The sequence below is a fragment of the Triturus cristatus genome, chromosome 12 (genome assembly GCF_964204655.1).
Source record: "Triturus cristatus chromosome 12, aTriCri1.1, whole genome shotgun sequence".
Classification (NCBI taxonomy): Eukaryota; Metazoa; Chordata; class Amphibia; order Caudata; family Salamandridae; genus Triturus; species Triturus cristatus.
In genome coordinates, this window is record NC_140595.1 from 332,083,375 (window position 1) to 332,155,463 (window position 72,089).

Genomic DNA, 72,089 nt, shown 5'->3' on the forward strand with positions numbered 1-72,089 from the left:
GAGGTCACTGGCCCCATATTCCCCCGTGCCTTCTTCTATCTCTGTGGCCAAATCAGGCAACACGGAGGGGCTGAACGGCCGCGCCATGAGTTGGTGAGGGTGAGCGGCATCATTGGCCCTCGGGGCAGCCTCTACACAAAGGGGGCCCTGTGGACTTACGCAACGCTGCTTTGCCCCGTGGAGGCCTGAGATCGGACCAGCCTGAGACTGGGTCCAGCGGCATGAGCAGTACGGCAACAATTTGGAGGGTGACTTGGGGTTCCACCCCCCTCCCCCCATATATATATTTTATTTTTTTCTTCTATGGTGACCCATCGGCGGTCGATTCGGGCCGTGGGGGAGGAGTTGGGTCAGTCGTCTGGTGCTCATTCCAGTGGCTCCCATATTCCTGGCACGGGGGAAGCTTCTCCTGGTTGTGCCGTTGGCTCCTTCTTCTCTTCTGTGTCCCCCTGCGGAGATTTGGCAGCCAGACCGGGCCAGGTGTGGGGGGTGTGTGTCTGTGCTCCCGAGCCATCGTGTGTGGTGCCATTGGAGTCGCGAGGACCCGATCGAGACGTTCACGATCCGGCTGGTTTGGGGCCTATCCTGGCTCACGAGGATTTAAATGATGCTTATTTTAGGTACCACGCTCTGAGATGTTATTATCACTTAATTGTACTGCCTCATCGCAATCATGTACCGCTGTTTTTCTACAGGGCGTCACCAGTCCTGCCCGATGATACTGCAGGTTATGTAGATGCCAGGGGGAAACATCCTTAACATCGCAGTCAGTACACCATGATGCTGTTACATCGCGGTCGTTACAATGAACGCGATGTAACCACGCTATGCCATTACAACGCAAGTCTTTACATCGACTTGCGCTAGATGGCGTGCTAACATTACAAATAGTGTAGTTTACTATCCCAACACCTTCCCTACTGTTAAGTAGACTGGTGTTGGAATAGTAAATGACACTTTTCTAATTGTAGCACACCATCTAGCGCTAGTTGATGTAAAGACTTGCGTTGTAATGACATAGCGTGGTAACATCGCAATCGTTGTAACGACCGCGATATAACGGTACGCGTTGTAATGACTCGCGTTGTTACGTCATACAACCGATGCCAGGCCCCATGGCTAGTCTGCAGCTTCTTGCTGGGGTTATCAGAATTGTGAGTTGGAATGTCAGGGGACAAGGTGAAGAGGGGGGCCATCCTTAAGCAGGCCAAACGCTTTCGGGCTGATCTCCTGATGTCGCAAGAGACGCATTTGTTGGGAACTAAGGCCCTTTGCTTTCTTAGATATGGCTATTCGCAGGTCTTCCACACTGGGTCCACGAGAGGTCGCCATTCTTATCCATCGGAGAGTGCCATATACCCATTCCAAGATGTGGGTAGATATGCAAGTTAGGTATGTCTTTATTCAGGGGTCTATTTATGGGGAACAGGTAGTGCTAGGCAATATCTATGCCTCCCCTCCATTATCCTGGTCACTAGGTGAGCACATTACGACTTTGTGAATAGACATACCGGATGGCCTGGCAATCATAGGGGGATATTGGAATGATGTGATGGATATGGCTAAGGATAGATGGAGACAGGGGGGACAGCCTGCCGCCTGCCACACCACTAAATTAGCTTCCTTAGTGTCGGGACTGGGCTGGGTGGATTCTTGGCGTAGGTTGCATGGGGAGGAACAGGGTTATACATATCTCTCAACTGTATATGACTCATTTTCAAGATTAGACTTATCTATTTGTGCCTTCCAGTGTGGCTGGTAGAGTGAGTGAGGCAGAAATCCTCCCGAGGGGTCTTTTGGATCACTCCCCGGTCTTGATTGTGTTTCAGCTTGGCCCTGCGAAGCCACCCTTCCGTTGGCGTCTCTCCCCTTGAAATTTGCAGGATGAACAGTATAGGGACCATATAGGCCAGGCCATTGATCAATATTTGGAGCTTAATGTCGGTTCGGAGGCAATGAAGTTGACCATACAAGATGTAGATATCTGATATTGCTCCGCAGCCCATCGGACCAAGAAGGAGTCTCTCTTGAAGTCTGAGGCCCACATTATAGAACTGGAAGGGGTCGGTAGGAAGGAGAGGGGTGTCCTGGCGCGTCGACAGTTGCTGGTGGTGAGACAAATGCATGCTGACTTGTTGATGGATGAGGCTCGACTGGCGTGGCTGGCGTCCCATAGTAGCATTTACCAGTGGGGGGATAAATCTAGCAAACTGCTCCACTGCCAGGGAGTCATGCACCCCCTGGTCCTCCCTGGGCTTCCGGGGCCTGATGGGAGGACTCTCGGGGAACCCTCTGCTATTGAGGAGAGCTTCACACAATACTATGCAGAACTTTATGCCCCGAGGGAATGCATATCGGAGCATATGGTCCGCCGCTTCATGGGGGACCTACCGCCCAGAACACTTTCTGATGCGGCTCAGGCGGAGCTGGATCTTCTGCTCACGTAGGAGGAGCCGGGCTCAGCTCTGGGAAATCTTAACTCTGGGAAGGCCCCTGGCCCAAATGGGTACCCATGTGAGTTCTTTAATAGATACTCTACGAAATTGGGACCTCATCTCCTTCAGGTGGTGGAGAAGGCACGGGAACTCGGATGCCTCCCGCAGGACTGGAGGCATGCCGAGGTGGCCATGTTTCACAAACCTGGCCGACCCCCTGACCAGCATGCATCCTATCGTCCCATTTCTTTGCTGAATATAGAGGCCAAGATCTTGGCTAAGGCCTTGACCAACCGCCTCCATTCCCATATTGCCTCGTTGGTCCATTCGGACCAGGCCGGCTTTATGCCCCAGAGGGCAACGCGACATAACATTCGTTGGGTGCATATTGCCATAGATACTATTCGGGGGCTGGATATGTCAGCTGCACTCCTGTTGGCAGATATGGACAGGGCGTTCGATTCCCTTAACTGAAGATATTTATTTGCCCTTCTAGATCGCTTGAATATGGGTCCACGCTTCTTGTCCTATTTAAAGCTATTGTATACGGACATTACAGCGTCAGTCTGTCCCCTGCGGAGATTTGGCAGCCAGACCGGGCCAGGTGTGGGGGGTGTGTGTCTGTGCTCCCGAGCCATCGTGTGTGGTGCCATTGGAGTCGCGGGGACCCGATCGAGACGTTCACGATCCGGCTGGTTTGGGGCCTATCCTGGCTCACGAGGATTTAAATGATGCTTATTTTAGGTACCACGCTCTGAGATGTTATTATCACTTAATCGTACTGCCTCATCGCAATCATGTACCGCTGTTTTTCTACAGGGCGTCACCAGTCCTGCCCGATGATACTGCAGGTTATGTAGATGCCAGGGGGAAACATCCTTAACATCGCAGTCAGTACACCATGATGCTGTTACATCGCGGTCGTTACAATGAACGCGATGTAACCACGCTATGCCATTACAACGCAAGTCTTTACATCGACTTGCGCTAGATGGCGTGCTAACATTACAAATAGTGTAGTTTACTATCCCAACACCTTCCCTACTGTTAAGTAGACTGGTGTTGGAATAGTAAATGACACTTTTCTAATTGTAGCACACCATCTAGCGCTAGTTGATGTAAAGACTTGCGTTGTAATGACATAGCGTGGTAACATCGCAATCGTTGTAACGACCGCGATATAACGGTACGCGTTGTAATGACTCGCGTTGTTACGTCATACAACCGATGCCAGGCCCCATGGCTAGTCTGCAGCTTCTTGCTGGGGTTATCAGAATTGTGAGTTGGAATGTCAGGGGACAAGGTGAAGAGGGGGGCCATCCTTAAGCAGGCCAAACGCTTTCGGGCTGATCTCCTGATGTTGCAAGAGACGCATTTGTTGGGAACTAAGGCCCTTTGCTTTCTTAGATATGGCTATTCGCAGGTCTTCCACACTGGGTCCACGAGAGGTCGCCATTCTTATCCATCGGAGAGTGCCATATACCCATTCCAAGATGTGGGTAGATATGCAAGTTAGGTATGTCTTTATTCAGGGGTCTATTTATGGGGAACAGGTAGTGCTAGGCAATATCTATGCCTCCCCCCCATTATCCTGGTCACTAGGTGAGCACATTACGACTTTGTGAATAGACATACCGGATGGCCTGGCAATCATAGGGGGAGATTGGAATGATGTGATGGATATGGCTAAGGATAGATGGAGACAGGGGGGACAGCCTGCCGCCTGCCACACCACTAAATTAGCTTCCTTAGTGTCGGGACTGGGCTGGGTGGATTCTTGGCGTAGGTTGCATGGGGAGGAACATGGTTATACATATCTCTCAACTGTATATGACTCATTTTCAAGATTAGACTTATCTATTTGTGCCTTCCAGTGTGGCTGGTAGAGTGAGTGAGGCAGAAATCCTCCCGAGGGGTCTTTTGGATCACTCCCCGGTCTTGATTGTGTTTCAGCTTGGCCCTGCGAAGCCACCCTTCCGTTGGCGTCTCTCCCCTTGAAATTTGCAGGATGAACAGTATAGGGACCATATAGGCCAGGCCATTGATCAATATTTGGAGCTTAATGTCGGTTCGGAGGCAATGGAGTTGACCATACAAGATGTAGATATCTGATATTGCTCCGCAGCCCATCGGACCAAGAAGGAGTCTCTCTTGAAGTCTGAGGCCCACATTATAGAACTGGAAGGGGTCGGTAGGAAGGAGAGGGGTGTCCTGGCGCGTCGACAGTTGCTGGTGGTGAGACAAATGCATGCTGACTTGTTGATGGATGAGGCTCGACTGGCGTGGCTGGCGTCCCATAGTAGCATTTACCAGTGGGGGGATAAATCTAGCAAACTGCTCCACTGCCAGGGAGTCATGCACCCCCTGGTCCTCCCTGGGCTTCCGGGGCCTGATGGGAGGACTCTCGGGGAACCCTCTGCTATTGAGGAGAGCTTCACACAATACTATGCAGAACTTTATGCCCCGAGGGAATGCATATCGGAGCATATGGTCCGCCGCTTCATGGGGGACCTACCGCCCAGAACACTTTCTGATGCGGCTCAGGCGGAGCTGGATCTTCTGCTCACGTAGGAGGAGCCGGGCTCAGCTCTGGGAAATCTTAACTCTGGGAAGGCCCCTGGCCCAAATGGGTACCCATGTGAGTTCTTTAATAGATACTCTACGAAATTGGGACCTCATCTCCTTCAGGTGGTGGAGAAGGCACGGGAACTCGGATGCCTCCCGCAGGACTGGAGGCATGCCGAGGTGGCCATGTTTCACAAACCTGGCCGACCCCCTGACCAGCATGCATCCTATCGTCCCATTTCTTTGCTGAATATAGAGGCCAAGATCTTGGCTAAGGCCTTGACCAACCGCCTCCATTCCCATATTGCCTCGTTGGTCCATTCGGACCAGGCCGGCTTTATGCCCCAGAGGGCAACGCGAGCGCGACATAACATTCGTTGGGTGCATATTGCCATAGATACTATTCGGGGGCTGGATATGTCAGCTGCACTCCTGTTGGCAGATATGGACAGGGCGTTCGATTCCCTTAACTGAAGATATTTATTTGCCCTTCTAGATCGCTTGAATATGGGTCCACGCTTCTTGTCCTATTTAAAGCTATTGTATACGGACATTACAGCGTCAGTCTGTCCCCTGCGGAGATTTGGCAGCCAGACCGGGCCAGGTGTGGGGGGTGTGTGTCTGTGCTCCCGAGTCATCGTGTGTGGTGCCATTGGAGTCGCGGGGACCCGATCGAGACGTTCACGATCCGGCTGGTTTGGGGCCTATCCTGGCTCACGAGGATTTAAATGATGCTTATTTTAGGTACCACGCTCTGAGATGTTATTATCACTTAATCGTACTGCCTCATCGCAATCATGTACCGCTGTTTTTCTACAGGGCGTCACCAGTCCTGCCCGATGATACTGCAGGTTATGTAGATGCCAGGGGGAAACATCCTTAACATGGCAGTCAGTACACCATGATGCTGTTACATCGCGGTCGCTACAATGAACGCGATGTAACCACGCTATGCCATTACAACGCAAGTCTTTACATCGACTTGCGCTAGATGGCGTGCTAACATTACAAATAGTGTAGTTTACTATCCCAACACCTTCCCTACTGTTAAGTAGACTGGTGTTGGAATAGTAAATGACACTTTTCTAATTGTAGCACACCATCTAGCGCTAGTTGATGTAAAGACTTGCGTTGTAATGACATAGCGTGGTAACATCGCAATCGTTGTAACGACCGCGATATAACGGTACGCGTTGTAATGACTCGCGTTGTTAAGTCATACAACCGATGCCAGGCCCCATGGCTAGTCTGCAGCTTCTTGCTGGGGTTATCAGAATTGTGAGTTGGAATGTCAGGGGACAAGGTGAAGAGGGGGGCCATCCTTAAGCAGGCCAAACGCTTTCGGGCTGATCTCCTGATGTTGCAAGAGACGCATTTGTTGGGAACTAAGGCCCTTTGCTTTCTTAGATATGGCTATTCGCAGGTCTTCCACACTGGGTCCACGAGAGGTCGCCATTCTTATCCATCGGAGAGTGCCATATACCCATTCCAAGATGTGGATAGATATGCAAGTTAGGTATGTCTTTATTCAGGGGTCTATTTATGGGGAACAGGTAGTGCTAGGCAATATCTATGCCTCCCCCCCATTATCCTGGTCACTAGGTGAGCACATTACGACTTTGTGAATAGACATACCGGATGGCCTGGCAATCATAGGGGGAGATTGGAATGATGTGATGGATATGGCTAAGGATAGATGGAGACAGGGGGGACAGCCTGCCGCCTGCCACACCACTAAATTAGCTTCCTTAGTGTCGGGACTGGGCTGGGTGGATTCTTGGCGTAGGTTGCATGGGGAGGAACAGGGTTATACATATCTCTCAACTGTATATGACTCATTTTCAAGATTAGACTTATCTATTTGTGCCTTCCAGTGTGGCTGGTAGAGTGAGTGAGGCAGAAATCCTCCCGAGGGGTCTTTTGGATCACTCCCCGGTCTTGATTGTGTTTCAGCTTGGCCCTGCGAAGCCACCCTTCCGTTGGCGTCTCTCCCCTTGAAATTTGCAGGATGAACAGTATAGGGACCATATAGGCCAGGCCATTGATCAATATTTGGAGCTTAATGTCGGTTCGGAGGCAATGAAGTTGACCATACAAGATGTAGATATCTGATATTGCTCCGCAGCCCATCGGACCAAGAAGGAGTCTCTCTTGAAGTCTGAGGCCCACATTATAGAACTGGAAGGGGTCGGTAGGAAGGAGAGGGGTGTCCTGGTGCGTCGACAGTTGCTGGTGGTGAGACAAATGCATGCTGACTTGTTGATGGATGAGGCTCGACTGGCGTGGCTGGCGTCCCATAGTAGCATTTACCAGTGGGGGGATAAATCTAGCAAACTGCTCCACTGCCAGGGAGTCATGCACCCCCTGGTCCTCCCTGGGCTTCCGGGGCCTGATGGGAGGACTCTCGGGGAACCCTCTGCTATTGAGGAGAGCTTCACACAATACTATGCAGAACTTTATGCCCCGAGGGAATGCATATCGGAGCATATGGTCCGATATGCGGGGTCTGTCTCCTTCACCTTCCCTATTGGACGGGGTACCCGGCAAGGGTGCCGGCTGTCGCCTTTTTCTTCGCCCTAGCGATGAAGCCTTTGGCGGCATGTGATCGGATTGATGCTCAGGTGACCGGCTTTGAATGGGCCCAGGGATTCTCGGACCGTCTTGCGTTATACGCTGAAAATGACCTGTTTTTCCTGACGGACATTAACAGAACGGGACCAAGGTTGCTTTGTTTTATGGAAATCTTTAGGGAATCATCTGGGTTGTTTATGAATCCGTGTAAATCCATTCTGTGGACACTTGGAAAACAGGTAGCACTGGGTGCTTGGGTATCTGCGGTGCAGGTAACTACAGTGGGCGTAAAGTACTTGGGGGTTTTCCTGTCGGACTCATCGGGGGTGTGCTGGGAATGTAACATTGTACTGGTTTGGGCACGGGTGCGTGACAAGCTGAGGGCTTGGTCTCATATGTCCCTCTCTCTCCCTGGTCGATCAGCTATCTTTAAGATGGTATCGCTACCGATCTACCAATTACAGAATTACCCTTTTCCTGTCCCCCCATCATGGTTTCGCCTAGTTAACTCGGCTCTAGGGCAGTTTCTATGGGTGGAAAGGGCATCCAGAGTGGCGCTGTGGACATGTTTCCAGTCAACCTACTGTGGAGGGTTGGCAACCTCGGATGTTCACTCCTATTGTATGGCTTCACAGCTATTGATATTAAACGATTGGTGGTATGGGTACAGGTCTGACCCCGCATATGCGGTGGAACAGAGGTTTATGGGGACTAACAATCATCACACTATTCTATACTTGGCCTCAGTCCGTAAGGCCTTGCCGTCTGCTACTAGGGTGGTGTTTCAGGTGTGGAGGCAGGCGCTACGAAAGATGGGGTGGTGGGGCAAGTTGCCGAAGGAGAATCCACTTTGGTTCAATGGAAGATTGCTGCAGTTAGCTGGCCTAGCGGGATTTCGAGAATGGGACAATATTGGGAACTCTACCATGGGAGACGTAATGCGAGGTACAGTCCTAAAGTCTTTTCAGGATCTTCAGCACGAATTTCAGATGCCAAAAACCCAATTCTATTAATACCTTCAGCTTAGGCACGCCCTTCTTCCCAGTGTTACAGATTTGGAGTACCTCCCCGATTTTAGTCCCATTGAAGCTAAGCTGTTTATGGGTGATCTACAAGATCATAAAATTTCCAAGATCTGCCAGTCTCTGGTGACGAATAGCCTCACTACACTGGATAGACTTAGGACGGCATACGAGGAGGACCTTGGCCCTTTGGAGGGGGAGGATTGGACGGAAACGCTGGCCTCCCCTCAGGAGGAGAAGATAGCAATGCGCCTCCGGTTGATCCAATTCAACTTCCTACACCGGGGTTACTATACTCGAGTCAGACTATGGAAGGCAGGCCTGGTGGCGTCCCCGATTTGCCCGCGATGTGGACGGGAGGATGGCACTCTATTTCACACGGTCTGGCAGTGTATGCTGATTGTGAAGTTCTGGCGGGGGGTACTGGCCTGCATTGCAGAAGTTTTGGGGTGGGAGCTTCCCTTCTCGCCTAAATTAGTGCTGCTGCATATAATGGAGGAGGTGGGGGAAATATCTATAAGCGTCACCTGATGACCTTGGGATTTACATTAGTCAAGCGAGACATTGCACGAAAGTGGAAGGCAGAGGACCCGCCCTCGTAGTACGCATGGAAAAATGGTCTAGATTTTAATATGGGTCTGGAGGTTCCTATTTTTAAAGCCCGGGGATGTCCGCAAAAGCACCCTAAGATCTGGAAGAGATGGGCAGATTATAGAGGACTTCACCTGGAGCCTGTCTCTGCGAGAGATGCTGCTCTGCTGGGTTAATTGGGTAGGACTGTGGTACAGGGGTCAAATTGTACAGCGGGACCCGTCACAGATACGGTGGGAGGGTGAGTGATGTCTAATATGTGGTGCAAAGACAGGGCATTTGGGGGGAGTTTTGTTGGGGATTTATTCTTTTTTCTTTTACAGAATGTATATTTTGAATGTCAAAGCAATATCTGTGTTGTAAAATGTAGCAGTTAGCCTCTGGGTTACAGAGCGCTGCAGTGTATTTGACAATTGATGCAATAAAAATTGTATTTAAAAAAAAAAAAGTGTTTTCATGATGCCAAAGTTCAGCAGGAAAATCGACCTTTGTGGAGGGAGGAGAGTGCACGGCAACATGCCTTGCCTACTCAGATTTTAAAGTCCAAAACACAAGAAGTACCTATTTTTTTTTTGTTGCATATTTATATAGCGCGAACTCGACCCGAAGGTATTGGAGCGCTTTACATAGCACCGTATTTGCATTACACATTCAGGCACAGAGAGATTAAGTGATTTGCCCAGAATCACAGGATGTGGACGCGACCTCGAGGCTCGAACCCTGGTTTCCTGCACCAGATGCGGCAGCGCAGCCGATGGACCACATCCTCTCCCTATTTGTATTGTCAGTCCATGTTCGGAAGTCAACTAAGGCACCGCAACAACTAGTCAGGCCCATACATCCCACAAACCTTAACAACATTGCACCAACCACAAACCAACCTTATAAGCCTTCACAACTTAAAACTCTACTTGGTCAAATTTTGCATAGCTGAAGATATGACAGGCTCCCTCCCAAGGGCAGTGGACAGAATTCCTCTAACCCTGAATCTTAATAATAACCACAGTACCAAGTGACGAATTTTAAAATAAGGTGTCTATCAATATCCACACATCTTTGTTGTTAAAACTGCAAACTTGTGAGTACCTCGAAAATAAATCAAAATTGCAACAAATATCCACGTTTTTGTTTTCGTTTATGTAACTACTTTTTGAAAAACGCTTGAATGTATTATAATACGTATTCTGCATTGTTTGGCATTTTTCAATAATGTCATACAATGGTATACAAACACATGCATTGCCCTTTACTCATAAAATATGACTGCAATCATTAGTATTACTTTTCTTCACTCATATTTATATTGTAGTTTTAAAGAAATAATTTTTAAAATTTTGCTTTCAGAGGTTGGTCTTGAGGAATGGACAAATTATAGCAAAGGGTGCCTGGGTTTGGGTGGGAATTATAAACTTGGAGGAAAGCAGGCAAATCATGTAAAATATACATTGGGAGCATCAGGGCCAAAGTCTACATTGGGAAAAGTGCAACAATTGAAAATCAGATAACAGTACTTAAAGCTAAAATGTACAAAAATCAAAGTGTAACTGTCCTACACAAAAAAGTGTGAAAGAATTAATCAAATGTTCAAATAATATGTACAGTCAATCCCCCAACCCAGATGGAGTGTCCTGGTTTTGGGGCAAAAGTTTCTGGTCCTCCTAAAATTTTGAAAGGTGACTTGTATGGACAGAACCAAACAACCCCTGAGTACATGGACACAGTGGGAGAGGGGAACAATTTGGACAGACAAACTGGGCGATGTGACAACTGCAGGTGGAGTGGGATGGGAATTCAGATATAATACTATATCTGCTATAAAGTAGGTGAGGAGGGAATATCATTTTTTTTATTTTTAGTTTTATATAGTGCGAACTTGACCTGAATCGGGTATCAGAGCACTTTACATAGCACCATTTGCATTACATGAGGACACATTCATTTTTGTTAGGCACGGGGAGATTAAATAATTTGCCCAGAATCACCGGATTTTAAGCATAATTGCCGAGACTCGAACCCAGTTCCCCAGATACTAGGTCGACTGCCTTAGCCGTTAGGCCAACTCCTCTCCTCTTTGTGCTAGTCAATTAGCATCTCTTAGAGAGCCCTCATTTGTGTTCTGTCCACCTAGTAGTTGAGGGCATTGATGGTCTTTGCCTAGGATCATGTTCCCTTCTTTCTTCACCAGTCATTTGAAAGGGAATGGAGATAAAATAAAGAAATGATGAATGCATATGTCCAAAATATCATCAACCTCTATTTACTTATGAAGAAAATATTCGGTATGATCTAGATTGATGTTGTCACACCCTTAGCTGTTCATTTGGGTTATTTACATCTTCCACATTTAACATTAGTAATTAAAAGGCCAAAACTGAAGCCAACATCAGCTCTGTCTTGAAAATCTTAAAACCAGGCCCACAATGCAGAATGTCTTTCTTAGATTAGAACCATGCTGTTTTGATTAGTTCATTTCATTCCTTCCAGCTCAGCCACCAGCGCACAGCCTGTTGCCCACTAGTAGCTGGTGGATATTGGCACAATAGGCAGTGCCCCAACCTTCAAAGGAGACCAGTGTGCGAATAAAGAAGAACAAACAAGCAATCAGCATCAGAAATACTGGCTACTTTATATTAATTTAGGCTTAAGATGTTACCTTTTTTTGGTTTAGGTGCAAATGTGCATGTGCTGAGTGAAGGCCTCTTTCGCCCTTCAAGTACAAGTTATGTCAGTTGTGGCCTGCATACATTGACTTTGATCTATGGACAGGGCAGGCCTACAGAGGGAAGGTGGGTGTCCAAGGCACTGGTAGGCAATGTATGGGCTAAGGACTACACCAACTTTTACATTTTCCTCACTGGTTGGGGGTGGCATCATTACTAGTCTGGACGTCTTGCCATACATTTGTGCATACATAGCAGCATCCTTGCATCCTCTAACTAGTGGAGAGTCACTTGCTTGTGTTGTTCCAGTCCCTCTGTCCGGCCTGCCCCATTCCTTTTCGCTGTTTGTCTAGGGTCACCGTGGATGACGTGCAAAATGATGTGCTGTCAATGGACTGTCTGTATTGAGGTCATCAGCACCAGTTAGCCCTCCAGTATTTTGCTCAGGGCAGATTTGCTTCCCTTTTACACTCACCGAAGCGTGGAGTGTGATCCTTTGGTTACACTGCTTTGCGACCACTCAAGGTCCGCACAGGGTTAGCCCGGGCATCATGCTGCAGTGAGCTATAAAGAGAAGAGTGAGAGATGTGTGAAATCTGTGGCACCTAATACCTAAGGGAAGTGGGCAATGTCATAGAATTTTCTTGGCACTTAATGCCTTTCCACCAGTGACACTGGCATGACTGGTGAAATGAAATGGTGAGGCAGTTTAATACCACAGAGAAAGAGACTAACTTGGCTATGAGATGCCTACATTGTTTCCAGTGAGTGTCTGGAGCGGTCCATAGCCAGGAAACAGAGTCCAGCTAGTTTTTGTAAATGGGAGGGATGGTCTTGGAGCGGGCTGTAGGTGATTCAACCTCTTGGTCCCAGTCTGCAACCAGGCCAATAATCATTTTGGGGAGAAGTGGAATGTGGTATTCTGTTAATAATTGCTACCCTGGACATCCCAATGATGTTGATCCCTTGCCCGTAAATCCTCTTTCTCGTCCTCATGTATTTGCTCCTGAAAATGAGCTGCAAGGCAAATTATTCACCAAATGCTTTTCAATGTAGGCAAGACTGTGTGTGATTGGTTGATGTTGGAATGAGTTCAAATGTTGATGAGTGATTTAGTTCACTCACTCTGTCTCTGTAGTTGAAGGAATGTGAATATTGCCTTGTAGCAGAGTTGGACTTGTCCCTTTTTGCAGGGTCATCCCAGAACTTGTTGCCTTCTTCCTGTATTCGTTTTCAGACCTGTTGATGTTGGTTTTATGACTCCAGTCACTTTACCACTGCTGATCAGTGCTAAAGTGCATGTGATCTCTCTTGTAAACTTGATACGATTGGTCTACACCTGTTTGGCATATTTAATTTACCTGTAAGTTCCTTGTACAGTGGTATCCCATATACCCAGGGCCTGCAAATTAAATGCTACTAGTGGGCTTGCAGCACTGTTTGTGCCACCCACCGTAGTAGCCTTTCAAACCTGTCTCAGGCCTCTGCTACTGCAGGGTCTGTGCACGCAGTGATGTGGCATGCAAAGTGGTTGCCAAGTCTGAAACTCTTCTTTTACTACATATAAGTCACCCCAAAGGTAGGCCCTAGCTAGCCCCATGGGCAGGTGCTGTGTAGGTAAAAGGTAGGACATGTGCCTTAACTGTGTGGCATGTCCTGGTAGTGACAAACAACCGATTTGGTTTCTCACTGCTCTCATTGGTTTGCTTTGGGGATTCCCTGATATGTGCTTCAGGGGTAATTTCTGATATATGAGAGGTAGCGTGGCCATGTTTGGTATGTTTGGAATAGTAAGGTTAAATCCTGCTTATTGGTGAAAGCGGATGTGTCATTACTATTTTAGAAATGCCACTTTTAGAAGTGGGCATTTCAGTGTGCTTATGAGTCTTTGTGCCCTGCCTGGGTGTGTATTCACCGTCTGATTTTGACTGACAGGAGAGAGGGGATGTGTATTCACTCTAGACAGTCACAAGTGGGGGGGGGGGGGTTGAGGTGTTTCCTGCCTTTCCTGGGTGACTCAGTGCTAGGCTGAATAGACCTTGGCTGCATTTAGAGTAGTAGGAGGAGTTTCCCTGCTCCTGAATAGGCCTTGTCTGCATTTAGAGAGGTGGGAGGACTTGCACCTGCACCTGAATAGGGCTGTGCCTGCCTTCTACAATGCTGTCTCCACCCCCTGCAGTGTGTCTGAGGCCAGGGCTTGAGATATGAATGGGGGTGTTGAGCACTTCTAAACAGTTTTTGAAGTGCCCCCTAGAACAAAGGCTTTGGTACTATAAGTACAGGGGCTCTGACCCCATGATTTTGAACACTGTGTGGGACTTGTAACCAACTGCTGCTGGCTCTACAGACTGAACCTGGCAAGAAGGAACAGTTATGCTGCCAGGAGGAACTGCCATTTAACTCCCTTTTCTGTTGTGCTGACCTGTGGCCTGTTGGGGCTGCAAGAAGGACTGCCAGCTTCTTTGCGAGGACTCTGTGTGCTGGCCTCCTGCTTCCACCCTGGCTGGGTGTCCCCAGCGACTTCTCGGGCTTGGTGGCCTGCCCTGTGGGTGGGAGTAATTAGCACAGGTCGAGCTCTTTATTTTTACAACAAGCGCATGGTCGGCGCTGTATTTCCTTATGTGGAAAAAAAAGAAGCAGCCCAGTTTTTCCTGAAAGAGCATGGTGAGCGCTGTATTGGGCAATACCCCTCTCAAACTATAGGCATGTGTGGCAGGATGAAGAGGAAGTCGTCTACTGCAGGTTGCAGTTGTAGGGGAGAGCTTGAACATGGAAGTACTCTTCACCCCTCCCTAGCCCCCAGTGTGTGTGCCCGCTGGGGGGGCAGAGAAGCTGCAGAGTTCAGTAGTCAATTTGGTGTGTCCCGAGGAGGCCTCAGGCTTAAGAAGGTTGCCTAGCAACCTGCTGAAGGTGAGGTCAGCCCCTGATATCGCGGTAGCTGTTCGGCCTCAGGAGAGGCGGATGCCCTACTGGAGTCTGGAGACGTGCCTTTGCTCTCGAGGCCTGATCCAAGGAGTAAAAGGAGCAGTGGCGCCTACGAGAGGAGCAGTGCCGGAAGCTGCAAGGGCCATGCTGTTTGACCCCGCAGGGGGCTGAGGCAGCCCGGAGTGCAGGTGAAGTTCCCTTACCACAGGCCGCTATGAGGGGGGGACCTAGCGAGGCCTCCTTACCTGCTGAGGCCGTGTGTTCATGCAGCAGCTGCCTCTTTTTGATACATACCTTGCGGGCATTTATTTAGGATTCTCCAGTCCCCTCTGCCGGCAGCATCTGCACCGCACGGTCGCGGACAGCTGAACTTCCTAGGGTTCTCCCTGGCTGCATTTTATGATTACTCCTGTGTGAGGAAGTGGCTCTGTATATACTGTTCCCAAATAGGTACAGTGTGTACAGAGTCCACAGTCCCCAGAGGTTTGGCAGAGGCTAAAGTTAGATATAACCTTACTCTCTAAAGTGGTAGCTTTGTCGAGCAGTAAGGCAGTATCAGAGGACAGTGTAAAGCATTTGTTGCACACACTCAGCCAGCAAATGGTCTCACACACTCAATAACTGAACTCTAGGCCAATGGTTTATATATAAAAAATATATGCTTGTTTAATTTTAGAACCAACAATAGGTATTAAAATATACTTTCTCAGAATGAGATGCTTTATATAAATACTTTTGCAATTTGCAATTGACTTTTGTAGAAAGTTACAAGTGGTTGCAATAGGCAACACAATTCTAAACACAATAATGCTTTGAGTTCAATGGAAGTCTCAAGTTATTTGCCACAGATTACTTTTAGGATTACTTTTGGAATTCCAGGACTGGATCCTAGATTCAGTCCTGGGTCAATACTTGGAATCAAGTGATAAAAGTCGACTTAATTACTGTGATGATTTTTAGACAATATTTTGCTATTTTAAAAGTTGACACGTAGAAAATATTTCATAGAAAACAGTCAATGATTCCTATGGCAGAAAATTCAAGTTGCAGGTATAGTATGTTCTCGTTATTTTTGTAATCCAGTACTGGGTGCCTAGACTCAGTACTGGGACCTTTATCCAAAACAGGTAAGTAATTACGTTTTCAGATATTATACGATTTTTAAAGAATATTTAAAGTTTGCAGAAACTGACACAGAAGAAATTTCACAGAAAAACAGTCAATGATTTCCTATGGGAGAAAATTGGGTCACTGGTAAGTACAGTTGTAAGTATTTTTCAGAGTCAGTGCTGGACACCAAGATCCAGCACTGGGAGCTTACCTAAGAGCAGGTGAGCATTTTCGTTCCTCGGCTGATTTTTGGTGAATATTTTAAGTTTTGAAAAGTCTACACTTGGAAGAAATTTCAGGAAAAGCCAGTCAATGTTACCCTATGGAGAAAATAGAGTTATCGGTTTAAAGGTACGTACTCGACTGGCAGAGTTGAGGTTCTGGGCATAGACTCAGTGGTCTCCCAGGGTCAGGTAGGTACAGTTGGTTCATCCTCAGCGGCACAAGGGCGGCCGGGTGCAGAGAGAGTTAGGCCCAATGTTATCCTATGAGAGGTAGGGGGGCCTTGGTTGGTGGCTGCTGACTAGCAGGCCATGCGGCTGTGGGAGCTGGGCTCCTGGTCACTTACTCATGGCAAGTGGGGAAGTAGATAGGTGTAGAGGATGCACTGCCAGGGCCACTCGGGCGGCTGGGTGCAGGGTGCTTTTGAGCCTTCGGGCGCTCAATTGATTTCAATAGGAAATCTCCGGTTTAGAAAAAGACTGCAAGCTCGGGGACGAAGGTGCCACCACCACTTCAAGAGGTAAGTTGGGTAGTTGGAGGATAGGTAGGTACCCCGGGATTGGGCACGGGGGCCGCGGGGCGCCGGGTGCAGGGGTGCCTTTTGGTGTCGGGAAATCTTACCCTCTGTTGATCGCGGTTGGGGGGGCACCTGGTTCTGAGGCTGCAGGCTTCTTTTCATTTCCATTCATGTGCATAGTTTGAGCATAATCCTCTTTACAAACATCAGATATTTTGTGGTCAACGTTGCTAGATATTTCCCATGACCTGGCATGTCACTGACTAGGACTAAGGCCTTGGTTCGTTTCATGTCAGGAGAAGCTGTTGAATGCCTTCTTCCAGACATATGTTCCGCAGTGAATGAGTTTGACAAAGCCCACTAACATGTACAGAAGAGAAGCTGTGGAGATTTAACACTCCAGCAATCATTACCCCTGAAAGGCCCTCATTTTGAAAAAGGGCCAACATGACACCGTTGGGATACCTAATTAGAGGTATACAGTTTACAGGATGATGCTGAGTTCGCATACACAGGACCGGTATTTCTTCCATGTGTTTTTTTAGGTTGAGCCGAGGGGTAGCGCTCATGCGCTGCTTGCTCTGAGAGGCATGCAGTAGTTGAGTATGCTGTGTAAGCCTCGCCCACTCTCCGCCCATACTTTTAATTGGCTGTTGTCATTGTCCTTGGTAAATGCTGGCTTCCGATTCATTCTGAGGCTTGTTAGTCCCGCCTTGTTACCGCCGTGTCTCCATTTGGTACCGTCCATGAGGACTGGATCTTTTACTTAGCTCGTTATACTGCATGCTTTATCTACTGGGGAGCACTATTTGTTTTACTGGCAAACCCACAAGCTCAAGTATCTGCATTCAGAGGCACTCAAAGCTGCTTTCACTACAGGACTAGGACGTGTCGAGAGTCACACACACTCCAGCTGCCTTTTGTCTCCGGCCGGCGTGTGTCTGTGAGGTCGGGGCTGGAACATTGTGTTATCTAACTGGCTTGGTCTTATAAAACAATTACCATTTTGAAACACCTAGTAAAGATATTTACTTCCATGTATTGTGCGACCAAGGAGCAGGGCGCGGATGTTACGTGGTGAGAATGCTCTGGGAAGTTTGATTCCGCCAAGCTTGCGTGTTTGTGGGTGTTCTCTCAATCTGTTCCCTCCTGTGACACGGCAAGAGTACGTCTTTAAGGAGGGTGGAAACGAAGAACATACTCACCCAAAATTGTTTACGATGCAGGGGAATGGGTTTCTGCAATTGAAAGGGATTTGCGCATGCATAAATGTACGTTACATATATTTATATTTCCAAAAATACCCATATGAGAACGCTGAAATTTACTAAGATTTCCATAACTGGCCTCAGGAAAGTGTGATTCTCATCATGGTTTCCCGGCAGTACTCCTGTAATCCTCTGTCAATTCCAAAATGTCGGAAATGTATTCCTGGGCGACTTTTCTTCAGAATCGACCCTTTATCAGTCACATCATAAGATGGTCGAATAGAAGGGTCATTTAGGGTAACAATTTCTGCAGTTCCCGCGGTCGTAACCACACCCGCGCCTGGGGAAGTTGTTTCTGAGGGGCCCTCAGACGTCGTCTCATTAGTGGGGAGACTGGGAGAGGAGATTAAACTTGGGGTGGCGTTTAGTGTAAGCTGTTGTTTCCCATTATGAGACATTTCTCCCCTAGATACAGCCATATCCTGCGTAATCTTCAATACCTGGGGTAGTGCTTTAAAGTATGAGCGCAATGAGGGAGCTATAACCCCTGGAGCGTTCAAATTCCTATCTTTTGCTTTTTTTTGTCCAGTATGTTTAATAACTTCTTTGGTAGGGCCCCCCTTAGAGATGCCCAAACTTTTTTTATGTTCCAACCTTGACTTTACAGCCTCCCTCCAGGTGCACTCTGGGAGTTGTAGTTTACTGTGTTCCGGCCTAAGCTCCTTGTCCCGACTCTTAGTCTTACTTCTTGTAGCACATAGACTAGAGTTAAAGGTATTACTGTAGTTTTTATCAATACCTATCTCATTCTGCCCCCTGGTAAGAACAGATGCCTTACTTTCACCTGGAGCAGGAGCTTCACAAACCCCTGATGCCTCCAAGTCTGCCAAGTCAGCCAAGTCCGCTGCCAGTTGATCAGTCTCCAGCTCCGACGGATCGGTGACAAGGCGAAACCTTCGCAGGATGGTATCCCTCGGCGTCGGGTTCTCTCCTCCCGCTCTCCCGCCGAGAGAAGATGCAGTGTGTGCACTGCGAGCAGCGGCCGCACGGCCGCGCCTAAACTCCACGGCTGCTCTCCCCCAACTTGGGAGAAGGACGCGAGCCGGAGCAGAAGCAGGTAGAGTCGCCGGTTTACACATTTACCGGGACGGCAGCAATGAGGGCGGTAGTAGCAGCCTGCTAAGCCCGTGATGCCTTACACTCTCACCCAAGCCGTGTGATAGTCAGCGAAGCATAGCAGCGGTGGAAATCGCGGAAGACCGGTAGGAGCGTGCGAGCCGCTCTAGCTAGCGGCCGCCATGTTTTCTCCCCCCGCCATGTTTTACCCAGTTGTGCTAGAAAAAACGACAGTGGAGGAGTCTGAGGAGGTAATAGAGGCAGTAGATCCGGGTCAGGAAGCTCTGGGGGTGGGCAATACTCTTGAGACCCTAGTTAGCTCTATTAATGCAATGAGGGAAGAGATCCGACATGACTTTGCAGTTTCTAAGTCAAATCAGAATGACATAAGAGCAACGTGTGAGCTATTAGGCCAAAAGGTGGAAGGGTTATGCGAAAGAACTGGCATACTGGAAAGCTCTGTAGGTCTTTTAACAACTGATCTGGAGGATGCTAGGTCCAAAATAGATACCCTTCAAAGAGATGGGGAGTACATGAGAGAGAGGGTCGAGGTTTTGGAAAACCACTCCAGGCGCAATAACATTCGACTTCTAAAAATTCCTGAAGGTAAAGAAGGTTCGGACCTTAAAAGTTTTATAATTCGGACTTTGAAGGAATCCTTAAATCTTGTCGAAACAACCGAGGAACTAGATAAGGATATCCAGCGAGTACACAGAGATCCATTCCGTCTGAATCCAGCAAGATCTAAACCCAGGAAGGTTTTAGTTAACTTTTTGACTTACGCACTTAAGGAAAAGATCCTAAACCTCGCTCTGAAAACTAGATCGTTGAAGTGTTCGGATTTTTCTTTTGAGATACGTTCTGACCTCTCTAAAACCACATTAGACAGACAGTGGGAGCTGGGGCAACGTATGGATAAATTCAGGTCCTTAGGAGCCACTGTACAGATGAGGTTCTCAGCATTCCTACGGATTATGCATAATAACAAAATGCATAATATTCGTTCTACTCAAGATGCTGATGACCTACTTGATTCTATTCGGAAACAGAACCAGACTACAAATAACTGAATGCAACCATTTCCGCACGGTCTCTTTGAGTTCGCATGTGCTCCGGGTAGTTGTTTGCCACTGAACTTTGGCCTCTCTTTTCTATGTAGCATGGGATAGGTTAAGTTCACATAAGGATGACCCTGTCAACACATTGTCAATAAAATATTTTTGACAGGTAGGAATCATAGGTTCATCACAAAAAAAAACGGGATGGTAAAAATAAAAAAAATAAAAAAAAAAATAAATATATAAATGACAATATAAAATAAAAAAATAACTGTGTTTTTCATACCTCCTTTTTTCCCTTTTTACATTCTGTCTGGGTCATCCTTTTTGCACCCATAATAGTACATACTATAGCAGCGGGGGGGGGGTTGACGGGTAAGGCTGTGGGTGGGCGTAAAGCTGGCCAGAGATCAGGCCAGTATAGGTTTGGGAGGGTTTTCCAGGGGGGTGGTGGGGGGATGGTGGTGGGTGGGTAAGCTATTGGATCAAAAAAACCTCATTTGTCTACCTTCTTTGCTTTATCTTTTTCATGCTAATTTTTCCATAACCAGGATTTCTCACTATGTTGAAGTTGAAATGTTACTATATGGGGGACCAAACAAGGAGAGAGTCGTGATAGTCCATATACCATGACAGTAATACACTATATCTCCTGGAACGTTAATGGTCTGCGAGTGAGAGGCAGACGAGACTGTATTTTACAGTATTTGAGGGACTCTCAGGCGCAGGTCATTGTTCTTCAGGAGACGCATCTCCTTAATTCAGAGGCTTCTGCATTGTTAAAAAAACATAAGTGGATAGACAAATTCTGCTCAACAGACCATAACGCCAATATTAGGGGGGTCATATTCATTTTTAAAAAATCTGCTAAAGCACACATTTTGGAATACAAAGAAGATCACTCGGGGAGATGGTTATTAGTTAGAGTCTCATTGGATGCCCAGATTTTTACCTTAGTCGGCTATTATGGCCCAAATTCTGACGACCCCTCACACCTAGACGCGATTTGGAACCACCTAGTTTTAGTTCAGGACCCAGTGATCTGGGTGGGGGACTTTAACATCGTTCTCAATCCCAATCTGGATAAATCCGTCAAATCTAGACTCTGCAGTTCAATCAAATCTAGGCATACCCTCGTAACAATTATGACACAACTTGGTTTGGCAGACGTATGGCGAGAAAGAGCGGGTAACAAGTTAGGTGTTTCTTTTCGGAACAGTCGCTTCAAACATAAGTCTAGAATTGACTATGCGCTTTTTAGCTACTGTTTAAGGGACTCTCTACTTACGATAGACTATTTACCTTCGCATTTGTCTGATCACTCCGCTCTAGAATTTTCTCTAAAAATCGAAGATACCATTACTCATCCATCCTGGTCTTTTGATCGGACCCTCTTGCTTGAAGAGGATGAGGTAAAGTTCTTGGCAAAAGAGTCCTCAGTATTTTTTGACATCAACAAAGCTTCTGCAGGTTTGGCTGTGGTCTGGGAGACTTTTAAGGCCTTTCTAAGAGGTCAGATCACCAACAGAGCTTCTTTTAGGCGTAAGATATATAGAGAGAGGGTGGCTAGCCTCGAGCAAGACATGAAACTTCTCCAGTCAAAGATTGACTCACCTTCAGGAACGCCACAGCTTCAGCACAAATTGGTCGAACTGAGGTTACAACTGAATAATATCCTACAGGAGAGAGTAAATAAAAGATGGGAAGCATCTAAGACTTCCCAATTCGAATTTGGTGAAGCTGCAGGGAAACTGCTAGCCTGGAAAATCAAATCCGGTCAAGCTCTCAAATTCATCAAGGAAATTAGGATAGAAGGTGAGGCAGAGACAAGATCTACCAACCCAGACATAGGTAGAGCCTTTTTTGACTTTTTCCAAGATATATATAAGGAGATTCTCCCTAACGACCAGCAGGCAAGAGACAGCTGGCTGGGAACCATCACGCTTCCAACTTTGTCATTAACACAAAGTAAGGCCTTGGAGTTTGAGATCACAGAGGCTGAGGTGATCATAGCTATCAGACACCAAAAAAAAGGGAAGGCGGCTGGGCCCGACGGTCTCCCGGGAGAGATTTATAGATCTTTGGAAGCTGTCATAGCCCCTCTGTTGATGACCTTATTTAATGCCATCTTAATAGAGGGTGAGTCGCCACCTAAATCTTGGGGGGAGGCGACAATCGTGCTTATTCCAAAGCCTGGAAAATCCCCCCTGGATTGTGGGTCATATAGACCAATATCATTATTAAATAATGACTATAAAATCTTTGCAACAATCATGGCGGCTAGATTGGCCAGTGTTATGGGTGGCATAATCCATCAAGATCAAAAAGGTTTTATCAAAGGCCGACAACTATCTGACTTAACACACCAACTGATAGGAGCCATAGACATCGCCTCCGCTTTCTCTCTACCTTTGGCTACTTTAACTTTAGATGCAACTAAGGCTTTTGATAGAGTCAACTGGCTCTATCTTTCTGATGTACTTAAAAAATTTAATTTTGGGACTGGCTTTCGCAGAATGATAAACCAGCTCTATGCTGCCCCTTCGGCCAGACTGCTGATTAATGGGGTCTTGACTGACGCCTTTGACATAACCAGAGGTACGAGGCAGGGCTGCCCGCTCTCCCCCCTTCTTTTTAACTTATATATAGAACCATTTGCCCAGCTTTTGCGGGAGGAGGCTAATATTCCATCCTTTAGCTTTGGAGAATGGGAAAGGCGGGTAGCACTCTACGCGGATGATATTTTGATTCTTACTTCTGACCCAGTTAAGGCATTTCCTGTAGTTATCAAACGGGCAGAAGAGTTTGGTTTTATCTCCGGATATGATATTAACTCGAGTAAGAGCGAAATAATGGTCTGGAACCTCCCCGATATACAGCTGGGGGTCAACATATCCACATCCATGCGCTATCTCGGCATAAGAGTAACCCAAGAATTGGACAGCATGGGGCATTCCAACTTGAACAGAATTTGTACTGAGAGTAAAAAGCTTTTAAAATCTTGGACTCATTTGCCTCTCTCCATAATCGGAAGGGTAAACCTCGTAAAAATGTGTATTCTCCCTAAGTTTACTTTCATCTTTATCGCAATTCCCTTGGCATTTGACCCTAAACTAATTGAAAAATGTCAGCAAGATATAAATACTTTTATATGGAATAACAAATCGACCAGAATAGCATGGAAAAAGTTGAGGAGAAGAAGGGAGAAGGGTGGGTTTGCTTTGCCGGATTTACTGTATTATGCATGGGCATTCTTGTTATCGCATTCCAGGATGCTTTTAAAAATGCCATCTATCCTCCTTCAAATGCCATCTATCCTCCTTCCAGGCTCAATATATAAAGCGATGTTAATGGGGGCGGAACTTGCAGCAGACGGATTTATGTTCAAATTCGGGAGTCAGAAATTTTTCAAAAAAATTAAGTTAAAGATTTTGCAGTCATGGGCCAAAACTTGGTCCAGCATTAGGAAGAGATTGGGGCTGTCCTATTATTCTAATTTCTCTCCAATCTGGAATTCGCCTGGTCTTCCTCCATGCCTAAACTATAGTTTGTCATCTATCATACAACAAGCTGGTATCATTAGATGGGGTCAGCTATTCAAGGATGGGACATTAATAACCTGGAATGAATTATGTGATCATGTTGGGCCAGGGCTCTCCAGATTCAAATTTATCCAAATGGAAAGTTGGGCCAGATCCCAAAAACGTAGAGATCCCCATCTAGGGAGGGCTAGTATTTTGGAACAATGGTTAATAGATCGCCCAGGGGGTGAAAAAGAAGTAACCATATGGTATTGGCAGCTGTTGGAGGAAAGCGACGGGGAGTTTCTCCTTCCAGACCAGTTATGGGGGGGGGTGACCGGCCTTCAGTGTGAAGATCTTTGGCTAAAGTCCTTTGGCCTACTCCACAGAATTGTGAAACCATCTTGGCTAAAACGAAATCATCTATTCTCAGTACATCGTGCATATATAACTCCGCGGAGACTTTCCAAATTTCTCCCAGATAAAAAGTGCAACAAATGTAACTGCATCGATGCTTGTGACGTTCATATGTTTTTGGAATGTCCAGTCATCGCTGGTTTCTGAGAAGAAGTGAAGAACACCTTGAACTCCATCTTAAATGTATCCTTGTTAATAACTCTACCACTTGTCATCTTTGGCTTGGAGGATAACATCACGGGTAAAGCGAGGTCCTTCCTCTTCTATGCAATTTTGTTGGCTAGAAGGCAAATCTGTATTTATTGGACAGAGAAAACAGCCCCATTACATTCTGGGTGGCTTTCGTCTTTATATGCAACATCTAAAGCTGACTTAAATAGATCATGCAGTAAACACAATTTGGCTTTTTGGAATTTGCTGATTAACTGGCGATAGAATCCGGGGTTGTTGTTTTTTTTTTTTTTTTTTTTTCCCCCGGGTCCTATGATTATGCCTTCGAGTACTCCCTGGACCGGGTCCCCTGCCTAGGTTCACGTATGGTCCTCCAGGTTGGAAATATACCTAGATGGAGTCGGCAAAGCCCCTTTTGTATTGGGTTAAATTGGCCACCATCATAATGTACCGTGCTTATGTGTGGTGTAGGGTGGTTGGCTCTCCCAAAACTGAAGGTAAGGCAAATGAGGACAAAAAAAGAAAAAAAAAAAAAAAAGATGGTCACCGGAAGGGGCGCAGGGAGCATTAATACCTGTTGATCACGAGTTTGCCGTCGCGCAAGTACATGTTCTCGTTCACTAACAAGTCATCAAGATCATTTTCAAGGTGTTTTGGATGGGGCAAAAAAGCCCATTTTGGAAGCAGTGAATGGTTTCACACCTCGGGTGAGATTTCAAATATCAGGTGCCCAGTGCCAGAGTGAAAGGACCTGAAAACACCGCAAAGGGAATCACCCATATTGCTGAGTTTTTTTTTTTCAGGGGAGTTTGTTGTATTAACACGTTATTCTACGTTCTGCAGGTTAAAAACGGGTAGCTCTTCAGGGGACATAGGAGACAGAAGGGAGCAACTCAGCGATGCCTTCAAGCATTTGGAATGCAGTAGGTCTCACATTTGCGAGAGTTTACGCTATTGGCATTGTAAATGACAATGCCTTTTATTTAAGTTTTAAAAACCAAGACATAAATAAAACACATTGTCATTTACAATGCCAATAGCTCAAACTCGCGTAAATGCGCGACCTATTGCATTGCAGATGTTTGTTATTTACTGCAAAGTTGCCTATCCCTGTTTTTCTAAGGATTCAAACTCCCACTGTCAGACATCACCATCAGTTACTACCAAAACAGTCACATTTATTTATATAACAACAACACCCATCCAGCAATCAGTAGTGGCTGTGATCTCTGACAGATAAAGTCCTGCAAAATAAATTATTGGACAACTTTCATCTCTGTTCCGTTTCCTCAATTTTCCAACATAAGTATAACATAGATGGCCTTGAAAAACTACCGTACTATTGTAGGCAAGCAACCACTGTCTGCTCACATCGGTGAAGATTACATGAAAGGTTTTAGGTTTTACAGGAAAATTGATTGGCTTCTTATATACTTACAAATAGTCAGGACCAAAATGTGGACATCAGTAAAGCTGAGAACCTCCTCCAGTGTGGCTTTCGTAGCTAGATGCCAGGACACAGTAGACTCTAGGAGCAGCAGCTTAAACAAAAGCATTGGCAAAGCCAATAGGTCTGGCGCTAGCACCCAGCATTCTGGCAATTCCTGTTTAGTTTTGTTATGGTTTTTGCAAAATGGTATTGGTTGGAAATGTACTGGGCCCTCATCAATCTTAAAAAAAATTCATTTGCTACTGTCAAAAGTTTTTTTGATAAAAAAAAACACACACACATTACCCCTTAATGCATGTTGGAGTGGGTGGAAGGAAAATGTGATTGACACCAACCAAAGACTAATGGATGAAGTCTGGCTGAGACCAGTAACAGTCACTATGTTATACACATAATTTTAGTAAAATCAAAAAGTCTTGGCTGACACAGACCTAAAAAAGTTAACCATTCTAGCATTAATTGCAAGCCTGTTACCTTTGAGAAAGAAAGTAGAGAAAGAGGGAGGAAAGAAAGGAGAAATTAAAGGAGAAAAGAGAGGGAAGACAGGCAAGGGTGAAAAAATGAAAGAAAAAAGGAAGGAAAGTGAAAGAGAAGGGAAGAAGGAAAGAAAGAAGGAAGGAAAAATAAACAAGTAGGAAAGTGAATCAAAAAGAAGCGTGAAAGAAAGAAAGAAAAAGAAACAAGCACGGGAAAGTGAAGGAAAGAAGGAATGGAAAACACAAATGAAACAAGGGAAGCGAAAGAAAGAACAAAGGAAAAAGCAAGAGAAGGATAGAATGAGAGGTAAAGTAAGAAAGAAAGAAGACAAGGGTAGACAGAAAGAGAGAAAAACAGAAGGCAATAGAATGAGAAAGCAAGAGAAAGAAAAAAGAATTGAAGGCAGGAATGAAAGGAAAGAATGAAAGATGGAAAAGAAAGAAAAAAGGAAAGAGAAACGGTGAAAGAAATTAGGAAAGGAAGAAAGAGTAAGGGAAAGAAAATGAAGTTTAAAAAAAGGATAACTTAACACAGGACAGTTTCAAATTGGCCCAACTGGATATGCTGTGTAATAGCCGCAGTCAGAAAAGCAAAGCACTCCAAAAGGAATTTACAACAGCATTAACAGGAGAGGGGCTCTGATAAAGATGGAATATGAACCAGAAGTGTCCTGCTATCACATCTGGCTCTAAATCGAAAGGCAACATTAAAATGATTATAAAGTAGAAACACCGTCACTGTGCGGAACTAGCTTGTGTAGGAATGTGCTCCTTCTAGAGAGCAAAATGCAGCAGCACTCAAAGAGAAGTTAACCCGTGGCTTAAGTAGGCTGACCCATTGGACCATGCTATATGAGTAGTTGGTGAATGCAAAATGTGATGACACATCAACATACCAATGGATGAAGCGAGGGGACTGAAAGACCTATGTGTAAGTATATTATACATATTTTAGTGAAATCAAATGGTCTTGGCTAAAGCTAGGCCTGAAAAGACCACATGCAGGTTGAGAAGGGAGGGAACTGTTATCCCCAGTTATTAGAAAAGGAAGTTGGCTATGTCTCAGCAGATACAGACATCCAACAAAAAGAGAAAACATACATGGTCACAGTCGCAAAGAGGACTCCGTGTGTTATCTGTTAGTGACGTGTTGACTATACTCAACAGTAATGTAAAGATTAAAACCATTGCTTCAAAGAAACAGCGAGTAAACATTTGTTTTCATTTTACACCATCTCTACACTTGAAATAGGAAGTAATTTAGTCAAGAACAATACACAATTTGAAATGACCTCACAGACACGCATGAAAAAAGTATAATGACAACATACTCACAAAGTAAACAGTTTACCGAGATAAAACCTCCCCAAATCGCATTCTTCACATTAGTGTGTGTAAATTGTCAAGTACAACATTTATAATCTAGTGCCAAGGCAATTGATTAAATAAATTGTTCTACTCAATTATTCTAACAAGGGGGTAGTGTGCCCTGTGACAAACTGCATGCCCTGTGCATTAATAAGACTCCAAGGGTTTAATGTGGAAGCTTTATGTCCTAAATACACATCGTTTTTAGACCTGCTTCTAAAAACAGGAGCCGTACTGTTTATGCAGAGACTGGTAAACCACACTTGATGCACAGTACTAAGCAGCCCATTACATATTTTAGTCATGCATTACTTTTTATAGGGTGAATTCATTGTTTATAATGAATCTGTAATGATCCTGTTTCAAGGTGCTGCACATTTATTGCAGGATGTATTACAATCTTGTTCCCAAGAGGGCAGTACATCCACAGTATGCCAAGCTGATCATTGGTCCGGATGGAATTATTATTTTGTTCAATTCACCCATCTGGTTCCACGAAGCTGGTTAAGCCTTCATATGACCTCCACTAAGCAAATGTATACTTTTTGTGTGTCGTGAATGGCTTTGCTGATGTCCTGTATCTATCCTTGTTACCTTCTGGAATTTCTCCTCTGACTGCTCCTGACGGTACTGTGCACAGCTGAGCAATGTTTGATGTGAAGTGAGTCTGTCGATGCATGCTCCATGGTGGCAGACTAACATATCGTTAGAAGAGTTCCTAAAATATTTAATTTTGTCTAGGTTTATTTACTGCTGCCAGAGTAGATAGCTCGCTAGATAAATAGGTAGGTGGGTGGATGGATGAATGGATGGATGGATAGACTTGGTGTTATGGAATGCAGATGAGGTAGGTGATTAAATTGCTATATAGACAAACTGTTTTATTTGTTGCATATGGATTACAGATTAGATAGATAGATAGATAGATAGATAGATAGATAGATAGATAGATAGATAGATAGATAGATAGATAGATAGATAGATAGATAGATAGATAGAAATACAGAAAAGGTATATGATTCAATAGAGAGATCACCAGACACTGAAGCGAATAGCTTTATTTGGTATGTATGGAATACAGATCAGATAATCGCCTTTTTTGATGAAAATGTATACACCACCCCAATACAGGGTTGGATGCCCCATTGCCCAGAACCCTAGATCTGGAGAATCTCACTGTGCCCTCTGCTGCTGAACCTCACTCTTCAAGAAACCCTCCGAGCAATTGAGGCTATGCCTCTTGGGAAGGCTCCGAGTCCCAATAGAATTCAAGGGTACTTGTTCCGATTGGAACCTCTGGTGTGGGGCCCTTATATTAATGAGCTTTCATATGATATAATGGCAGATGGACAGGTACCGGAATCCTGGGAAAATGCTGAGATCTTCCCAATCTACAAAAAGGGAGACAGATGATCCCAAATTATTACCGGCCCATAAACCTCAGATAATTTGAAAAGCTTTTTGTCACTAGATCCTGGCTAGATTACAGGACTTAATTGACAATACTGAAATTTCTCTTCAGGCAGGGTTCCACTCTAGGGTTAGTACAGTCAATCACATTGTTCGGTTTGATCTCATAGCAGCCAAAAATCTTAGGCTTTCTGGGGACCACTTACATCTGGCCTTTGTGGACCTAAGGCCAGCCTTTTGATCTGGTCCCACAGCTGCACCTGTAGTCCACCTTGGCCACTATGGGTATTTAGCCATTACTGCTGGATATCCTTATTAGACTCCAGAGTAACACTACTGCACAAGTTAGATGAGCTTGGGTGATAATCTGACTGACCCTATCTTAGTGAAGCGCGGGGTGAGACAAGGGTGTGTACTCGTGCCTACTCTCTTTTCTTTATATATCAATGATGTGGTTTCTTTTATAGGTGAGTGCACCCATGATTCCTTTAATTTAGCCGGTTGCTCCACTCCAGCACTCCTTTACGCAGATGACACCCTCCTGCTCTCTCTCACTCCACCAGGGCTCCAAAATGTATTAAATACATTTCATGTGTTTTGTGTCATTCACGGGCTGGAGGTGAATACTACCAAAACAAAGATTATGGTATTCAACCCGCATAAAACCCACAGAGGGAAGTTTTTGTTAAATGGGGTACCTCTCCAGGTAGTAAGTAAATTTGACTACCTGGGGATTGGAATTGACAAGAGCAGGACTTGGAAATCACAGATGGAAAAGAGCGAGGTGTTTCTACTACATTCAACCTCAGCTATTACCAAAGTATTCAAGGCAACTACCCTCAAATCTGCATCTTCAGCCATTGAGGTATATAGAGCAATAGCACAGGCAGCTGCACTTTACAATGCAGTGGTCTGGGTAATATTGAACTTCAAAGGTCTGCCTAACAAAAAGAACCATTACCTGAAATCTCTATTCAGTCTCCCGCAGAGTACACCCACATGACCACTTTATTTTGACATGGGACTAAAAAAGGTGGGAGACTTTTCAATGTTAAAACCACTTCTCTACTGCGTGAGGCTGTAGTCTACTCAAGAGCTCCATCACTACAAGATAGCAGTGGAGGAAATTAGGCACCACAGCAATGATCATCTTCTCCCCTGGTTTAAGTTTGTTAAATCCCATTTTGTTGCTTTAGGCTTGAGCGACCATTGGAGTAACGTTTTCACAATTGGGGCCGGCACCAAGAGTAGAGTCAAAGCCGTATTCTGGGACAAGAAAATGTATGAACATTATTATAATGCGGAATCCAGGGACTGATAGACACGATCCTAGCCTGTAAAGTTCTCCCAGTTAAAGAAGCATATCTAGACCAGAGCCAACCACCTATGGCGCATACATTTTACATAAAATGTAAATTGGGAACACTGTTAGTTAACAATTTTACGCATAGAAGGAAGCTCCACAAATCCATCCCCTTAGCTTGTGACTTTTGAAAATATGCTAGTGAAGCTGTAGAACATGTTCTCTTCTTTTGTCCAAAATATGCAAGGCCTAGGCAGAGTTGGATCAAACCATTGTGTAATTTGTGGGGGGTGTGATCTTATCGGGTGGCTTATGATAGCTTGAGATGGCACACAAGCCAGGTTCTGATATTTGGAATTAGCCGATATCTCTACACTGTGTGGTTATATAGCAAAAAGGTGGAAGCGTTAGTTTAAATGTACAAGCACTTTAGTTTTTATTTGATTAATCCATATATACGTGACCCTGGGAGGTCTAGTGGTTGACGTAGCTCAGAAACTGTATTACTGATCTCCACTTTTAAATGGAACTGTTATTACTGCTATATGTATCTAGTTTAATACAAATGTTTTATTTCATCTTGGTTCTTGCATCATCCACATCCACCCTAACTTTGTGACTGACTGAGCATGGGGGTATTTCTCATTTAAACTATTTTAATTGATTCCCTCCTGGCGATTGTTGTATTATGTTTTCCCAACTCTTTTACTTGGATTGGGATTATAAATGATAATGTCATGAACTTGCCTTGTATCTATTTTATCTAATGTGCTTTTATGGTCTAAAGATCTGAAATAAAGTTGAAATTGAATTGAATTGAGTTGATAGAGAGATTGGCAGACAGAGTGACAAGAAGCTTTATTTGATGTATACGGAATACAGATCGCATAATAGCCTTTTTAAGTGAGTATGGAATACAGATCAGATAGATGAGATACAAAGATAGATCGAAATGATAGTATCATTGCTAGTTAAGTACAAAAATAGCAACAAATGTCACTCTATGTGGCATCAGGAATGTTTCACGTAATGGTCAGTGCTATTAGGGAAAGTAGATGTTTTTTATTAGTTCCCAGTGAGCAGCTTCCTTCTCTTTGAAGACTTCCGGTAAGATGGATGTTTGTGGCTTGCCTGCTGGTGGGTACTGTGCTTTCTTGCTGTCACTCAAGGCTGGTAGCCTTGAGCTGCACCGGGGAAACCTGTTCCCTCAGGTCAAATGTCCCAGTGGAAATCTAGCTGCATAGAATAAAACAGATATATTGAGAAACTTCATTCTAGGTGAAGTTGTACATCTTTGCCAATTTTCCCAACAAGAAGAGTGCCCGACTTTGTCCGATTACATGAACAAAGTTTACAATTCATACTCACCTTGACTTAACAATGCCATGAAAATCCTTACATTGACTCTCTTGCCTTGAAATATGTCTTCCATTTTCAGACTTCGACACAACAGATCTGTTGTTCCTGTCCGTGGGAAGAATAATCTAAGAATTATTTAAAAAATTGAATGCTATCATGTGTGGTCATGGAGAAACCTAGGGTCCTGTGGGGGGGTAAAACTATGGGAAAACACTCCCTTTTGTTAAAAGGTGGTATTTTTGCCCATGGCATCTTTGTATGTAGATTAATGATATTGTGTAGAACAATTTACAGAAGCATATTCTACAAAATTAGATTACTAACATGTCCCAATATTATTATTTGTGGACCACAGCAAACTGTTTTGTGGAAGGTGTCAAGCTGCAGCTGGTGAGTCAAATTAAGTACTCTGGTCTATGTTTTTCACATAGCAATAGTTGGGTTAGGCAGATTGACATAAGTAAGATACTCCTGGTAAATAGAAAAGGCTGACTTAATGACTTTCAATGAAAAGCTGCTCAACAAGATATTACTCGCTCCATGAAGCTTTTACAGGCATTATCTAATCAGGAGTTCTACCAAGTTTTAAGTTGTAAGTCCATACTTGCTGCAAACATATTAAGGTAAAACAAATTGGCAAACCAAATAGGTTTTTCTATTATACCGAGCTCTTGGCTGTCCAAGAGTTTGTCTGTAAAGTATTTCGAAATACTGAAAGCAAGGCAAACACATATCTTATTATATCCCAAAACCGTACACTGATTTCAATGTTGTCACACTTCATAAATAGTGATGTTTATTTTTCAAATACTTTTCACTCAGGAAACTTTGGACAGAATTTAGAAAGAATAAGGAAGTGTAAGAATGTGAAGGGAAAAGCTTGTCAAGACCTAATTTACTTTCCACAGGATTCAGCCATTGGGCCTTATGTAGTAGGCTAGGTAGCATATTTATTGGCCTCCAGCAGTGCCTTGCTAAGTACACCTTCTACCTCATATACAAGCTGAGTGAGTGCAGCAGATTGATGTTGTAAGACGAGAATTGAAGGTACTAGGGAAAGAAACGTCTTGAGATCAGGATTGCGTACTTGCGTACCTGGAGTGGAAAAAAAATGTTGGTTTTATGATTAAATCATGGAAATCTGATAAACAGTTCCCGTACATCCGCTACTTTAGAAATGAAGTTTTAAGATTACGAATAGGAATTAATCCTTGCTATATGAATGACAGGATCAAAGTGGTTATGATGGATCCCAAAGGAAATTGCACCTGCAACCTAGGCACGAAATGCGATATTTTGCACATATTATTAGAATGTCTCAAACCTTGACACACGGAAATTGTTTTTACGACCACCGTTTTTCAAATATGGGGTAAAGAACCGTGCACAGGCAGCAGAATTACTAACCAAAATGACCTATTTGGACATAGCATGTGCACTGGGGAAATTTATTCTTGAAGTTAAAAACTTTTAAGTGTTTAGAATATTGGGATTCTATGAATTTCATTTTAGGATAACAGGAATTAGATTAGAAAATGAAATAAGTATATATTATGGTATTATAATTTTATTATGTATAAACGATTAATGATGTAGTATTATGGAAAGATGGAAATGTCCTTATTATTTTAGGTTTAAGGACCGAGGGTCTAAATAAACATTACCTTTGACTTGACTTGACTAGACTTGAGTGCAGCAGGTAGATTCTCCCCACATGTGATGAAATTCAAGACAAGGTTTCAGGAATCAACCGTGTGCACAACTGTGAAAAATACTCATACTATACCAAACTTGTTAAGCAATATTTCTGAATTCTTGTCTGAGCTATGACCACAAGAATAACAATAATTTCACGATAGAATCGGTGATGCTTTTCATTTGCTTTTGAATGAGACAAGTATTACATCATTTTTCAATAGGTAACGGTAAATGTGCAATTATCATTACTTCATGATAATCATTATGAAAAAACATAACATGATAATCACAAAATTATACAGTAAGCACAGACAGTGGCGATTGATGTCCTTTGGCACAGTGCATTTCAGGACCGCACGTCCCTTCCTCAGGGGCCACTGTTGGTAAAGGACAAACTATAGTCTTGGTGATATATACAAATACAAAACCCATTTCAGTTGATGTACTGTTGATAACACTCTACAAGTCCAAAGGCACCACAAGGACCGTACGTCACCAAGGTACAAATACGTGCATGCAGAATTGATTTGCGTATACAGTGCTTAGAGTTGGCAAAAACGAGAGTTCAGCGTGCATGCTATTTTGTGAAAAAGATGGAAAAACACTGACACCCCTAAAGATGGAAAATCACGGTAGTGAAATGTTAGGAAAGATATCTGTGTATATGACAGAATGTGCAACAACACCCTACTTTAAAGAAACAACACCCGCTGTGTGGTGCATATGCTTACAACATGAACATAAAAAAGGCTTACTCCAGGAAACACTAAAGTGTCACTGAAAATGAAAACGACACCTTACCATGAACTCGTGCGACTGTTACTCCTGAAAATATAAACAAAACAAATCTCAGACCGACCAAAGTCGAAAAAATCGACAGTGGTGTTAATGAAAGTGCGCGGCAGTTTAGGTGTACCTGTAAACACGCAAACAGCATGCTGGAGGTTGGACGCTATAACAATGAACCTGCGACAAAAGCGCATAATGCTGAGTACCCGAGTGGACCGTAACCGTAAAAAAAACAAAAAAAATACACAGAGGGAACTATTCTTGCGTTACGGCTATACAACTCAACTTGATTGTCTTGCTGTTAAATGAAAACAGGTTCTATTACAACCACAAAACCTTGTGAGTAAATAAAGAAAAGAAAGTAAGTCGCTTGACTCCTGACGTGCACCAGTAGCCGGTGACAGCGCGGCGGCCATGTTGTGAGGGAGGAAATGGAGCGTATACCAAGCACAAAAAGTAAAAAAACATGCAAGGAACTGCGTAGGAGTATGTGAAAGGAAACACAAAACAAAAGGTGGAAGGCGAAACAATCCTATTACTGGTGTGACATAAATCCAAAAAAAGAGACAACTACGCCGCAAGGACTACATGCGTGTTAGAGGAAATACTGTGAATGTGTTCAACCTGCACCAGTGATCCCAGTGTGCATCAACAGACTGACCATACATAGAAAAAATGCCAACAGTAGAGTAAACAATACATGAATTGCCTGCCCGTATGCTCATAGGGGAACAATAACGTACTGGACCAATGAAAAAAGTTAAGCTGATAACTGCTAGTATGTGGATATGAAATAATGTAAAAAGTGTGAAAATTGTAAAAATGGGTTGAAAATACATGAGGTGCGTGAAGACTTGAAACCATCATAGGTGAATGGGAATGTAGCAATGTAGAGAGCCATGTGTGAAACCGATGATGCTGTACATGATGCAAAGATTAAAGAAAACAACTCAAATCCAATTTGTCATTCAGTCCCAAAGGTTTTATGGTATTGAATTTCTTTATCCACATTACTTCTCGGTGAGATAAAAAACAGTAATGAAGTGAAAAAACAACACAAGAAAAATCCCAAAACAATTTTGAAAAATAGTTTATATTTTAAGAAATTATTTGACGCCAAAACTCCAATGAGTAAAACCGAATATATTGATTTATAAATAATTAAGTGAAAATAGTGCCAAAAATCACAACGTGCCAACAAGGTGTATCTGGCCACACTTTACCTCAAACGTTCAGGCCAACCGTGATGGAGCATGGGCCAGCTCCAGGGACCAGGCTTGGCCCGCTGAGCAAAAATGCCTCAATCCAGTCTGTTGACATCGAAGATCCTTTTGACAATGAGGTTGCCGTGTGCAGACAAGCGATGCACTGGTGTCGATCTACATGGCAGTGTGCTGGTCCTGGTTGCACAGCAGCAGTAATGCGTCTGCTCCGATGAGCATTTTACTACGTCATCGTCAAGGCTGTCAATGGAATGCAAGGACCTTGCGCCGAGTAGAGTGTCATGCAGTGGTGGTTCTGAAGGTGATGTGTCAACTCCAAGCAATGCAACAGCAGTGCTGCGCAGGTTCTGATCCACGCAACAAGGGCAATGCACCTGTTTGATCCACACAGCAGCGGTTCTGTTCTCCACAGTGGTGACAATGCGTCAGTTCTGTTAGAGCAAGCACCTTAGGCCTACTTCCAAGGGATCAGGGCTGGGATGGCACTACTTGGCAAGGTATGAAAAAAAGCGAACTGAGGGCTGAGGCAAGAGCACAGAAACCGCACCTGTCAGCAATAAGTTTGGAAAATAACATTGGTGCAGGAAAACCAGGGAGTGCACCCCTCTCCACTCCCTATTTGGGATACCCAAAGCTAAAGCAACAAGAAAGATAGGAATTCCGCACACAAAAGTTGTAAATCCACTCAGTCAATTAAACAAAAGTTTTCAAGTTGTTGTGTTCTTGTTCTCTTTTGAAAATTATTCTTTATTGAAAAAAGACGAATACATCAAGCTGATAAAATCCAATATTCAAAATCCATTAGCCGATGCTTTTCATCCAAATAGGGACTTCTTCAAGGCTCTAATATAAGTTCAGGGTGTATATTCACATTCAAAATGCTATGTCAGCAATTAGTTCTCGAGACATAAAGGTAAAATATCTGTGTAGTCACCATTGGAGTGGCACGGTAGCAAGTAACAGCAGTTGAAGCAGACGCTAAGACGGCTGTTACTGACTTGGCAAGGTAGACTCACAGATAGCAGAGTCCAGGTGCAGAGGCAGGATAGATGGAAGTTTTTATTCTATATCTCTGAGACTTCAGATCAGGATGCCAACCAACTATCACTTGGTGTCACTCTGGGTTCAAGGGATGTAGGTCCAGTCCTTCACACACAGGCAAGGAGGGCAGCAGGTCAGCACCGCAAGGTAGCAGTTTGTCCAGAGCAGCAGTCCAGCAGAGTGGTTGTCCTTCAGCAGCACAGCAGTCCTTCCTCCTGGCTGAGTATCCACAGGTCTAGAAGAGTACTGAAGTGGTAGGGCCGGAGGTCCAGTTCTTATACCCAGTGGTGCCATTGAAGTGGGGGAGACTTAAAAGTTTGAAAGAAAGGATGTGAAGTGTACAGAGGTCCTCCCTTCCTGTCCTGCCTCCAGACTCACTACAGGGGGTTATGCAGCACTTTGTGTGGGGACAGGACAGAGCCTATTCAGGTGTAAGTGTGAGGATGTGCCCAGCTCCTCCCTACCATCCACCCCGGATGGTCCAGCAAATCACACCTAAGCTTCCATTGTAAGTGGCTGTCTAGGAGGAATACAGCCCAGACATCAACATCCTCAGATGTGTATCAGAGACAGGCTGCAAGCACCAAGGGATAAGAGCAGGAAAATGGCAACTTTCTAAAAGAGCGGTACAAAAGGGGGTGGTGATGGACGGAGCATCGGAACCAATCAAACACTCACACCCAGTCAACAGATCCGGGTTTGATCCATCACCGTTCTTTAGCCCACTCTGCCACCCCAGTTCAGACATGGCCATATGCAAATCAGTCTGACCCTGTGCCTCATGGGAACAGTCCAGCCCGAACTGCCAAGCCATGCCTTCCCTGGACCGGAAACAAGCTTCCTAGGACCGGTATCTGGCATTTCAGCCGTCTTCAGCCAGGCTTGCTTGAATCCAGTGGCAAAGTGAGCAAGGGACTCACGTCTGAGCATACCCAGCCAACTTATGGCGAACAAAGCGGTACAAAAGGGGGTGGTGATGGACGGAGCATCGGAACCAATCAAACACTCACACCCAGTCAACAGATCCGGGTTTGATCCATCACCGTTCTTTAGCCCACTCTGCCACCCCAGTTCAGACATGGCCATATGCAAATCAGTCTGACCCTGTGCCTCATGGGAACAGTCCAGCCCGAACTGCCAAGCCATGCCTTCCCTGGACCGGAAACAAGCTTCCTAGGACCGGTTGCCTAGGAGGCATTTCCAAAATTGTAATGATAAATTTGACTTCGCTATTAAAGAAGATTTCTCATTCCATTTCCATAGGTAATAAACATGATAGATCACCCTCTTCCCAATCAGAAATTACAGCATATTAAATGTAATAAGAAATCCTCAATGTTATCCTATAGGAGGGGTAGGCCTCACAGTAGTGAATAATGAATTTGCTAGTTTTTCACTATCAGAACATGTAAAACTTTAAAGTGCATGTTCAACCTTTTACTTACAGATGACACAACACTATGGGCTACCTAAGGCCTACCTTAAAGGTGACTTATATGTAATAAAAGGGAGTTTAAGGCTTGGTAAGGGGTTTTAAATGCCAAGTCTATGTGGCAGTGGAAGACTGAATTCAGTATTCAATGGCTGACCTGGGACAAGCTTTAGAGAGCTAGTTAGATAGGTGGCACAACGAGTGCTGCAGGCCCACTGGTAGGACGCTACAAGGGACTTATAAGTAAATTAAATATGCTAAAGAAGCCATGTTTAAGGGAGTTAGCACAAGCACTTTAGCACTTGTTTGCAGTGGTAAAGTACATTGAGTCCTAAGGCCAACAAAAAGAAATTCAGCAAAAATTGGATGCAAGCTGGCAAAATGTATGGGGGAAGACCACCCTAAGGCTGACAGGTCTAACAGCTTTGAAGAACAGTTTAGAATATAATTATAGTTGGCTAGTTACTATAAAGATTTAAAATACATATAGGAAACGTCAAGTGAATGTCTTTAAGGCAAAGACTGCCTTTTTTTAAGCCTGACTGTAGTAACTTATTAGTTACCCTCTGTAACAGTAATGCAACAAAAGTATTTTTAGAAGTGGACACTACCTACTTTTGTTAAACCATAGACGGATATCATCTAAAGTAATTTTTAGTTGACTGCATCTGAGAAACCTTACACCAGCTTACATACACACTGCAACATAGGCTCTGACCTCCCATAGAGAAAAGCAAATTCCATTAACTAACTGGTGCAGAAGAATGAAATATGCGGTGAGTAATTCCAGTATTGCCTTTTTGCATTTGGGGGTTGTGCAAACATTTTTACCTTGTCAATTGGTTCAAATGCCTGAGCCAAAAAGAACTCTATAGGTGTAGTGATACCTAATCTGGCCCAAAGTGGAGTCGTTAACCACAGGTAGGAATGTTCCTTGTCTCTAGAAGAAAGGATCACTATTGTGCCGAACATATTCTAGAAAAGTATTCATTGATTATGGGAGACTATTAGAAAAAAGATTAGGTAAACAATCCTCAGTTGTTTTTGAGGACCACAGTCAACCCACTGATGAATTTGGTTGCAAAAGTGGTAGACAACATATACTTGTTCCCTGGAGGAAACAAGGACAGCACATGTCAAAATGTTCAAACTCCTATCAATGGCTGGTCATCAATATTGTAGAACGAGTCCACCCTAGGATACTGCACACTGTAAGTGAGTTCTTTAGGGTGACTGAAAGTAAAAATGTTTTTTTAAAAGCCACAGCACCTCATACATGCACACTAGGGCAACAGACATTTGACAACAGAACACACGCACACATCTCTATCACAAGTCACAGATATCACGGACACCCCTGGATTTTAATGCTGGTTTATTCACAAAGTATGTCATCACCAATACATTTCCTCTGTAGTCTTGATCATGGTAAGGATAGGAGAACTGATGTGGTTGTTACATACAATGGATTAGAGATATAAACGACATACAAAAATAAGAGAAAAGTCCAATCAAACAACAAAGGGAGACACCATATTAAACACATATACTGTTAAATCACAGTCAATGGTATAATTCACTCTGTATTGATAATATAATTGGCCGCAGTCAAGAGTAAAATGTTCAATGTGTTAACTATAAACAGAGAACAATTGTCAACATCGATTAAGTAAACCAGGAGAGAACGTGTCTCTCAAATGTTTAGGACTGACTGTGAAACCAAGTACCATGTAACTCAGCAAGATGGCGCATGTCCGTCCAAAGCGAACCCGGTAACAAATAGATCGGTCTTGACACCCGTTGGTAACAGCATAAGAGAGGTAATACAAAATTTCCACTGCTGATGTAAGGCCTGCCAATGAGCTGCAGTAATCATAAATGGAGTGTGGGAGAGAAAGTGTAAAGTGACAGTAACGATTCTACAAAAATGTAGTGGTTATGCGTGATTGCCGTTAATCAGCCAAAGAATGTGGTCTGGGACAGTCATAGGTGCAGTGTAGAAGTAAGCGAAAATTGTACGGCATCGCACAGCATCCAATGGTTTGTAGGACCTGTAGGCAGTGATATAAACCTTGTAGATATACTAACCCATGACTGAATTGTAGTATCAGCAGTAATAATATACATAACATTGTAGCAGTGACAGTATCTGCTATACAGATGATCTTAGACAAACCAGGTGAATCAGATAAAATGTATGCATCGATGTAATCACATGACTGGTCATGCCCACACATGTAATTGTATACAAAACAAAATGGGATAGAAACTGATAAATTGTATAATACATATCAGCTGAAGCATAATCTATCCACAAAGCATGCAACAAATCTTGCCCAAGTGGGCTACAGTGACTAACAGTAATGCCAAGGTTCAAACATTTGTCACTTTGAGTTCAGTTCATTCAGGCTTCACTACAGTCCCTCAAGGTGTGTTAATCGCTGGATTGCCAATGGTACAGCTAAACATAGATGCACATCATAGTCTTAGTGTCTACATACGGTAATTAAATATGATTGCAAAGACAAGTATCATGGATATATAGCATATGTATTCCCAGTCAAATATATATTTACATACTGCATGCACAAGGCTATATTTAATAAAACACCCCATTGCGCACAACCATGCAACATATTCTGGCCAAGTGGGCTGCCATGTTTATGGTTAAGCCACGATGTAAACATAAATCGCTCTATTATTTCCCCCATGTGGGCTCATATTCAAACTCTTGAGATGTGCTTTCTGCTAGAGTGATGTGAACAAAAGGATGTGAAGTTACCAGCTGGCTACCCTCCGATATATTCAGCGCATGTACCTGTGTGAAGGAGGAAAAAGCACAAAAAAATGTAAAGTGATTAAAGTCAGTTCTGAGCACCTCAAAAAGGAAATACAGCATAGATAAGCAAGTTATAATATTCATACTAAATGTACTGACATTTCCTCACCGGAATTCAAGACAATTGGTACCAGTGTATCAAAATCCAGGATATAATTGAATTCCAGTACCCTCGATTTGTGTTCCCTATCACCCCCTCTAGAATCAGGAGAGATGGCATCAATCACCACAAATTTGAGGAGATATTTTATTATTGCGAAAGTGTGTCTCTGTAAAATGCTTAGCTACCGGATACTATTGGTCATTATAACGAATGTCTGTGCTCAAGTATCTGTTTTCTAGCTCAGTGGATGGTACTCCATATGTATAGTTTATTACAAGGGCATATGAAGCAATCCAGACAGTAGTCTGTGTTGCATTATAGTTGACTTTGATGGTATGCACTCTTGTGCCATTGGGAATCTTGATTCTGCAGCATTTGGAACTATTGCTGCATGCTTTGCATCTCATGCAGCAGATAAAGCTTCTGGTACCCCCAATGTATCTGTTAGCGGTGTCTTGAGTGACCATGTTGGAACTCAGTTTGTACCTAAGGGATCTACTCTTTCTGAAAGTGATCTGTGGTGTTTCATGTAGGTATTTGTCTAGTATCTGGACTGTCTTAAATATATGCCAATTTTTGTTGAAGACCTTTCTTACCTGGTATGTCTGTTTTGAAAACGTGGTGATGAATCTCACCTGGTCAGGTTTGTCTATCACAGGATCAGTTCTAGGGTGCAAGAGACATGTTCTGGAAACTAGATCTACTTCGGCACATGCTTGCTTGATAACTGTTTTGCTGTACTCGCTGTCCTTAAACCTGTTATGCATGATGGCTTTCTCTTCCTCAAAAGCCTCCCTAGTACTGAAACTACCTTTTGCACGTAGAAGTTTCCCATAAGGGATACTCTAGATCAGGATAGATGGGTGGGAGCTACTGGGATTGAGGATGTGTAAATGGTACGCTCAATCTAAGAGGAGAGTATGCTTAGGAGTTTGCATACCTCACTGCAACCAAGGTCTGTCCGTCCTTATGAGACATGTCTGCCTTTTTTGCTGAAATGGCTTTACTTCCTTTTGCCACATTAGATGGTGGAAGCAGTAATTCATACTAGAAAAAACATAAAGCTACAGGGACCTGTAACTATCAAATAGATGACCAAGGAATGTTTCTTAATTGGAGGCATATACTAAATTGACATGCAGTGTTGAAGATGTAGTTCCTCAGACCATAATTAAATGCACAAGGCTCTCTTACATGATTGTATCAGTTGTCTGCTCCTTAAATACAGGGATTTTAAAACCATCTTAACTTAGTTGCATGTTTCTTACTTGATTGGATAATGTACTACATTTTGTGTTTTCCATAATACATTGTAAATGTGGGCAGGACTTGCTGTGAACATATACAAACAATTGAAAATTATAGTATTTTTAGCTCAATGCTGATGCTAAACAATAACGTTAAATCAAAGATTAAATACACATTTACATATAATAATATTAAAAATTATCAAAGCTGTAGCTTTATGTTTACACCCAGTTTTCAACCAAATTGTATGTTTTTTGTTTTGAGAAGCTGCTACCAAAGTGTAGTTTGTGAATACTGAAAAATAGTAAACCTATCAAAAGTGTAAGTTAACTTTGTAAAGTAGGCCCAGGCCAGGGGGTGCGCAACTCCTACGAATTTGGGGATTGCTTTTTTTATAGCTATGCTGTAAGAGGAGTGTGGGATTCTTTGAGAATTAGGTCTTTTTGAGCCTGGAAATTTTTGCGTAATTGAAGATATAAAGAACTAGTTCTATCTTTTGGGGAGATCTGATTATCTTTCTGTCTGCCTCTTCCTACTTGCCCTTTTGTGCTATTACTGTTATCCCTCCATCTCTGCCTATCCTCCTGTCTGCTTAAGAGTGAAACTTTAGCCTTGACCCTTTGTTCTCAGTTCAGTTCAGTGTAAGTTTATTCCTTATATAGTTAGTCATTAACAAAGAAGGCAAATTAATAACGCCCATAGCTTTACACCATAGAAAAAGGAATTAGGGCCTGATTTATATTTTGTCAGATGGGATATCCTGTTTACAAGTTTTACAAATGCCATACAATATCTGTCACATTTCTACCCCATCTACAGAAATATAAATTAGGTCCTTACCCACCGTAGACAGACCAAGATTTTCATTAAAGGATTCTTGCATGTCTGCCCTTAAAGGTTTGGCAATTAAACAATTTATAAATTATATAAAATACTTCTAAATGATAAAAAAGTGACACAAAACAGTTTGAGCTCACATTGTAGTAGATTTGATTCCCATAGCAACAGAAAATGTTACTTATAACAGGGCGTTAAATTAGACCACTTTTTCAATTATGTGTTACAAGGAACAAACTTTTTTTGTTGTTTTTTTTAATGAAACCTTTTGGCATACCACTCAAACAACTGGAGCAAAACGTCCACAATAAAAACAATAACATTACCGATTTTATCTATAGAATCCAAATTTGCCTGAGACAATACTTATGTTGGTCAAGATTTAGAAAGCCCATAAATAGGAAATGTTTTGTGGCCTCATACCGACCATTACAATAATTACATGACTATGTTATCTTCTGAACACCTTTTCAGTTTTTATGAAGAAGAAAGAGCACTGACCTAACCTCCATTTCACCCACAAAGGGTATGCCCCAAAATGCAAATACATTCCAGATAAGATTCTAGCCCATGTAAAATTGTATCTTCAGGTAGTTGCTGTTAGGTGCCCATCCAACGACCCGAATTCCAATTCACCTTTTGGTTTTGGAAGATAGATATTTCTGGAATGTCTGCAAGATTCTACTAATGACAGGGGTTACTATTGTTCCCCGAACGGTTCCTGTACCTACAAACTGTGTATTGATTTTTTAATCCATTTTTAATTTCTGCCTTCAGTGGGAGTGATGCTGTACAACAATTAGAACTTTAAATCCTAATAAAATGTACTATGGGTTTCCTTTGAATTACATTTTCTAAAATAATTTGGCTATGAGCTCGAGTAGCAACAAGATTATTCAATTGCCACTGAGTAAATACCCTCCTTTCTCCTTCTGCTGGAAAAACTCTTCTTTGGGCCATATGTGCCATTCTGATCCCCACAATAGTCACCTGACTATTGCTATGTTTTTACTAAACTCAGCTTTGTCTGCTGAAGCTCATGTATGGCTCTGATATACTACAGTCATAATCCCTTCCTAGAAGAACCCTACCCATACATCTCTCTCTCTAGTCCCTGTGTTTTTAAGATTTATATGTCCTGGTAGTGAAAAACTCCCAAGTTTGTTTTTCACTACTGTAAGGCCTGTCTCTCCCAATGGACAACATTAGGTTGCCTTATTACATTTAATAGGTGCTAACATTTGATTGGAAACAGATAGGGATTTCAAGTTTGGACTCAAATGAATTGTAATTTAAAATATCCTATTTAATGGTAAAGTTGGATTGTAAATCACAACTCTGAAAATGCCATCTTTAGAATGTTAGTCAAATACCTAGAACAAGTGCTCTAGACACAGTGTGAATTACTGTTTCCAATAGCAGGAATAATATCTGATTATGACTCAAATGAGTGCTCTTTAACAAAGTGAACTGAAATTATGTATGCATAGTATCAGGGCTTGACTCTTACTTTCAGAAGAGTTTGATTCCACAGGAGTGAAGATGGACCCCCAATCCCCCAAAAGGTAGTGCCCAATTGAGTATATAGTGTAACTCAATTAAAGGCTACTCCCTCTCAGGAGAGAAGAGACAGAGGAATGGACCGCCAGAGGAAGGAGGCGACTGCAACACTCTCTGCACTGCAAGGGTTCGTTAATACTGTAAACTCAACACTGCATAAATACAAAATAACAAAGAAGGGAGAAGAAAAATAAACATTAATGAACTTCTAATAATGAGGAACAGGCTTAAGCTAGCAGTCTTATTTTCCTCCCCTACATGTTCTTTGTGTATGCCCACATACTCACAGTTTATATAAACTTTTCCAAGTCAGAAGTTGAATACACTCCTAACTCGCAGATAAGCTGTCATAGGGTATCAAAAACAAAATGTATTGTCTCTTCAAAAGCGTGTTACAAACTAAATAATTCTTCATCAGTGCACTGGCCTTGAGTTTGCTGAATTCTCTCTCTAAAACAAAACTGTAGCTTCCTAAAGCCACAGCCGTTACATAGTCTGTGAATACCTGACTCCAAAAACTAAAGGGAAATGCGCGGGAGGCTTGCAGACAGTACACTCAAGCTCTGAGCTTCCAGCGGACAGAAACAGGGGAGTCAGCCGACTCGAACTTCAGCATGTGGAGGCGCGACGAACAAAGCTCTGATAACCTCTCACGAAACAAAAGAAAAGAAAGGGGAATTCATCACGGTAAGCAATAGAACAACTTGTCACCGAAGACAAAGGGTTTCCAAGAGCTTGCAACACAAACCAGGAAGTATGCTAATTGGGAACAAGATTGCAGTTCTGCAAATCACGCACGGGGCTTGGTCCAAACTCGCACAGGAAAGTAAGCCAAGTGAGCATCGATGATTGCGTGAGGGCCTCTTTTATGTTCTTTGCCAGTCACTCGAAAAGATAGCATCATCTGCAGATACCAGTTTGAATTTCTGTGGTGATAGACAAAGAAGGCCCATATCCTTTTCAGCCCTTGTGGTACCTACAAATAATGTATCTTGGGAGAAGTAGTTTAAAGTGTTTTACACCACGCAACAGAACATGATGCTCACGGTGTAACACATAGACACTAGTATTCAACAGACAAGAATGCTACACATTATAACACTCTCAGACGAAATCTTGAGAGAGTCGATTTATTTCAAGGACATGATTCTTGTCAATAGGTCTTCCACATGAAGACTAGTCTTAATTTTTTTTTATAGACTAACTATATAATTTATCTGAGTGCATTTTGCGCTAAAACAGTAGCCCTTCGTCAGGGGTGTCTACAATCAACAACATATAAAAAACATTTTTTTAAACATCTGGAAATATCATGTAACATATATAACCTCATTCCGTGAGGGACAATTCCGAATGTGTATAGCAACTGCAAAAAGCCACCAACCATCTCATGATACTCCAACATGGCTGGAAAAGATCTATCAGGTAGTGAATGTCATACCTCCTGTTGTGGAACAAAGTGCACTATTGTCAGCTGAATAAGGAAGTGAAAAAAGGGAAAGAATTTTGACAAAAGGGACAGTGCACCAGTGTAATTACTAATAGTTGTATCTCTATGAGCTGCTTTTGAGGAGACCAAGATTGATATCCCAGGTTAAAGCATGAAACTTATGCAAAAACGTATTGTAAAATCTCATCAAAAGGTGTATAAAAGGAAACCTCCATTCCCAGCATGCATCCGTAGTTACTGTCGTAAATACGATCCAAAAGTGATAGATCGTTGTAAAAAAGAGTAATGCTAACCTTAGAGGTGTCCAATCTCTGGTAATATGGCAATGACTAAAACCATCATGAGGAATGCCGGCTGGCACAATCCGAACCCAACTCTTGAACAACGAAAAAGCTGTGAAAAAGAGTTCAAAAGTTTTTGGAAAAGTAATGAACAAATGACAAAGGTAACAGGCACATACTTGACACCAAGTAAAATCTAGCCAGAATTCTCTTAGAAGTAGTCCTGCGAGATGAAGTCTGAAGGAAGTCTGAGCTCAACTGACAAAAAAAGCAAAAGAAAGAGAACCACTGAAGACTCCATCGTAACCTACTCGCAGAATAGATGATGGTGTTAACAAACATATTGTGCCCATCCTTATCCTCGTCAAAAATACTCTCAAGAATAGATCCTCTGAAAAGGGGTCTGAGGTGAGCTGCTACGTGGCTAGTATGGCTAAAAGCATGCTGAAATAAGAAACGTGCAAAAGAAAGATACGAAAGACTCCTCTATAGTGAGGTTAATGTGATTTAGGAAGGTGAACAATAAAATTATAGAAAAGATTGTGTCGCTGCAAATACCCACACTCGAGTGTTCAAGCCAAGTCAAAGAAAAAGTGAATCTTATTACTGCACCTAGAAAACAAATACATTACACAGGTCACAACTAAGTGATGCGTCCATTTCTGGGTAATATCTATAGTTATATCCAGTGAAGGAAACAGTGCTTAATCTCCGAAGACCATGTAACAAAAATTGCTTTCACATATTATTCTTTGTTCAAATGACAAAATTACATGACACAATATAATGTGTACAACAAAACCATAATATCAAGAAATTGGTGCTCATTGATTTATCTAATCATTAATGATTAAAACAAATACTGCTACAAATATCCTGAGATTGAAAGAATGTATCGCATGAACTCTATCTCAACAAGATGTAAGTCAGACAGCATATGTTTTGCACATCAGTTTGCATGAATTATACACATTTTCTCAATCATGGGATTCATTTTACAAAGCAAATGTATAAAAGGGTAAGATACATCAAAGTTGCCTGTCTTGTGTGATAAATTCTGGAAAAAACAAGTGCTCACAGGTGAAAAGGTCAAAACCCTTCCAAGTCAAAGCAGTAAAATAAACTGAGGTTCATTGAATCACATGCATTGACAAACAACAGTGTACAATTGTGTACTGTAGTAAATAAAAAGGATAGTGTAAACTGTCATGAACGGCAGAGGTGTAAGAAACAAGCATTTGCAATGCAATCGGTCTCGCCTTTGGGAACTTATAAGTGTTGATCCATGCAGCCATAGACTGAATACAGCATTTCTAACGGATAGTGTCTACAAAATACACCAATAAAAAGGAAGGGAACACTGCAAGATCATTTCAAGTGGCCTGAAAGACAGATGACTACCTAAGCCTTGATGGACTGAAAACGCAAACCAGAATTCCTAAGAGTGAGAGACTTTTCTGATCGTAGCAAATCCTCTCGAATGGCCAGATGAATTGAACGTAGACTCTTTATAGGAGCCTTTCCAAGCCGTCTAAGGTATTGGAACTACCCTCCTCCCCCTGAAAGAAAGGACAGGGGTCCTTCGCATACATTTTCATCACAGCTGAAGTAGATCTGATCGGTTGGACATTGGGGCAAACAGTTAACAACGTTTATGGACGTGAAAACAAAGGAAAATAATTATTCACACAGGAGAGGGTGCACATCTATCAACACATAGAAGGATTGTTAATGAAGCAAAATCCACTGCTTTAACTCCAGAGGCCCAAAACCTGCTTTAAAATCATAAAAAGCATTTGTGACATTCATGGCACTCCTTAGTTTGTTAAATTTTATAAATACCTAGAGGCGAAACAATAAGCGAGCGCAGACCTATACAAATAATCGCTAACATAACATAACACATGACATAACTTTAAATGGAACTGTAGTGACCCGCTAGATGTATTGACTCTGTACTGTTACTTGTGCTGCTTGCATTCTCATTGTTATTAAAATCTCCTTAATCAAAGTTGACAAGAAACATTTCACACTACTTCACAAACAAAATATGGTAATGTGACACCGGAGTAACCCATCTAAATACCTGCTCCTCAGCTTCGAGGGTACGACCTTTAAAGATAGGATCACATCCCATATAACACTCCTGGTTGCATTCAAGCATGGATTAATATATTCATTATGCTTTTAACCATAAGTGCGCAAGTTTTCACTGCTTGTGTAACACCCGGGTTTGTGTTGTTTCTTAAGTGCTCCCAGCTTTAGTGAAACGGTAAAATTGAGTCAGAGAGATGACCTTACTCGCCTGCCGAGGGTCACACATCGGGGGTCGCGGTGGGGGAAGTATGCAGTACAAATAAAGTTAGGATACTTTAAATGGAACTGTAGTGACACGCTAGATGTATTAACTCTATACTGTTACTTGTGCTGCTTGCATTCTCATTGTTATTAAAATCTCCTTAATCAAAGTTGACAAGAAACATTTCACACTACTTCACAAACAAAATATGGTAATGTGACACCGGAGTAACCCATCTAAATACCTGCTCCTCAGCTTCGAGGGTACGACCTTTAAAGATAGGATCACATCCCATATAACACTCCTGGTTGCATTCAAGCATGGATTAATATATTCATTATGCTTTTAACCATAAGTGCGCAAGTTTTCACCGCTTGTGTAACACCCGGGTTTGTGTTGTTTCTTAAGTGCTCCCAGCTTTAGTGAAACTGTAAAATTGAGTCAGAGAGATGACCTTACTCGCCTGCCGAGGGTCACACATCGGGGGTCGCGGTGGGGAAGTATGCAGTACAAATAAAGTTAGGATACGTGTTTCTATTGGTGGAGAGCGGCCTACTCGACTCTTCCTACAAAACAACCGAAAACATGCCAACCCAACATTTCAATCAAAAAGCGGTGCAGCTGCACAGTGATAGAAGCGCTGCAGTCCCAGCAGTGCTGCTCCAGTCAGGATGAGGGTAGCTAAGGGCAGAGGGGATACACTTGGACAGCGGTTACCTGTCCTCATTCTTTCCTTTGTTTCTTCCCCATGCTTTTGCCGCTGTTGGTGCTTTGTGCCCGTGACAGGCTGGGAACAGACTGTTAACAGCCATAGCTGTGGGAACACAGGTTCCAAACAAATGGAAATTTGCAGTGACGTATACAACGTGACAGAGTACAGGCCGGGTGGCTCAATTCCTTTGAAAGCACCACTGTTAAATCAAATGGGCAGCCAGGTTCGAGTCTCGGCATTGGCACAAAAACATATGAATTGGGTAAATCACCTTATCGCCTTGAAAGCAATCATGTTATGCACTCCAATACCTTCAGGTCAAGTTCACGATAGAGAGGAAAGAATTTTACACACTTAATTTAAGTTATTCATCACTGTGTTTTTGTGACGGGAATCCTCGTTAGCTGACGCCACAGACAGCTGTTCAACAAGCCCAATCCTACTAATAAAAAGCCCAAATTAAGAAATTGCCTCCCGTGGAACGCGAAAATAAAACCATTACTCCAGAGCAAATAAATTCGGAATGCTAGCCACAGATTTATATTTCTGCCTCTTCTAAACGCAGCATCCAGCCTGCAATACACCACCGCGCCCACCGCCTATATTTACCGCAATTTTTGACGCGATGCAACTGCTCCAATTCCGGACTGCGGGGGGAGGGGGGGGGCGGGAGAGCGAGAAGACACCGGACTGAGGAGGGGGGCAACGAGATGGCACCCGACTGAGACGGCAAGACATTGCCTCAAGCAGAACGCGAAAATGAAACCATTACTCCAGACCAAATAAAGTTGCATTGCGAGCCGCCGATAAATTTCTTCCTTACTAAACACAGCATCCAGCCTGCAATACACCACTGCGCCCATTTTTTCCACAATTCTCGACACGATGCAAGTGCTCGCTTTAACCTGCGGGTGGGCGGGCGTTAATAAGGCACGAACAACGGAAGTGGGGGGGCGGGAGGAAGGCTTGGACAGCCAGAGGGGTGGCACAGAAACAAAGTAGTGCGCAGCAAACACGCAGTAAAGGGGCCAATAGCCGTGGAAGGAGACATGGCCGTCATAAGGCGGGACTAGCAGAATCTAAACCAATCAGCGGGCAGCATTTATACAGGAGAAAGCCACAAGCCAATGAAAAAGTGGGTGGGGGAGTGGGCGGGGCTTCCCTCTCCTATGGTGTATACTGCATGCCTCGCAAAGCGAGCAGCGCATGCGCTGCACCGCTAGGCGAGACCTAAAAAGGAATAATGAGAAGACTAGGTACACAATCTGCTGTATATTTAAAACTGTTTTGCTTGCCTGTCCATGGACGAGAGATGCTCCTTCCTACCAACACATTATGGCATTATGTACAGTTGTGGCATTTCATCATTCTCCTATGAGCTGTTTCATCAACCTTATCTGCCCTGCACAACAATTCTTTAAGATTCTTGGACCTTCTTTAAGCAAATAGAGGTGGATTGGCAAATATTCCTCTAAAGTTGGGTTCTGTCTGTAGTAGTTGCCACCACTTAAGGATGATGTTTTTAATGGTCGAAGACTTGGTGGAAAATGTTGAAACAAAAACCTCTCTTTCCTTTGCCTTTTCTTTTGGTTGCTTCTTTAGTAATTGCACCCTATCTATTTCCTGTACTCGTTGTTCCACCTGGTCTAATATATCTTGTTGGTATCCACATTGTGAAAATTGTTGCTTGTATTCCTGAATTGTAAAGGCACAGTCATCTTTATCTGATGTAATACGTTTCATTCTAGTGAATTGAGAAAAAGGTAGATGCTGATGGGGGGTTGGTGGGTGAAAACTGTTGTACAGTAAAGGGTTATTTCTATCAGTGGGCTTTTTGAAAAACTTGGTCTAGATCTCTGTCTCCACAAGCGTGATTTCCACATCCAAGTAAGTGATGCACTGGTTTTCAGTGCTGTGTTTGAATTGTATTCCAGAATCCTTGCGATTAAGATCCTCCAAATGGTTTTCCAAAGCCTGTCGTTCACTTTGCCAAATGAGAAAAATATTGTCTATATATCGACGATACATGATGAGCTTCTGTGTCCAGCTTTCTTTGGATAAAATATGTTCAGTTTCAAATTTGAGCATGAAAAGATTGGCATAACTAAGGGCTCCAGAAAAGCCCATGGAGGTACAGTTGGCTTGGAGATAATATGTCTGTTTCCATTCAAAGTAGCTGTGATAGAGGCAAAAATGGAGTAGGCCAAGTAAAACTACTTGGTTAGCTTGCATTTCACCCTCCTTGAGGAGTGTCCATTCTACTGCTTCCATGACTTCTTTGTGTGGAATAGATGTGTAAAGGGCTACCACATCAACTGTACATAACCACACTTGTTAATTGTTTGTGATGTGAATATCTGTGGACAATTTTAACAGGTGCGTGGTATCCTGTAAGTATGATGGGCTCGCTTGTACTAATGGTTGTAGTAAAAAATCCAAATATTGGCCAAGTGGTTCACAAATTGACCCACACCCTGAAACATTTGGTCTAAAGGGGGGGGGTCAAGAAGGTTTTTGTGAATCTTAAGGAGCATATACAGTGTGTTCTGTGTAAAAGAAACGTTGCGTCTTCTCACTGAACCATTCCTTATCAATGGCATGTGCTAATATCGAGGCCAAAGTCTCCAGAAACGCTGTTGTGGGATCTTGTGGCAGTGGTAGATTTGTAAGGTCATCTTTCATATGTTCTTCTACCTTGCTTTCGTAAAGTGACAGTCCATAACTACTAGAGTGCCACCCTTATCTGCTGGTGAAAATGACACTGACTGATTGTTCTTCATTGCTTTTACAGCAACTTTTTCTTTCTTGGACATGTTGGTATGTTTGGTGGTGAAGGCTGACACTTTTTGTAGGTCCTTCTTAACCAATGCCTCAAAGATGTCGATGGTTTTTCGAGAAACCGGAGAAACAAATGTACACTTAGGTTTGAATTCTCGATATCTTGGTTCCTCGTTATCAATTAGGGTTGAATTTTAATTCTCAAAAAAGTATCGAAGTCGTAGTTTACTGGTGAATTTATACAATGCTATATCGGTATCGAGGGCGCTGGTGTGGAATGTGGAAATGAAAAATGTAACTTTGTCCAAAACAGATGTTTGTGATGGGGTCAGATTAGTTGTTGAAATATTGATCACTAGTGTTTCTTCTGCTGTCTTCTTGTGGATGCGACTGTGTTTTAATTAATCTGGGGCCTCTCCTGGTTTTGCTGTGTCTAGGGATTGAGCCTTTGACTGTATAGGGTGGTTGTTCGCTGAGGGACTTGTCTCTAAAAAAGACACATTTGGGGTGAGCAGATCACTGAAAGCAGTATTGGAGCCTGCAGTTGCTTATTAATGGGTTTGTCAGGTTCATGGCGGACCTAGATCTAGTGCCTAATTTATCCAAGTCTTATGTCATGGAAGTAAGCAAAAAACCGGCTAAGAACTATAGCTTCTCAATAGGTACCCATATAATGGAAAAAGTAAAAACTTTTAATTACCTGGGGATTGTTTTTGACCAAGATCTCAGTTTTAAACCCCTAGTAAGCCTGAAATGTAGTCAATTTCCGAGTGCTGTGGGATCCATCATGAATTTCGCAACAAGATTGGGTCGTTGGTCCCCGCACGAAATTATCCAATTATATAGTTCAGTTTGCTGCTCAAAGACTCTCTATGGAAGCGAGGTATGGGGCTTTCGTGATATGGGGAACATTCAAAAAGAAGAAGACAAATTTCTTAAAAGGCTTCTGCAGGTCCCCATAAGCGTCTCTTCGTATGTTGCCCACGAGGAATTGGGCATAGATTATCTTACCGATAAAGCTGCCTCGAACCCAATTTCTTGTTGGGTAAAAATATGGACTAATCCAGAGGCCACCCTGAGTAGATTAATCATACAGGATTACATGAAAGGGGATAAGTGGCTTAGAATCCCATGGTTAAGATATGTAAGGGATGCTCTGACCAGGCTGGGTCACGAAAATTTCTTTAACGACCCAAGCACGCTGGCCATTAGAGATAAGGGCAGCATAAAGAAAGCCTGTAGGCAGTACTTGGCTAGGACCAGAGAGGCAACAGAGGGGTCTAAAAGTACAGTGAGATTACACCAGCTCATCAAAACTCAGCCGGGCATGGAATTCTATTTGGCCAACATGTACAATAGACATGATAGATATTTAGTGTCTAGATTTAAATTAGACTTGCTGCACCATATTCTGGCCGTCCCAGCAGGTTTTGTACATGACATAAGCTTAAAAGGGGGCTGCGGCTGCGATCTTAGATCTCCGCAAGACACCCTGCATTTTGTTTTACTGTGTCCCTACTTTTCTTACCCACGTTCATTGTTTTTAAAAACATTACTCAAACGTGCTAATATTGGACAGGCCAAAGTGGCCCTTTTATTTCTTAAGCTTGCTGCTGATCCTTTTACATTGTTCAGCATGGTACATTTCTTGCGTCTGGCAGTCAAGCTGAGAAAAACTAGGGGAGAGGAGTAATGGGGTCGACCGTATCGAAAATGAGCAGTAACAAAAGAACTAAAATTAAGAAAGGAATAGAGTACAAGTGTATAGCTCTCCCGCACAAGGACGACATGGATTGTTAGCTTTTAAAGTCGCTTGTTTTAATATGAATTATTTATTAATGTATGGAATACTGTGTTCTAGAAGGCCCGATTGTATAACATGTATCTTTTATGGCTATTTTTTTAATAACCGAATAAAGATTATTTGAATTTGATTTGATTTGAAAGCAGTATTGATTGCACCTGTTACCTTTTTCATTTGTCCATTACTTTACCAAAAACTCTCTAGCAGTTTTTCACTGCTTATTCCATTTTTCAACAGTTGGGTTCATGTTTTGCCAGACGGCATTTCTCATAGATGGTTATAGTCATTGTCATATTAGCTGAGATTGGACACCTCAAAGGTTAGCGTTCCTCACTTTTACAACAAGCCTATCACTTTCGGATTGTATTTATGACACTAAATACGGATGCATTCTGGGAACGGTGGTTTCCTTTTATACACCTTTTGATGAGATTTCACAATACACTTTTGCCTAAGATTCATGCTTCAACCTGGGATATCAGTCTTGGTTTCCCCAAAAGCAGCTTCTAGAGAGGCAACTAATAGTAATTACACTGGTGCACTGTCACTTTTGTCACAATTCTTTCCCTTTTCACTTCCTTATTGAACTGATCCATAGAGCACTTTGTTGTACAACAGGAGACTAATAAAGGTATGACATTTTCTACAAGATAGATCAATTCCAGCCATGTTGGAGTTTCATGAGATGGTTGGTGGCTTTTTGTAGTTTCTATACACTTTGGGAATTGTCCCTCACAGAATGAGGTTATGTATGTTATATGATATTTCTAGATGTAAAAAGAATTTGCATATGTTTTTGATTGTAGACATCCCTGACGAAGGGCTACTGTTTTAGCCAGAAATGCATTTGGATGTATTATATTGTTAGTCTTAAGAACATGTTAATCATAGTCTTCATCTGGAAGACCTATTGACAAGAATCACGTCCTTGAAATAAATGGACTTGTTCAAGATTTCGTCTAAGAGTGTTATAATGTGACGCGCCTGTACTACTTTGCTTTGCTTGCTACTGTCCTACCTGCCCATAAGCCGTGAGGGAAACGGCCAGCAAGGGTGCCCAACAGCTCTTCTCCCGCATCCTGTAACTTGCAACCTGCCGTGAGGGGAACGGCCGGAAAGAACTACACCTCCCAGCAGCCCCGCGGCGCGTGCCTCTGATGACAACAGGCAGCGCCGGGGGTCCATAAAGCCGCTCACTGTGCCCCGCAGCGCGGGACGCGCCTGTACTACTTTGCTTTGCTCACTACTGTCCTACCTGCCCATAAGCCGTGAGGGAAACGGCCAGCAAGGGTGCCCAACAGCTCTTCTCCCGCATCCTGTAACTTGCAACCCGCCGCGAGGGGAACGGCCGGAAAGAACTACACCTCCCAGCAGCCCCGCGGCGCGTGCCTCTGATGACAACAGGCAGCGCCGGGGGTCCATAAAGCCGCTCACTGTGCCCCGCACCGTCAGAGGCCGGAGGAGGCCGGGACGGGCCACCCCCCCTAACATCGTCATTGGTCACCCTGATAGACTGGTTATGCGCCCAAAAGGTACTGTGTTCACTATTTCTTACCTATTGCTTGGGCTTTATAACTAAGGACTTGTTGGTCAGGACTGTGATTGTAATCAACCTCTACAATGGGTAAAAACCAAAAGATCGTAACTTCCCGCCCTGCGACGAGACAACAGGTGGCCATGGCACCTCCCCTTCCTTCGGTTACGGCTATCGACAAGATGCTCCAAAAAACCATCGGGGTTGTGGTAAATGCCATCGAAAACACAGAACGAAGGCTGTCTATTACCCCGGTGGCACCACTGGTAGAGCAGGTTGGGGACTACTCTACAATTGTAACAAATCCTTTAGATCTAAGCTCTTTTCTCACGCCATCATTTGCCGATTTACCCTGTGCCCAGGTCCCTACAGACACTATAGTTAGCCATGCATCCCCAAGTTTATCTCCATCTCCTCCAAACACTATTATAATAAATAAACCGGGCCCTAGAGGCAAGAAAAGGAAATTTGTAAAGAAGCCAACTAAAAATATAGGCCAAAAGTACGATCCTCTACAAATTACCACAGGCCCCTCCCCAGCAAACACGCTAGCTCCGCTGTGGGTTACTAGTTTAGTAGCTGACTTTCAGTCTCTTTTAGAAAAGACTATTGGTAACCATATCAAACCCCTGGTAACCAGGATTGATAGATTAGTTTCTACCATTAATAATAGGGGTTTGGGGAAAATGCCTTCAACGGCCCCACACGGAAGACCTGCCCCTAGTGGAGCAGGTGGCAGCGCTACTGAAGTAGGGAGCACTTTAGTAGTTGATAGTGCTACTGGGAACAAAGGCATACGATTGGCCCTCAATAACAATGAGTCTGCTTTGGAAACAGACAGCTCTCCCCTAAGTTCACCTATAGTCGCTGACGGCTCCCATGTAGCTGCAATCCCGGCCTTGGCTTCTGTAAATGCAGAAGCCACTTCCAGGGAAGAGAAGATAGGAGGTGAAAGTCATAGACTGGAAAGGGGGCCCCCCTATGTTCTGGCCCCAACAAATATTAATCCATCTTCTATAGCTACTGCTTTGGAGTTACAAATTATCAACCTTCCCACAGAGTCTTTACCGTATGATGTAGTTTTAACGGGGGTCCCACCTTTAACCCAGGGTAAAAACGAAAGCCATATTGAGTTAAAAAATAAGTGTATACAATGGCTTAATGTAAATAGACCCCTCCCCTCCTACATTTCTGGGGAAATTCTTTCGGTAAGATGCATAGATTGGATTGGGAAGGGTCCCAAAACTATTTCAGGGAATTGTGTGATAATAAACTTTAGGGATACTGCTGCCGTTGAGCTTATCTGTGGTTTGTCCCCCTCCAGACTAAATTCTCAAATCCTCCCCCTTCACTTGTCATACTTTTATCCTGTGCCTCATTTGAGACCTGTTTATTGCAAAAGTGCTAAATATGACGAGGGATGAATTGGTTGTCCATCTGGAGTGCATCAGGGACATGTAAATTGGGTGGGTTCCCATGCCTATAATCCCCCTCTGCTTTCCTTTGCGCACAGAAACAGGTTTAGTGTATTGAACCAGGTTGATTGACGCCCACACGACAAGGACCTAGTTCCGAACAACACTAGTGAAACATCTACCCCTTTAACTGCACTGGAGGGAAATATTAAAACCCCTATCTTTGCAGTGGGTACATCTTCCGGTTGTGTGGGCAGGGTGGGTGGGTGTGATTCGGGGGATGTGGGGCTCCCGAGCGGAGTTTCTGTTGTAGGGGGGGAAGCTTCTTGTATAGATAAAACAGAGAGGAGACTTCCTCTAGAGTCCCCCATTTGCGATAGTACCTCAACCATGGCATTAGGAATCCCAAAAGCCATTGGTAAGGCAGCCGATGGTACTATAAAAAACCTTTCGTGGAACGTTGCTGGTTTAAAAAACAAACGATCTAATCCTGACTGGGGCTCTTTTATGGCAGCACATGACATCTGCCTGATCCAGGAAACCTGGGCCTTAGAGGAGAGTGTTAGCCCTGGTTATGCAATTTTTCACATCCTGGCAGTATCTGGTGTCAGAGGCCGCCCATCTGGTGGCCTGTGAATTTGGATAGGCACCCATTTGGGCGTCCAAGCTATTCAAATGCCAACCAACTCCCCTGATGACCAATGCGTGTTACTGACACCCCCCAACACAGTAAAAATAGCCATAATAAATATTTATTCTAGGCCAGTTAGGAGTGGGCAGGAGTCAGATACGATAAAAGCATTAGGTCTCTTTATCCAGACTCTTGACCCCTCTGTTATAATTATTGTTGGTGGGGATTTTAACTGTCAATTCGAGTCCTTGGCAAATCCAGACTCGGATGAGCGGGACGATGAAGATCTGCACTGGTGTATTCCGGAACCAAAGATCCCTCCCGTTAAGGCATGGACTCGGTTGGTCCTCCAAATTAAATCATTTTCACTTGCTACGGCCCTGCGAGCGTGTAATGGGAGACTGGACCCTGACCGTCCAGGGTCTCCCACATTTAACAGGGTAGCGCAAATGTCCATCATTGACTACATCATGATGGAAGTAAGACATTGGGACAGGCTTTTAGAATTTGGAGTGTATCCGAGACATGACAGTGACCACAATGCCCTAGTTCTTACACTTAAGCCAGGGAGTTTTGGGTTGACAAATCCTGAAGCCGGCTCTACTACTAATACAATCATCTTGCCTCTGATGGTCTCGAACAACCGTCGTAGGGTTAACTGGCCCTACTTTCAGAACTTCCCGTCTAGGCTGGGTGAAATATACCAGCTTGTTATTCCATGGTTAGCTGCGATGGGCGATCTGCCACAAAATGGCCATGCTGTAAACATCCATAGACAGTTGGCCAGTGTGCTGGGGGACATTTTTTCCCCTCTAAGTAGGCCTAGACGAGGTGGGGCTAAGATACACCCCTGGTACAATGTCACATGCAGGAAAGCTAAGAAGGATCTCCTTACTGTAATTAAAGCCAGGGACAGCTTAAAAATTAGATCATTCCGTTTGCTTTATAAAAAGGCAATCGAGGGAGCCAAGAGGGACTGGGAGGAAGCTAGGTGGGAAGACCTGAGAAATGCGCTCCTGACCAGGGACGCAAAGACATTTTGGGCTATTGTTAGTTCAGGCTCTAAGGGAGGAGAGCAAGCTACCTTTCCAAATATTGCGCCCTCAGTGTGGGAAGCTCATTTTGGAGCTTTATATGCATGTCCGGAGCATGATGAACTATCGTGGCCAGGTTCCAACCTGGCCCTTGGACCAAATCAGGAGGGAATTGCGACGCTCGCCCGGCCCCCTACCCCAGACCCCCGCCACGAATGTCGACTGACGGGGGCCTCGGGTGGAGAGTCGGGATCGAGCGTGCACCCCTTTAACCCCCTAGAGAGTATTACTCTGAAGGAGGTAGAATCCGCTATAGTCAGATTGCTCCCAAACAAAGCTCCTGGTCTTGATAAACTGCCGGGGGACCTGTTTCGATCCCAGCCAAAAATATGGGCTCCTTACCTTGTCATTTTATTTAACGCGGTCCTTATGGGGTCTGATCCACCGGACACTTGGCTGGGGGCTGAGATTGTCCCCATTTACAAAAAAGGTTCCTCACTTATCCCTTCAAACTATAGGCCCATCAGTTTGCTAGATACAACACAAAAACTGATGGGCAGAATTATATTGGACAGGATACAAGCCTGGATGGCGGAACGGGAGTTATTGTCCAGCCTCCAGGCTGGATTTTGGTCCGGCATCTCAACCTTGGACCAAATCTTTCGGCTCCAGGTCCTTTTTTGGAAAACCACAAGGGTCGAGGGTGGCAGCCTCTACCTTGTCTTTGTGGACCTGCGGGCTGCTTTCGATTTGGTCCCTAGGAAATAATTGTGGGAGGTATTGGCCGACTTGGGCCTTCCGCCCTATCTGCTCAATATCCTGATCCGTTTGCACGTTGGAAATTATGCACAGGTCAGGTGTGGGAGACACGGGGCCCTTTCGGACCGTTTCCCTGTCTCTAGGGGCGTTCGGCAGGGGTGCGTTTTGGCCCCTACCCTTTTTAGTCTATTCATTAATGGTCTTGTTGATACTCTGAACGAAGTAAAGGACAATGATGCTCCTCGGTTGGCATCTGTCCGGGTGCCTGCATTAATGTTCGCGGACGACACCTTGTTGTTATCCCGAACATCTTCGGGCATCCAGCGTGTACTGGATAGTTTCGTGAGCTTTTGCGCCTCGCGGGGTTTGGAGATTAACTTGGACAAAACCAAGTTTATGATCTTTAATCCCCCGAGGCGCACGCGCCCGAACCCTCTTTTGAACGGTGTTCCGTTGGAACGAGTTAAAACCTTCGTCTACCTTGGGATTACATTGACGGAGGATTTTGGCTGGGGCCACCAGATTGCCAAATCTGCTCTTAGACTCTCACAAATAGCAGGGGGTATTGGCAAGCTACAGAGAGCATCGATATCTAAACCGGTCGCGCCGGCTCTCGAGATCTATGGCCTCCAGGCTCGGACTGCTTCTCTTTATGGTGCTGAACTTTGGGGCCACAAGACTACAACAAGCCTTCTGAGGGTTGAACAGGCCTTTATGAGAAATTTGGTGGGCCTACCGACAAGTTCACCCCTCATCCCCTTGCGAATGGATTTGGGTTTGGAGTCCATTGAGAAATTGGCAGAACTGCGTCCCTTGCTCTACTGGAGAAGGCTCTGGTCAGTACCCGAGCTGGTATCCTTTAGAGTCGAATTTCGAGAGGCCTGGGAACAGTTAAAAAACAAAAATATTCCTTGGCTCTCCCACATTAAGGCCTTCTCATTAAAAATAGGTTTGCCCCAGTTATGGGGGTCCCCTGAGCTGAGTTGCCCAAGGATATCTAGGGCCCAGTTGCTAAATTTGGTGAGACAGCAAAATCTACGTGCTCTACAATGTTCAACTTCCTATGGAAGGCTTTCTACTGAGTTCCTCACATTTAAAGTCGAAATGGGGTGGGAGAAATTTTTGGATCTAGTCCAACCCCCTCTCGCGAGGAAACTATATGTCCAACTAAGGCATGGTTCTTTGCCCATTAGGACATTTACCTCGAAATGGGCAAAAACTGAAAACGAAAACTGTCCAGCATGTAACCATACCAGAGAAGATGTTATCCATGTCTTATTTTTTTGCACAGCATACAGTAATATACGCAAAACTTGGCTTATTCCAATATGTAGAAATTTGGGTTTTAGACACTGTGTGCAGGCGTGTAGAGTTCTTAGATCTGACACCTCTCCCCCCATTGTATTTGCTGTCTCCCGTTTCCTCTATGGTATGTGGCGCCGAAGGACAAGTTTTAAACCATTTTAAATCATTGAAATAGCTTTGATACCTACTGTTTAATCCTCTTTTTTAAGAACATATTTATATTTATTTTTTTATTGAATGTTCTATGTATGTATGTATTTTATCTCCACTTTTATGGTCCCCGACCGAAATAAAGTTATCAATTAATGAATGAATGTTATAATGTGTAGCATTCTTTTTTGTTGAATACTAGTGTCTATGCGTAAATAATTTCAGTTCTCGTTGTTAAAGAGCACTCATTTGTGTCATAATCAGATATTATTCCCAGTACGGGAAACTAGTGCACACTGTGTCTAGAGCACTTGATCTAGGTATTTTGACTAGTTGTATTTGAGGGTGAGGGTGGAGCCGTTCAGAGTGCACACAAAGTGTTGACAGTTAGTTTACTAGTTCTTAATTTAGAATACCACTTTGACTCACATTGGAGTGCATCACAACACCCTTTACTTGTATCTTTAGAAAGTTGGCATTTTCTTGGCCTAACCATTTGGTGCCTGCAGTCTGAGTCCTGGGTCACATGACTGTGAATAGCTTAGCTGTTGGTCTTTGTGCATTCCTTCCAGACAGTGGGACAGATAGGGCCTAGGTTTGATTGGTTGGACCTTCCTTTTATGATTGGTGGGATGAAACCCTACTTACATTTCAAAGGGTTGCCTCCAGCACACCCACAAAGGAACCTGACACCAATCTCTTGTCACCCCAGATTACTTGGACCCCTGACAGGGGAAGGCAAGAACATTCCAGGACCAGACGTGGGGGTAGCCAGAATGTCCCCCCACTTCAAAGGCCGGGACCAGGTATAAATATTGGACTTCCTGAACTACCTTTTTAGTGACCCTGGACCTGTGAAGTAGAAGAGCAGCCTGTACTCCATGAGGACTCCTCTGATACTTGAGGCCTACCCTGTTCTCCAAAGTACCACCCTGTTGCTCGAGGCATGCATTGCTTCCCAGAGGACTGCCCGGCTGCTATAGGCCTGCTTTACTGCTTTTATCCAAGATCACTAGAGGGAGTCCAAGGGCTAGTTAGCTGGCCTCCAATTAGAACTATAAAGACCTAACAAGCTCCAGAGACTTTGAATTCTGCACCTGGCCTCTGTTGGAGTGAGTCCCAAGTGGTGCCCCCTACGTGCTGGACCCTTGGAAGTGGTGCTAGAGGTGCTGCTCCCGCCTAACCCTAAAAGTTTGAACTTGGGAACATTTTCAGCTAAAAGTACCATAAGGGCTGAAATAAGACCTAATTGCCAGCTGATCTGTCAAAGACATTCGCTGGGCAACCTAACTTCACAATCGCTCCCGCTATGTTCTTCTCCACAGCAACAAATCCTATTCAACAGTACCTCCGAGTGACGGTATCTGGCCTCTTTAAGCCATTTTCAGCTACTACTTACAGCTTCGTTCAGCTGGAGATTTTCGATTACCAAAGCTAAAAATCTTCACTGGGCTTGACAGTGACAGGCTCCTTATCAGCAAGTTCCTGGGCCTGGAAATTCAGATTCTCCCACTCTGAGCTTTTGCCTGCCATTGTCAACAGCTTCACTGAGACCTCGTCTAGGGCTCCCTGACTTGCCCTGCTGAACTTTACCTTCTCCTGGACTTCTCTTCAAAATATCTTTTAAGTCTGACATCAAGCCAAGACCTGGCCCAACCCACCTAGCGTATCAGACCTGCTCTCCATCGTGGTCAGCCTAAACGTATGACTTTACCCTGGTCTTGTACTTGTGAAACCAGATACCCATGGTTGGCACTTTGATCTACTGGGTGCTAGATGTCACTAAAAATATTGCATTTTATTAATTCTGATGTTGTTTTATTTATTAAAGCTTTTTTATATTTTTCTAATGTATTGTGGGAAATTTATTGGGTGGTGTTTTAACTTCATTACTGTTTGAGTGCTGCATAAATATTTAACATATTCCTTCTAAGTCATGCCTGACTGCCTTTGTGCCAACCTACCTGAAGGTTAAGCACAGATTAATTTTCTGACTTTTGTGTTTCACACTTAAAAGGATTGTGTCAGGTAGCGTGATGGTTTAAGCGCCTACCTGATCGCCAGTACTGCATCTCCCAGAATGCAAAAGGGGGGGGAGCAAGAGTCTTCTTAAAGACGCGACTCGCACTAGTTAGCGTGCGTAATACTGTATTATTTACCGGATTTTGGCTGAGAGCGGATCTGAATGGCGATAGCTCTGTGACCCTGTTTCATTGGATTCTGGAGTTAGCGGGAACATCCGCTTGTTCTGTGCTCAGCAGACCGCTTTTCGAATCCTGTTGAGGCTCCTGTGGCTTTGTATGGCATCCAGATGTGATTTTCTGTTTCCCACAGAAACGATGAGACACCGAGCGTTGCTGTTCAAACGCTCTGCGGGCTGTAGAGTGTACCACGAATCAGCTGTTTAAGTTGCGGTGAGAACTGTACGCATATACGAAAACAACATTCTTGAGGTAGGAGTGCAATTGCCTCATTTCATGTTTGCTTTGAATTAACTACAGAGGGAACAGCTCCATCATTTGTTTTACGGTCTGACCTTTGCCTATTATTTATCGCTAACATAACCTTCCGGTGATACAAAGGGGATTTCATGAATGCTGTGAATTCACCTGGATTGAGACTTGGACATTCTTTTTTTATTTTTTTATCTCTGTTCTGGGGACTTATCTTATTTCCCAGCTATCCAAATGGGGCTGGGGGGATCCAGCTGCTGCTGGGAGTTGTCAGTCGAACATCCAGCTTTTTAGGCATCTGCGAACTTCTGTAGGGTGGGTGCAGTCCGGAGGTGGAGTGGAAGACCATTCCAGGTCTAGGCAGCCAGGTAGGAGATGGTGCACAAATGAACGTATTTGGGAATAAGACTTAGTTCACGCCACAAACTCGGTATCATGAAGATGAAAAAAAGGGAAAGAAATGTTCCTGTTGTCATGAAGACTGCTTAAATGTGACAAGCCACATCATTAAAGTCTGTTCAGCAAAAAATAGTGAAAATATTTTTCTATGGAGTATTCTATGTATGGAGCAGAACTCTGAAATGAAAATATCCATGAATATTACAGTAGTCCATATTCCTGTTTACAAAACCTCTAGCCCAAGGAAAAGTTGAACAAGAGACTTGGGGGAAAATGAAACGCCTAGGAAACAGCCATATCCAAAAACAACAGGACAGCACTACAGCAAATGAAAATTACAAGTGAGTGCTAAGCAAACAAAAGAACAAGGCATTCATGACCTAAAACACATCCTGGAATCTGTCCAGGACTTGTTGCATGTCACGGTCCCTTGTTGCAGTTTCTTATGGGATGTACTGATTAAAGAAGAAAGATGTTCACGTGCACCAGCCAAAGCAAAAACGCTTCGCATAGTAAAAAGACATCTCATGATGAAGTATGCAGGGTATCAAAATTGCCAATTTGAGTTGGGAAGAAAGGAGAATCTATGTTAGGTGACCTTTTTCATGCCTGTGGCATTTGATTCTAAATTATGCTAACCTAGAGTACATGCAAACACACAAGGAACTGAAAAAAAAAAAAAATTCTAGCTAGAGTATCTCACTGCCAGGTTCCTGCAAAAATCAATGAAAAGTATACTCAAAATCAAATCCATTGGAAGGAGCTCCCTAAGCATTTGAATGTGTGTTACTGTGACGAGGTGCCGAGTGTCCGCGAGACAGACGTAAGTCGGTCACCACTTTCTTCTCTCTCCCCACAGCCGCCCGGGGACCAGTCTATCAGCTGTTGTTGGAACGAAGAGGCAGAGACCAGCAAAGGGGACTGTTACTTTAATTGGGCGGAGTTCAACCAGCCAAGACCCGGCCCCTCGTCTGACGTAAGAGGCCCGGAACCAGAAATAACCCGGAAAGACCGTACGACAGTGTGTTCTACACCTGGAGGCGTTACGGTGTTTGGAGAGGAGCGAAACCAGAAGCCGTGGAACGAGAGAGAGCGGGCGAATCGAGGAAGCGGAGGAGGAGACGAGGACAGGGAGGAAGACCCGACGGCAAAGCCAGGAGGCCAACGTTCCCGTGAATCCCCGTGTCACACTTCAAGGGAAGTGTGGCTTCAACAGGTACGGTGTCGAGTCAGAGCTTGGGTGGGAGGGAAGCTTTCCAAACCTCCGTGAACCACACGACCTAACTCCCCTATAACTCGACACCGGCAGTCAGTTCTTTACCCCTACCTTGAGCACCTCACACCGTTTCACTGTCTGGGTCATATAAGGAGAGCACCGTGTGATTCCTCACTCCCTTTCTCTACAACCTCAGCATATTGTCCCTGATCCCTTCGTCTCTTCTCTTTTCTTCCTGGGCCCCCCCCATCCACCTGTCTTTAAAAGCGAGGTAGGCAAAGGCATGACTGCAGATCTGGTTCTGCATATGCAAGGGGGGATAAGTAGGAGTCCTCTAAGCAGAGGTGTCTGGTAGGTTACTGGAAGGTTCAGCAACTGTTGAGATATGTGGGGTCGATGTTTTGTAAGGCTTTGTATGTGGACATGAGAAGTTTGAAGAGCAGAATACACATGAAGTACTTCTGGTACATTAAAGGAAGAGAGACAAAAGACATATTTGCCTGTTGGAGAATGCTTTCTTTAGGATAAAAGCTCTCACTCACCCAAAGGTGACATGCTTCATCTGCTTCATCCTTAGGTTCCCTCTTCACACCTGTGCCGCAAGGTGCCAGGTGTGGGCTACAACTCTCCGATGGAGAGGAGCAGAGGTGTTTTAGGTTAGATGAGAAATATAAATGGGTGAGGGGCAGAGTGCAAACAAAAAAAGTGATATGAAACTATTGCCCGATAGGCTGAATAACAATTTTATTCTAGGGTCTCCAGTGGATAGGGTTAAAAAAGGCAAAATATGTCAGGGAGTTTAGAAAGAATACTCCCTTTACAAGGTCAACATGATTCTTCCCTAAAGGGACCCTGCTTGAGGTTCAAGGGCATTCATCGGGACTAAGATAATATAGTCACTCTGTGATAATTCTAAAAACTGATACCGGCCTCATGAAAGTAAGCCAGCTGATACAGAAGATGGCCCACAATATCCAAGCCACTGTTGTACTAAAGTAAAAGCACAAAAGAGTCATTAAAACCATTCAAATACATGACAGCAAAGTCCAAGTCTACTGCTAAAATAAAGTGTGTAGACCTGTGTGAGTTGAGTGTGGTCAGTGCCCATCACCAATGTACACACTCCTGATAGAGGTTGTGTGTGTGGTAATCTTACCCATAATGTAAAGTTTCAGCTCACTCTCAAGACTAAAAGGCCGCCTGAACTGCAGAGCTCTGTGATGCAATGATAAATTAGAACTGGAGAAAGATCATAAGCAGCACACCACAGGGGCCTAAGAGGGCCACTAAAGCTATATAATAAGAGGTACAATTCAGTCCAAGACAATTACACTGGATCTCTCCAAAGGGATCTCAAGTAGAAACATTTAAACAAGCAAAATCCAATCTAAACAGGCAAAATCCAATGCTATAAATAGAGTGTTTCTGAGGATCTCTGTCAGGATTTCGCCAAAGGATATTTGTGAGGCCGATATGTGTGTACATATAAGTGCCTCCTTACTAGAAAGGACGGCACAGAGGGAAAGAGGGCAAACACAACACCACCCACTGTATGTTTTTAAGCACCAGGTGCCGAGAAGGCAAACATCCGCTTCAAGGGAAAGTCTAGCAATATCATAACAAAGTGTAAACGATTTATCCTGAGCACCACTCCATGTATATAAATCACAGTCCAATCTGTTCTTGTTCCAACTGCGTTGTTTTATTCCTTCAATGTTTTAAACGTCTTCTCCAGATGCACATCTATCCACATCTTCTCCAAAAGCACATATAGCCAACACGTGTTTCGTCAGGTAGGATGCGTTTGCATCTCTGACTTCATCAGGGCTTAACCATGTATTTCCGTTACGAATACGCAATACTTGTCGGATTATTGGCTGTAGTCTACAATCTCCCAACACTTTCTTGGCAAAAATAAAATGATCACAAAGTCATTTCTCAGACTATAAAAGGCAGAGAGTACTCCACACTCGTCAACCGGCGTTTCGCTCTGGAGAAGACGTTTAAAACATTGAAGGAATAAAACAACGCAGTTGGAACAAGAACAGATTAGACTGTGATTTATATATATGGAGTGGTGCTCAGGATAAATTGTTTATATATTGTGGACTGGTTTTCTGGTTCTAAATTTCGGGGGTATTGGTGGCTGCCCCCTACCTTGGAGCACACAAAGTGATAATTGGTATACTGGACTTTAGGGATTATTGTGATTAGGATTGCGCACTAAACCTTGCCATAATCAGCTGTATCATAACAAAATGCTCCAAAATAAAAGCAACATCCTAAAAAAAGAGCACCGACCGAGATGCGGTCTATGATGTTGCATGTTAGCACCATGGTTGACACTATATGAGAAAATTGATGCAGACAGGTTCGGATAAACCACATACCTTAATCACTTATACGTGTTCTTCTAGCGGTGTGCCCGGCGAGTGTAAAACTATGAAGCCGGGTGAATCTTATAAAAGGCACATAGGTGATAACTAATATGAGGCAGGCGTGCCTGAGAATATTGGAAATTGTAGTCTGTGAGGACTACTTGAAGCTGAAAGTTGCATCGCAGTTACAGCGCAAAGGCCAACCAGCAGAATTAATCAGAAACAGAGTTCTAAGCTGCAAGAAAGAGTCTAAGATGCAAAAAGAAGGGAAAAGGCTTCATCAAAAAGGGCTGACAGAGAATCTCATATGCATTATATTTATAGGATTGGATTTTGCTTGTTTACATGTTTTTACTTGAGTTCCTTTTGAAGATATCCACAGTGATTCGCATAGATTGAACTGTACCTTTATTAATATATAGATTAGTGGCCCTCTCAGTCCTCTGTGACGTGCTGTTTATGATCTTTCCCCAATTCTAACTTATTTACCATTGCGTACATAGCTCTGCAGTTCAGACGGCCTCTTAGGCTTGAGAGTGAGCTGAAGATTTACGTTACAGGTAAGATTACCCCTCACGCAAGCATCCGTCACGATTGAGTATTCTTGTCCTACAGAAAGCATTCTCCAACAGACAACTATGTTTTTTGTCCTTCTTTCTGTAATGTACCAGACATACTTCATGTGTTTTCTATGTAGTTAGGAAGCAGTATGTTACTGGTTGGGTTTCCTTCTCCCAATAGAACCTCTGTGTGTGTTTAGTTTGTAGAGTACTCATTTGTGAATTGGGACCCAGTGGAGCTCTTTAAGGTGCAGGTGGGAAGTTGAGGGTGAGCCTGGCCACAGAGTTAAAAAACAAAAATGGTAATTGTAATATAACTGAAGAAAATTGGCATAGTGATCAAGAATAATAAAACAAAAAGTCATCCCATAGGAAAGCAAGCCTTGGTGAAAGGTGAAATATGTGCGTCTCCCATGCAGTTATCTGGGACCCAGTTAGCCTCTGTGGTTGACCCTTGAATTTTCCGCTCAGGGTAGAAGCTGATCGTTGTTGTACTTAAAGTTTTTACCTTCGAACTCAGAAACTTATCTGGAGCTGGTAGGGCCAAGATGGCAGCAAGGTAGAATGCACTGTCCATACCTCTGTACCAGCCTACAACAGAAAAGACATCAGACCCCCTTGGAGAGGCTTCAATCTGCCGCAGTACTGACTCCCTTAACTCTTATGTGTCTGGTGATTTCCTAGATTTACCAGGGAGGAGGGAAATCCGAAAACACTGGTGAGATTACAGCATGTGTGGAAGACCGGCTCAGACACAACTTCGAGGATGGCTGACTGTTTAAAAGTGAGAGACACTATCGATGCAGGGGGAAAGGCAGGCTTCCCGGTCGCCAGATGAGGATCTGCAGATTTATATATTTATATTTATATATTTATATATAAATATATAAACCACTCCTGCCAAATGGATTGTGCACCCCTGTAAAGCACCAGCTAATATGTAAGGGGGTCATCGGCACTTCAGCATGAACAAATTATGTATTTAGAAACTTATCAAGAGGTTAATTATTTTATCCTTTTCACCAGTGCAAGCCTACAATATATAGCTGGAAAATGTTCCACTAGGCAGGTATATTGTAATCTCAAGAGTTCTGCCAAATCTCAGACTCCTGTCCAGGTTTTCAATTGTAGCAGGCTTCCATAACTCTTCGCTTGTGTGCACAAGAATTGTTTGTTCTGTTCCAGGGAACAGGCAGGCAAAAACCTTCTTTTCCTCAAAACTAATTGCATCCTGTAGCTGCAAGAGGGAAGTTACATTTTTGCAAGGCTGCTTCTCTGAAAGGACTGTGTCATCTTTTGTTCCATAGGTCATAAAGAGAATCAGAATTTCAAAACTGAGTTGGAGTTACCCTCCACTCAGGGGCAGGCAGTCCCTATGGAATTCTTCAGTGCAGCAGTTCAATGCAGAATTGCTCCAGGGAGAGGGTGAAGGAGAGTGCTTTAAAGAAAAACTGTTCATTTATTGTTGTTGTCTCTAGCCAATCCTAATATACTCCACAGGCTTTCCAGCAAAATTATGCATATCCAGAACTCGACACATTCTTGGGCGCAAATAAATAGGTAAATCTCTCTCACCTGTGTGGGCTTTCCACCATACCTCAAAACTCCAGCACTGGTCCTACCAGTTCTTTCCACTGGATTTCAAAGGAAAGGCTGTCACCTGAGCCAACACTTGGTCCAGGCCTCTGTTGTGTCTGGCTCCACTGAGTCCGGATGATGAATTTCTCTGAATAGGAAAGGTGCTAGAGATATTCAAACCCAGATGTTCTATTTTGCATGTCTCCCACTCTCATTAAGTGTATTGTGCAGCTACCCATTCAAAGTAGCAGCTGACAGCAGAGGCAAACAAAGGGCACCAATCAGGTGTATTTACAGATAGAAATGTGCATGTATTTTGGAATAAAGTTTAGCTAATCTCAGGCATAACTGAAAAGTGAAAAGTGTATTAGAGTAAAAGGTAATAGAGATTTAACTCCAAATCAGATAGTTTTCATCCCAGCTACAGATACACTTTGAATTTGGTTTTAATTTCACTTTGAAATGAAATGTTGCCGATTAAATATTTAGTTTTATAGGATGTGTATTTCCTATAGCAGGGGCAAGTAGCGAAAACTTGTAACCTAAAATCACAAGCTATGCTTTATAAGTAGGTTAACTTAATTTAACCTCTTACTAATATCTTTCCTCTCGGGAACTCACTCAGCTTTATTAAGGTAGTGATAGTAGCGGTCCTTTCAAAATAAATGTTATACTTACACAGAACACTTTTAGCTCAGCCCATTTAACTGACCACATCAATGTCAGAGGTAAAACACCAAGGTTGAGAGCAAAGAAATAAGGGGTGTTAGAAATTGGGGTCTCTAGTTGGCAGTGGCTTGCACCTTGTCCAAGTAGGGACTCTTCCTTCTAGTCAGGATAAAGGAGTTACACAACCAAGATAACCCCTGCTCACCCCCTTGGGAGCTTGGCACCAGCAGTCAGGCCTATCTCAGTGGTAATGTGTAAAGTGTTTGCACATAACAAATACAGTGAAAACACTAAATATGAACACCACACCAGTTTAGAGAAATAAACAGTCATTATAAACCAACAAAATGACAAAGATCCAACATACAGAACTCAAGATATACATTTTTAAGGTTTTAAGCAATTCTGTCCATAGAACTCTATGGATGCTGTGGTTTTACACAAAGTACGATAGATGCATCAAAATCCACAAGGAAACACAGCTGCAGAGGAGGAAAGTGTCAGAAAACACAGTGGTGCAGCGGTTTCTGAGTCCTTGGGAAGGTGATGCATAAGTTCAGTTGATCGCAGGAGAAGTTTTGCATCGAATCTGGAGTGTAAGGAGAAGAAATGGGTCGAAATCCAACACTGTATTGGTCTGCGGAGGAAAACGTGGCTCACAGGTGCAATGCATGGAAATCCGGATGTCCTGGAGGTCGGTGCAGGAGTGGCGTGCCAATTTCTTCAACTGCGGTCCCACAAAGTGTTGATTCTTTCAGCCGCACAGCAGGGCCTCCGTCGAAGTCAGTGAGGTGGTCTCCAACTTCAGAGACATGGCGTGCTGAACACGGGCTGCAGCAGATTCATTGGGCACAGGCAGGTGCAGCGCCAATATCTTCGGCTACATGGCAGTGGTGGGTGGAACTTTGCCCCCACGGTGGTGCTGCATCTGGAACAACAAGCGCTGGAAGGTCAGAACTCCCAGCAGTGGAGTTCAGAGATGCTGCAGGTGATGTTTTTGATGGCCCTAAGGCTTCTTAACAGGAGGCAAGCACACACAAGCCCTTGGGGAAACTTCACAAGCAAGATACACAGAAAAGTCCAGTCCTTTTCCTCTCCAAGACAGAAGCAGCAACTGTAGGCCAGCCCAGCAAAGCAACACACAGCAAAGGGGCAGTACTCCTTACAGCTCTTCAGCTCTCCTTCTTAGCAGAGAATCCTCTTGATCAAGAAGTGTTCTAAAGGTCTGGGGTTTTAGTTTCAATACTTACCCCATTTTTGCCTTTGAAGTATTCATAATTAAAAGGAGTGTCTTTGTAGTGCACAAGTTCTTGCCTTGCCTGATCCTTGCTCTAGACACACTCCAGGGTGATGGAGACATCATTGTGAGAGGCCAGGCACAGTCCTGTTCAGGTGTCAGTGACAACTTCTCCCATAACTCTTGCTCAGGAAAACCCATCAGCCTAGTTATGGGCCATCAGGACATTCAGGGCGCATCTTAACTCCCTTTTTGTGACTGTCTGTCTAGAGTGAATGCAAAAACAGTCCCCTGTCACTCTAAACCAGATGTTGGTTCCACAGGCAGGCAGAGTCACAGGATGGTAAATCAAGAAAATGCCCACTTTTTAAAAGTGGCGTTTTCAAATACACAATTTAAAAACCACCTTCACTAAAATATGTGATTTTAAATTCTGAGGAGCTTAGAGAGCCCTAGCTCCAAATCTCTAGCTGTTCCCAATTGAAAGTTATACTTGTAAGATGCTACACGGCAGCTCCAATGATAACCTACGGGAGAGCCAGTCTTACAATAGTAAAACATGAAATTGGCAGTATTTCATTATCAGGACATGTAAAACACACCAGCACATGTCCTACCTTTCACACATACTGCACCCTGCCCTTGGGCCTACCATAGGTGCCTTGCACGTAGTAGAAGGGAAGGTTTGGGCCTGGCACACTTGCTAGGTTGACATGGCAGTTGAAAACTGCTCTCACAGACACTGCAATGGCAGGCCTTATAAAAGTTTACAGGGGTACTTTTGTGGGTGGCCAAACCAGTCCTGCAGGCCCACTAATAGCGTTTTATTTACAGGCCGTGGGCACACATAGTGCACTTTACTAGGGACTTATCAATTAAATCAAATAAGCCAATCATGGATAGACAATCGTAATAACAATTTACACAGAGAGCACTTTAGCACTGATCAGCAGTGGTAAAGTGACCAGAGTACATAAACCAGCAAAAACAATGTCCAGCATAACATCAAAAATACAGGAGGGAGAGGCAAAAAGACTGGGGAAACCATGCAAAGGTTGTCAGGTCTAACACGTGTCCCCTCCATCTGAAAGTATCGAGAACTACCCAACCTTTTGGCTGTTCTCATCACTAAGGCGGAAGAATCTGAGCAGACCATCAAACATTGGCGTGTTCGGCCACAGGACGCTGTTCCACCGTAAAGT